Source organism: Lolium rigidum, chromosome 6 (assembly GCF_022539505.1).
Source record: "Lolium rigidum isolate FL_2022 chromosome 6, APGP_CSIRO_Lrig_0.1, whole genome shotgun sequence".
NCBI lineage: Eukaryota > Viridiplantae > Streptophyta > Magnoliopsida > Poales > Poaceae > Lolium > Lolium rigidum.
The window spans coordinates 304308927-304381015 of NC_061513.1; the positions used below are offsets into that span (position 1 = coordinate 304308927).

General features: G+C 45.8%; 4 protein-coding genes and 1 pseudogene across 4 annotated transcripts; 2 read left to right on the forward strand and 3 right to left on the reverse strand.

The window, feature by feature from the left end:
• Nucleotides 1-2749: 2749 nt before the first annotated feature.
• Nucleotides 2750-3781, forward strand: LOC124664518 (cytosolic sulfotransferase 8-like; the record flags this gene model as incomplete). Its single annotated transcript, XM_047202022.1, has 1 exon — nt 2750-3781. A coding segment is annotated over one exon (1032 nt), but the record flags the coding sequence as incomplete, so codon positions are not given.
• Nucleotides 3782-5238: 1457 nt separating this feature from the next.
• LOC124664519 lies at nt 5239-7041 on the reverse strand (annotated as a pseudogene).
• A 4178-nt stretch (nt 7042-11219) lies between these two features.
• Nucleotides 11220-22772, forward strand: LOC124664520. Its single transcript, XM_047202023.1, has 2 exons — nt 11220-11362; nt 21981-22772. Exons 1-2 carry the CDS (start codon nt 11220-11222, stop codon nt 22672-22674), a joined length of 837 nt encoding a protein of 278 aa, XP_047057979.1. The 3' UTR covers nt 22675-22772.
• A 371-nt stretch (nt 22773-23143) lies between these two features.
• On the reverse strand, nt 23144-35500 carry LOC124664521. Its single transcript, XM_047202024.1, has 8 exons — nt 35213-35500; nt 33875-34069; nt 32052-32106; nt 26321-26624; nt 26040-26156; nt 23872-23979; nt 23411-23507; nt 23144-23236 (listed from the first exon to the last, which is right to left on the reverse strand). The coding sequence occupies exons 1-8, from the start codon at nt 35498-35500 to the stop codon at nt 23144-23146; spliced, it is 1257 nt and encodes a 418-aa protein (XP_047057980.1).
• Nucleotides 35501-54416: 18916 nt separating this feature from the next.
• Nucleotides 54417-55019, reverse strand: LOC124664523. The gene has a single exon (XM_047202025.1). It carries the CDS (start codon nt 55017-55019, stop codon nt 54417-54419), a length of 603 nt encoding a protein of 200 aa, XP_047057981.1.
• Nucleotides 55020-72089: the final 17070 nt, after the last annotated feature.

Sequence of the window (72089 nt, forward strand, 5' to 3'; positions counted from 1 at the left end):
CGGACCCAGACAGGCTGGTTTGGCGTTGGACGACGGATGACCAGTATTCAGCCGGATCCTGCTATGACACCCTCTTCCAGGGGGCGATCATCTCAGGTTCCTGGAAGCTTAACTGGAAATCCTGGGCGCCGCCTAGGGTGAAGTTCTTTGTTTGGCTGGCCTGCCTCGACAGATGCTGGACGGGTGAAAGGCTGGCATGACGCGGTCTCCCGCACGCGCCTAGATGCCCGCTCTGTGACCAATCTGTGGAGACCATGAGCCACCTGCTCACAGGATGCTCCTTTTCCAGGACGATTTGGTTCGAGGTTCTGTCGTGGATCCGATCCAGCTCAGGCCCTCCCATGGCCGAGGGTGACTTCGCGGAGTGGTGGTCGCTGGTGGTGCGGACCGCCCCTCGCCAACTGCGCAAGGGCACTTTGTCGGTTATCATGCTTACGGCATGGTGGATTTGGAAACACCAGAACGCGGCGGTCTTCGACAACGCACGGCCTTCAGTGACATCCTTGTTCAACGACATCATGGCCGAGGCGCGGCAATGGGCGGACGCGGGAGCCCGGGGTGTGCGCCAGCTACTCCCCTAGATTAGCTTTTTCCTTTTTCTTGGGTCGAGTTGTACGGCGTGTTGTGTTCATCCTCGGACTTGTACATAAACTCTTGTTTATCTATCAATGCATCGAAACGCAAGGCTTTTACGTTTTCGCGAAAAAACAAGAGTACACAGTTTCAACGAGCTTGACATGTGTGTACTGGCTGATTGATTCTCCATTCCGCATTAGTTGGCATAGCTCTTGTTGTGGGTATACTTTATGTGTATATCAACGACATAGTCTAGATCCGGCAAGCCCGGGTGGCCCATAGATGGTGATGTGGCATGTGGCCCATCGGGCGGCCCAGTTGCTGTTGATAGAAGATGGATGAAGTCCAGCCCAGGAACAGGAGCCGGATCTGAACCGACCTACGCAGTAGTCGGATCTGAACCGACCAATGAAGTATCTGGATCCAATACGACGTATAAGGAAAGGTGGATCCTTGACGTGCACGGCAATGTAATATTCCGTAGTTAGGCATCTTGTATTCTGGCTAGGATTCTCCATGTAAACCCTAGATCCGAATGCCTATATAAGCCGGATTCTGGGAGCCCTAGAGGCAAGATCTCGAAGATCAAGAGAGACAACCACAACTCATTGTAACAACGCGAAAGCGCCCAGATAATTCCAGACAAGCAGCAGTAGACCCTGTCTCCGAGCAGGTGTTCCGAAGCTGGGTAAAACGCGTACTACCGTCCCGAGGACTCTCCGCCCAATGGCCCCTACTTCTTCTCCCCCTCGTGAGGATCCCTCCTCCGGGGTACCGTCGAATAAGCAACGACAACTCTTTTTCAAAATAAAAATAAAGAGATAGGAACAATATTGATCAAATAATTTTCTACTACCTCCATTCCAAAATACAAAATATAAGCCAGTTAGTTTTCTAAAAAGGGCTTCTATTTAGGAACGGAGTAACATTAATTACACCAAGTGGGCCTTGCATCTCCCCATCTCCCCTCACTCTCCCGACCCCCTCCCCTTACCCCTAGCTACCACCCTTCCCATCTCCCCTACCCTGGCCGGCAGATCCCAACCTGGCAAAGCCCGTGTGGGAGGATGATGGCAATAACATGGCGTCCCTCCGCTGCGGCTCGGAGCTATGGTTGTGGCGGTGGAATTTGAGGGGGCACCTCGGGATGATGTGTGTGTGGCCATGGCGCCGGTCACGCAGCAATGTGGCCACCTACACCTTTGGTTGTCTTCATCGTCGGTGCAAAGGGCTCTTGCCAATGGTGGTGTTGCCTCGCGACGGCTTCCCGGTGGCAGATCTCTTGGCTCGTGGGGTGCAGCGATCCACGGTGAGGAGGAGACGGCGGTCCAACTGCTGAAACGGGTGAGGATGCCACCATCGACGGCAGCGCCCGTGGGTGTCGTATTCCTCGTTGGAGGCGATGGTGGGGATGTCACTTGCTCCATTGTTTCCGGAGGAAACCTCGGATTTGGGGGAGGCCACCATTGACGGCGGCGCTCGTGGGCGTCGTAGCCCTTGGCTACAACGACGAGTCTCGGCGGCAAGGTATAGCGGGGTCTCGACGACCTGCGTGTAACGATGGACGCGTGCAGGGAGGTGACGTTGTATGGCGTCATGGCGACGTCGGTGGCAGGAATGACAAAGTTTATGCGAAACGAGGGGTTTTCGTGTTTTCAGGACACAATGCCATGTTGGCATGATTTTTATTCATTGTCGGATATGTAGATGCTGTGTGGTGCGTGGTAGCATCCATTTCCAAAAAAAAAGGTGTGTCTTGCATAATACCGTGCCAGCATTATTGGCACCAACTGCCAACCAGCATCTGTTTCCACGTGGAAGTATTGTTCAATTCCTACTCCCTCTCTCACAGTTTATTAGACGTGCATGTAACCCTAGGTCGCAAATTTAATCAAGTTAGCATTAGTTATATGTCGTAAAAATTATATCATTAGAAAGTTTAGATGTTCTATTTTCTAATGATATAATTTTTGTATTATATACTTTAAATTATATAGGTTAAATTGGCGACCTAGGGATACGGGGAAGACTAGTAAACTGAGACGGAGGGAGTACCAATCATATTCCGCATTATTGCAATCTTTCAGTGCCACACAAAGTGGTTTTGCCGAGAGAGTACTCATCCTCCGCCGGAACCTATCCACGCCGAGAGAGTACTATACCTTGATCGCACGCTCTCTGCTACACAATGTCATCCTCCGCCGGAACCTATCTCCCACAAGGAGGCCATGCCGAAACCAGCGAAGAGCTCTACCAGAGGTTCACCAAGCTGGTGTCCTCCTGGCCGTGCTCCCCAGCCCTCTCGAATTACCAGCTCTACCGCCATGAAAACGGCTGGCACGCCAGCCAGGCTCCAATGGTCGGCACAATGGTCGCCGACGCATGCTTCGCCGCGCGCCCCTCGGACGTCGTCGTCGCCACGCTGCCCAAGTCCGGCACAACGTGGATCAAAGCACTGCTCTACTCCACCGTGCACCGGAGGGAGCACCCCGTGGGCTCCCCCGACCACCCGTTCAACTCCCTCGGCCCGCACGAGTGCATCAAGTTCTTCGACTACCAGCTCTACACGGGGAACAGGATCCCGGACCTCGACGAGCTGCCGGACCCGAGACTCTTCGCCACGCATGTCCCGTTCGCGTCGCTGCCGAGGTCCGTCCTGGCGTCGGGCTGCAAGATCGTCTACGTCTGCCGCGACCCCAAGGACCACCTGATCTCGCAGTGGAGCTTTGCGAACAAGTTCAGGGTCAGGGACGGGCTGGAGCCGCTCTCGGTCGAGGCCGCCGCCGGTTTCTTCTGCGACGGCGTGTCGCCGTTCGGGCCGTACTGGGACCATGTCCTCGGGTACTGGCACGCGCACCTGGCGCACCCCGAGCAGGTGCTCTTCTTCAGGTACGAAGAGATGAGTCGGGACCCTGCGGCACACGTGCGGAGGCTGGCGGAGTTCGTCGGATGCCAGTTCAGTGTGGAGGAGGAAGAAGACGGCGTGGTGGACGCCATCGTCAAGCTCTGCTCGTTCGAGAACATGACCGGGCTCGAAGCGACCAAGGGCGGCAAGACGGAGCTCGCGTTCGGCGCTGTGGAGAACAGCTCGTTTTTTCGCCGCGGAGTGGTCGCTGACTGGGTGAACCATCTGTCGCCGGAGACTGCAGGGAGGATCGACGCCGTCACTGAGGCCAGGTTCAGGGGTTCCGGTCTCCGTGTCTAGATCGGTCAATTGCACAAATTCTGCTGATTGAAGCAGTCATATTAATTGGCGCTTTTGATTATGTGTACGCCAGTTTCGATCTCCACAACAATGTCAGTGCTTTAGTGTTTTGGAAATTCATAAAATCTTTACTACTCCCTCCGTCCAGATACGTAAGACGTTGGGAGACTGGTTCCGACCACGTGAAAACAACAAATAAGACAACATTCGGAAATCAGTTTCGGGTCGTGCGTCCAGATGGTCTCACTATCTGGACCATGCAACTGCCACTGGATCAATGCGTATCTGTTGTATTGAAGGATGTATTCATCAGGCAGCAGGCATATTGCACAGTTCTTGGGCCCACATATGCATGCAAGGTCTTGGACCAGTCAGACGGCAAAGACAAAACAGAACTAGATCCATCGTGTTATTTTGGACCGTGCCGGAGAATTCTAGACCTTGTCCTCCAACCTCATTTAATGAACTGGCCGGCCATCCACCGCACACATCTTCTTCCTTCGTCCTCCTCCCTCCCAGCTGTGCACATCGATCACCCAAGGAGCCTAGCAGAGCAATGGTGGTGCTGCTCACTTTGGGAGCCATCTTCCTTCTGCTGGGTTTGGTGTAGAGCTCGAGCGTGTCAAACTGTATTTCCTTGGTGCCTAGTACCCTATCCAGCGCTACCATTTTTATAGCACAAGCCTTCTCCATTTTCCCTCCAAGAGCATTTGTTGTTCGGATTTCAAATCGGTTCCCAACCAAACGCATTGTTCATGCAGCACTACCTCACTCATTAAATTAAGAGGGTATAGGTAGTTTCCCTAAGAATCAAATTGGAATCAACTGACCATTCAGCAGAGCTCACCCACTGCTGCCCCAAAGCAGGTCTGCTTAGTTTGACCGTCCAGTCAAAGAACTTATTTCTGTCTCGCATTACCCACAAAAAATAATTTGGCATGCACCTAACAGTACTGACCACGTACACAGTTTTTTCATGGGCACAGCATTCTATGCAGAAACTATGTTTACCAGCAATACGGAAAATCTAAATATTAAATATCATAGAAAATAAAAAATTCCAAACAGATACACATATTCCAACCGTAATCCCATGATTCTGCAGAAAAACATAAAACAGAAAATTACACATGTCATGCCAGCATGGCATCAGCATGTTTGGCGCAGCTCACCCTTCGGTGCCTAGGCAAACTACAGTTTGTGCATTTCGTCACCCTCCTTGGCAGCTTCGGAGCGTCCCCGCGCTGCGGACATGTTGTCCTTTTATGAGCGCTGCACTTGCGAATTGTGCAGAAGCGTGTGCGCTTAGTAAGACCGCCACAACACTAGCATCACATAGCCTCAGTAGCTCCAATGCTTTCTTGTACACTGAAAAATGTCTGTAAGTGAACGATCTGCTCGAGGCGTGGTCGTTCTGGTAAACTTGCAGGTGATCCGGCAAAACATCCCAGGCATCCTTAGTCCATCTCTTTTACGATGTGCCGCTGAGGTATTTCATCGATTCTCAGGTAGTCCATAACCTGAAAATAGGAATAAGTCAGTGAACGCCGCCAGTAAGATTACCTCAGTCCAGACATTTAACAAAACAGATTCCCTCACAGGCACTAACACAACTTGTTGAATACCTTAATTGTATGGCAGCAGACAATCCCCATGTGCTCGAACCACATTCACGCTCAAAAAATTCCCCACCGTCAACCATCTTCACCTGAAATTCAACCCTGTTCCACTTCTCTCTCTTGTGTGCCTTGGTGTGCTTAGCTACATAATGTTTCCCTTTTTCCACCCCCTCAACGTGATAATTCTTCCCGAACTGCTCGAAACATAGCATGTGTGTAGACTTTGCTTGCATGCTCCTCTATCGATAGGTTTACATGCAGCACTGCACAGCCTTTTCTTATGGAAAAATAAAAGAAAAAAAGAAAATGTAAGTCTGGCGAAGATAGGTAAGCAAACACATCCACAATTCCCTCCACGGAAACATTGATAATAGAATGTTGACCACTTTTTTTCCCTCTTCTCCTGATACCTTCATCCTTCTCGTGGTCATGCTGCAACCTCATGTAGTGCCTCACAAACATGTTCATCGCACACCCAGGCGGCACATAGCTTTTGAGCATCATGTTGGCACTCTCACTGCGTTGAGTGCTAGTCATTTTAGCACAGAAAAAACCTTTGAAATATGGTTTCGCCCATTTCCGGCACACCTCACAAATCTGTGTCATGAATGGGTGTGTCTTCAGGTTGTATTTTTCTATCAGCATGGCCCACGCCGTTTCGAATTCATCTTCCGTCAGCATGTGGTTAACGACCTTGTGGAAATCAAACCTGAACTCGCTCTTCTTGCCATACAAAGGACCCAAGCACTCCTTCGTCTTCTTAAGCACATGCCATTTGCACCATCTGTGCACCATGCCAGGCAAAGCATTCCTCATTGCCAACTCCATGGCCCTGTACTGATCTGCATTTGCCAGGTGGAAAATAACTCAGACCAAGGGTTTTCAGTAAGTAATGAAGTGCTAAAATCAGAATATAGTTGTGTACACCACTGAAAGCTACCTGTTAGCATTGTTTTAAGTGCATTACCAGTACCACACATCACCGGACAAACTCTGAGACGGCCCACTCGAAACTTTCTATCTGCTCATCCCTGAGCAATACACCTCCCAGGATTATGTTCGAGAAATGGTTGTTCACCCCACAAAAAACCCAAATGGCATGTCATAAAGATGTGTTCTGTATGTTGTGTCAAATGTGACTACATCACCAAAATACTTGTACTACATACGGCTTGAACCATTTGCCCACATCAGATTCTTTATTCAACTATCTGAATCTGCCAGAACTCTATAAGTGAACTCTCGATCCTTTGATCTAATCTCAGCAAATACTTGTCTTGTTCACGTCATCATTTGCTTGCTCTTTGCTTATCCGACCACATAGATATTCCAATGCCCTCTTCGTGAACGGCACAGTCCCGACGCCTCCAAAGAAGCTGCCAATAATGTTGTACACATTCCAAATATTAATGTTGTTCTCCCTAAGTTGTCTGACCACACCCTTGGTGTATACATATATGTGTTTGTGCGACGGCCAGTACACACCTTTTCCACAGACGTGACAGAGAGTGAGTGATTGTGTCGCACCCGCTGCTCAGTTATGTACCAACCATTGTCGTCGGTCCGCAGCAATCGGATCATTGCCGGGCGCTCACAACGGAATGAACTGGTGTTCTCCCCTGCCGGTTTGCCCTGTATCATTTTCTCTCACTAAATAAGTAAGCAGCTGCTCATCATTTTGCATACACGTAAAACCAAACTCTGCATAGCACAATAGGGAAAGGGTAGCGCAATGCAAATTATTTTGCACCTTTGGATTCAGGCATCTAAAATAAGTCTGACCGCTACATGTTTTCCTGGTTAATCACATGCCTACTTTCGTTACTGCAGCGCCCAGTACTGGTTTTTGAAAACAAATTTCAGACAATATGTAAATGACATCTTATCTGGAAATTAAAATCACTGAACTCGGGAAATAGTAATGGAAGCAGTGCTTTGGTCATTGATTTTTTAGTTTGAACAAACAAGACCGGATGGCCCAGCCAACAAATGCAGTACGCAAACTAGTTGAATTCTGTAAATCATCAAACTCTTCATAGAAAGTTAGGCACGAATTTACCGCTTAATCCATCCCGGAGCTTCTGGGTTCACTTTTCAGAGTTGACTGATCCGAATCTGCTTGCATGTCTTCCTCACAAATCCTCCTCTTCCTGTTCAGACCAACTCTGGAATTTATGCACGCCACCGACCGTGTTTCGTCCCCAACCTCGCCGGCGCTCTCTGCGCCCGAGCAATTTATTTGGCGTTGCTTCACTGCCGTGACGCTATCAGCCTCGTCATCTCCAGTCACGTCGTGGACGGCCGCCACAACACTAACCACCCCTTCCGCCTCTATACGGGCCACATAGCCAGGATCCACATAGGCAGCAACTTCGGAGGAGTCTCCGAACTCTAACCTTAAGGGGGAGAAGAGAAGTTCCCGTAGTCAGAAATCTTGATCCAGGCACCCTAACCCTAGGCACAACAATGGAGATGCGGTCGGAGGGAGCTACTAACCTTTCCACCGAACCTAGAGGGAAATCCATGGCTCAATCCTCCAGCAGTGTCCGGCGATGACGCTCCGCCGTGGCCACCCCGGTCGCCTAATTTTTTTCCAGCTGCTCAGTCCTCGTCGACCCCTTCCAACTTCACCCAGTAAAACCTAACAAAAGGGGAAGCAAAATCTTGGACCGCCAGTCCAGAAATCCAGGCGATTTCCGGTTCGAGCGGATCAAGAAAATGGCCGTCAAGTCGCCGAAGGCGGCGCTTGCCTGCCTCATTTATTGGCATACGTACCCGCGCACAGTGCGTTCCGGTCGTCTGTATAACCCATTTTCTGCGCTGCGCGTCTGCCTGACAAAACCTGACAGCACCGATCGCGACGCAATAATGGACGGTCCTAATAGTATGATCATCTGGTAGTATGACCCAAAACGCCGCGTCCGACAACATTGCTCTTCCTAGATTTTGTATCGGTACCTTCCTAGATTTAGAATCGCTATTCCTAGATTCCGATCGCCCTGCGCCCTCGCCTACCGCCGGAGACTCCACCTTGCGCCCAGGCCTCCATGATCCCTCGCCCAGGAGTAGCACTCCCCAGGTCGTCGCTGCTTCTCCCCCTCCCAGGTCGCCAGTGCTGCCCTTGGCCTCCACACTTGGGAGCTGCTTCTTCTCCTCCCGAGGTCGTCGCTGCCCTCGATCCTTGGCCCCCTTGATCCCCATGTCGCCAGGATCCCCAACACACACAACTCTGCTCGATCCTCTTCCTCGTTGCCCGTGAGCACGTGGGAGCTGCTTCTCGATCCTCTTCCTCGCTGCCTAGGACGCCAGGATCCCCTCGATCTCCATGCACAGCTCCGCTCCAGTTGCTCCAGGCTCCTTCCGCCGATAAATTGTTGCTGCTCACCTCCGCCATGTTCGTCTCCGGCTCCGGCCAATCAACCCTGTAACATCACTGAAAAAACAAGATAAGTGACCTGCCATCTACGGAGTACACCATGGCAGCATTTTTTTCGACCTCAATTGCAGATCTGAATTGCACTCCACCTACAGCAGATCAGGATGTAGGTACAACCCATTATTGGTTATCCCTAACTTTGTTCTTCAATTTCAGTCCAAAGCACCAAAAATATTTAAGCAAAATCAGTATATGGCCATAGCAATTTCTACGGTATGTATAAATAAATGTGATAAAACTTTTCAATCATTGTCAGATTACAGAACGTTGGTACAAATCTGAGAAACCATCGCATTAAATAAATCGGATTGCTAACTCCCGGTTAGCCGGGAACTAAGTTAGAGCCAGATCAATTCGGCAACCATTAGATTTGCATCGTGATTCGTGCATACGAGAATTACACGAGATTCATCAGGTGTTATAGAATTATTTAAGGACGCGGCTAATTCCTGGGGCCCAATTACACGTGAATTACACATGAAACATGGTTGACCGGGAATTAAGCTAATTCCTGGTCGCCCAGGAATTAGCCGCGTCCTTAAATCATTCTATAACACCTGATGAATCTCCAATGGGAGGCTCGATCCCAGACCATACTGCAGCAAAATATTGTGTACTCTCCAGGCAACATTGATTGAACAGAATTTTATCATAATAATATGAGTCTAATTTGAAGATCTCGTAGAGATAAAGTGGATGGTAAAGACTGATTGTCTGTCACATTCATGCTTATAGAGATAACACATTTTACTTTTTAATTCATGCTTAGAGAGGTAACACATTTTACTTTTTGAAGTAAAAGATTCCTGATAATGTGAGCGTTGTTGTCATCAGATGCATCCATACATGTAACAATGTCATTCTAAGCTTATTTCCTGTCCCTAAAATTGTATGCATACTAGGTAGGAAAGCGGCTTTCCGCGGCGGGCAAGCAAATATGGATAAACTTTGTGAAAGAATTTAAATTAAGGTGGGCTAATAATTATACATTACAACACTAAATTAAGGTAGAATAGTTATACACAACAGGCAGTCTCTAATGACCAAACATTTTGAAACCAGAATGAGCAGAGAAGATATACAAACATATGGTCTTAGTACAAAAAAGTTTGGCAGGTTCATTACATAGGCAGAAGCACTTGCTTGTGTCTCTGGTAACCTACCTGTAAAGTAATTAACTTCGGTGTATTAATAGCCCAAAAACATTCTATGAAAAATAATTGTACATTTTCAGATAACAGCTAAGAATCTCTGAGACTCTAGCTGCATGTGCTATTTCACGAGTTACTTTATTTTGATCTCTCATAACCAAATCAAAGTCATGAGATACTTTTCCCTCAAAAATAAGTCATGAGATACTTTATTGTGATCTGTCATAACCAAAGCAAAGTCTACTACATGATTGATCACACGTATCACATTAATCTTCCAAAAAAGAGTTGCAAGAAAGGATTTAACAGGTGCGCTTGATCAAAGTTTGCAGCAGCCCGTTTTGATAGCCATTTGGTTGTCAATACGCGAGGCGGTAAAAATCACCACTTGTTCAAGAGCCTCAACTTCCCACTCTGCAAGGGCCTCAACTTTTCAGCATCTATGCACTTTCCAAGGACACGGGAGGCAGTTAAAATCACCATCCCAGCATCACCAGTTGTCATTGTTCTAGCCCTAGCTTCACCCATCTCAAGAATAATATTGTCAGCAAAATTAATCTACATCAATTTAAGCTTTTCATTTTGACAAGGAAATTAGGTAGAATAGTAACATCTTATGATTGGGTTAGTTTACTGAATACCTTTGTCCCGTATTTGAAGCTCCATACTTTGAGCAAGAATTCAATCGATGCTTTCACAAGAAGAGCCTGTCCAGCAAAACGGTTTAACTGTGCAGCCTCTGTTGACCCAAAACGGTTTTCGACAAGATGCAAATTACCTGAACAACGAATTCCTCTGGAAAAGGGTGAAACTGCACATAGTTGTCAGTCTGTTGGAACATTATATTGTGACAAAAGGAAGTTCATGGCACCACAAAACCAGTCATTCCTTCAGATATGTGCAAAATAATACACTTGTCACACCAGGATAAAGAATGATATACTTCACAAATAATATATTTCCTACCATTCCAAAGTATTATACAACAACATAAACATTGCTTCCAATTTTATATGCAGGAATATTCATTTCATTGGACAACCTACCAAAAGGGTTCATAGGACAAGTAACTAAGCCTTCCTATAACAACTGCATGCCGATCCCCGCCGCCGGCCGCCTGCCACCTCCCTCCTCGCCCCCTCCTCCTCGCCGCCGCCGAAAGACCCGCAGGGCAAAGCCCTGGCGGCGACGGCGGCGGCGGGGGCTTCGTCCCTCGCGCGGTGGCGGCTTCCATGGCGGCGGCGGCGTGCGTCTCCGGCGGCTCCGGCATCGAGGTGCCGCGGGTGTGCGGCGACGTGGACGTCTCCACGGTGGTGGACCGGCTTCCTGCGCGATGGGATCACCCTACTGGCGGCGGATCTTCGGATCGCCGGTGGTGAGGGCCCCTAGGGTTTCGAGAGGCGCTGCCGAGATGGTGGAGGCGGCATCGCGTCAGAATAAGGGTGCTGGAGCTCGGTCCCCATCTCGGCAAGTCCACGTGTGGCGGCGCCAGCGAGCTGGTGGCCTGGTTTCCTCTCAGATCGGTGGATCTGGGGAGGGTGGTCTCTCCGGGCATGGTCGTCTGTCGACTCTGCCGTGGAGCTTTGGGAGTCGAAGGGCTGTTGTTGCTACTGTCTTCACCTCGGCCGGCCGTGGTGGCGCGGGAGTGGAAGGGGACGGTACAATTGCCTTCCTCGTTAGGGTTTTTAGGGTCTCTTTTTTTAGATGCGACTGTCGCGTCGTGAAGCTTCCTCCGGCCGGCCATGGTGGCGAAGGGAGGAGGTGGCTCGACGTGGCGTCGATGGTTGGGACCTACTGCTCGGGGTCCGTGGATTGGAGGTTCTTCTTGGTCTCCACCAGCTCCCGCCTGCCCGATGGTCTGGAAAAGATTATTAGCTCTCACCCCTCGGGGTGGGCACTCCTGCGGTGTTCAAAGCCCAATGTGGCGAAGGTGGCGGCGGTGACTCGATGGTGTCTGAAGACGGGCGGCTTCCGGATTCGGTCTCTGTACTTGGGTGGTGACGATGAGGACGATGGGCTTGATTGCGATTTGGGAGTACTGTGTGTGGTCTTCTGGGTCCATATTGTATTTTCCTTTTTTTGTGGAGTCGTTTGTAATCGGTTTCGCCATGGTTGAATTCCATCAGTTGTTATCTCAAAAAAAAACTGCATGCCACTGAAGCACATAAAAAATTCTGCCTATGAAAGGACAAGAAAATTGAGAGACCATAACAAATAATAGGTCAGTATTTGTGCAAACAACATGAAACAATGAAGGATACATTTGTGTCTAGTAAAGTGAGACATGCTGTTTTTCAGCTTTCCTCACCAACATAGGTCTTCATATTTACAACAACTATAACTAACACAGAAAGATAATCCCCTTGCAGGTCTACTCATGTGCTAGTATAAATAAATAGCTTGCCAGTGCTTGTGCTTGCAAGAAGCAAAGCGATCCAACCCACCAGGGGTGTGAGCGAAGATATCTCGATCTCTGAGAAGGTTCATCGGTAAGTTGAGTGGTAGATTTTGTTAAAATTCACAGTATAATATTAGTTTATCGGGGGACTTGCATTGTTTCTATTTGAAAGGATCTGCTGAGTACAATATTACTCTACTGAGCTCTAGTAAGGCCTAGTGATTTTTTTTAAGGCAGCAAACCTTGGTTGACGCAAGTGACATGTCTATGCTATATGTGAATGTTCTTATTAGACCCTGATATGGGGTGGCCCGATCTTCTCAGTAAGCAACGGAGGTGATGATGATCACGGGGTGATGGCAGCGGAGAAACACGACGATGTAGTGGATGATAACTTGTATGACGCAACGAGATCTCTCGATTGGTCCCTGTCGCCAATGCAACAGCTCTCAACCCTGCAAGATATTCGCAACTCCACACACTTGCGCACGTAGCCGCCGACCACGAAGCGGTAAGTTGCAACCGTCTAATTCCCAATGGAACAGCAGATCACACAAGACTTTTTCAGGATCTACACAATATCAAGCAATATGGTGTAGGGATTCAATAGTTTTGCATAAGCAAACAACTAAGAACTAGGGTTTATCTTAAACGTGGTCTAAAGCAGCTAGGGGGCGTCCTGGGCACTTATATAGGCGTCCGGACGACCTCAGGTCGAAAAAGTACGAAAATAACCGACCCAGAATAGATCTGGTCGAGACAGACTCGGACTGGTCCGGTCTGGAATCCGGTCAACCGGACCAGGGACCGGATCGGCCGGTCTGGGGTCCGGTCAACCGGGCGGCAACCGGGTGGGCCGGTCTGGGGTCCGGTCAACCGGGCGGCAACCGGATATTTGCGAGGATTTCCGGTTTTAATCCGGTACGATAAACCGCGTCCGGTTTGGCGCCCGGTCGACCGGGTTAGTGACCGGGTTGGCCGGTCTGGCGGCCGGTCGGACCGGGTGCTGGACCGGCCTGGACGTCTTCTTCTCCTCTCGCGCATGCCTCCCGCTCCTCCCTCGCGCGTCCATGAGATATCTTCATGTCCAGCTCCATGTCCAGCTTCACGTCCATCTTGACGTCCGTCTTCATGTCCAGCTGCTCCTCTCCTCCTCGTGCGATGCTCGTCTCCTCTTGATACCTGATGATACATAAGTAATAGGACTTAGGCAGTATAAAGTTCTCATCAATCAAAGTACCGTTTAGAAACAAGTTCACCTGTTGTTTAAGTAGCTTCGCACGAGCCCTTGTAATAGGTCCAATCCGAACTTCATTGGACTTGAGCTTCACAGCAGGTTCATCTTCATCTATCAATGACGGAGGTAGTGTTGTAGTAGGGATGTCCTCATCATCTCCCCCCCCTTCAAAAGGCGTCGACCCCGACGCTCCAAGGTCTTCTCCGTCATATGGTGTCAAATCAGCAACATTGAAAGAATTACTGACACCAAACTCATCAACTGGAAGATCTATCGAGTATGCATTATCATTGATCTTAGCAAGCACTTTGTAAGGACCAACACCACGAGGCTTCAACTTAGACTTCCGCAGCTTCGGGAACCTATCCTTGCGAAAATGTACCCAGACCATATCACCAGGCTTGAACAACATCTCTTTGTGCTTCTTGTTCATCCTTGCAGCATTGCTCTTGCCTTTCTTCTCTATCAACTCTTTAGTCTTCACATGGATCTTACGCACAAAATCTGCCCTCTTGGATGCCTCCATATTAACTCTCTCATGTATGGGCAAAGGCAACAAGTCAAGTGGAGTAATGGGTTTGAAACCATACACCACCTCAAAAGGACACAGCTCCGTGGTAGAGTGTACCGCCCTGTTGTAAGCAAACTCCACATGTGGCAAACACTCTTCCCACTCCTTCAGGTTCTTCTTGATCATGGATCTCAACAGTTGTGACAATGTTCTATTCACCACTTCAGTTTGACCATCAGTTTGAGGATGACAAGTAGTGCTGAAAAGCAGCTTCGTCCCCAGCTTTCTCCACAGCGTCTTCCAGAAGTAGCTCATAAACTTCACGTCACGATCAGAAACAATAGTCTTCGGGACTCCATGTAGTCGCACAACCTCCCTGAAAAACAGGTTAGCAATATGCGACGCATCGTCGCTTTTGTGGCAGGCAATAAAGTGTGACATTTTAGAAAATCTGTCCACTACACCAATATGAATCAATTGTTACATCATGCAAGAGAAGCTGAATCACAGTTGGCTGACGAAGCAAAGATCAAAGGACGAGCTACAGGAGCTGGGCGTTTCACACCACGCGCGGCCCCATCTACGGCAACGGCGCCTTCGACGCGCTCCGCCCCTTACTCTACTACGCCTAGTAAGCCGGTCTCCAATGTGTCTAACACAAAGAAGTCCGAATCTGCTGCAAGTACGAGTGGCTCTAATGTGTCTACTTGCGCGCAATCGCGATATGCTTTGTCATACATGTGGTGGCAAAGGTCACTTCAAGAGAGATTGTCCTAACCGCAAAGTTATGATTATCAATGAGGACAATGAGTATGAGACTGGAGATGATGTTGATCCTAATGCTCCAGAAGATGATGACTATGACACTGATGGTGAAGATGCATACCCGTCTGATGCTCGCACCATTGTTGTGTCGCAGCGTGCTCTTAATGTGTTGCCTAGTGCATCTACTCAGCGCTGCAATTTGTTCCAAACAAAAGCTTTAGTTGGTCCTGACAAGGCTTGCAAGGTCATTATTGATGGCGGGAGTTGCCGCAATTTAGCAAGCAAGGAGTTGTGTACCAAGATGAAGTTGAAGTATCTACCGCACCCGCATCCATACTATATTCAGTGGTTGAGCGACAATGGTGAGATGAAGGTAAACCACATGGTGCGTGTTGAATTTGCTATTGGACCGTATAAGGATTGTATTGACTTTGATGTCGTTCCTATGACGGTGTGTCACCTATTATTGGGTCGGCCTTGGCTCTATGACCGTTCTGTGCAACACAATGGCCGAGCTAATACATATCACTTGGAGTTCAAGGGCAAGAAAATCAACTTACAGCCTATGACACCACAACAAATTGTCAATGAATCTCGTCAGAAAGTTGAAGTGAATTTAGAAGATGCTTCTTTAGATAGGCGAGCGAATTGTAATGTTGTGAGTGATATAACGAAAAGTGAGAGAGTGAATTCCTTAGTCTCATTAGCCACCAAAGAAGACATGAGAGAATTTAGTGAGGATCCTACAGCCATGCCTCTTGTGCTTTTGTACAAGGGTACGGTTTTGGTTTCTAACGACATGACCCCTCTTCCTCTTGGTGTTTCTAATGTTTTGCAGGAATTTGGCGACGTGTTTCCGGATGAGGTACCTGCAGGACTTCCACCGTTGCGAGGTATTGAGCATCAAATTGACTTGATTCCCGGAGCTTCGCTACCCAATCGGGCACCATATAGAACGAACCCCGAAGAAACGAAGGAGATACAGAAGCAAGTACAAGCGCTACTCGACAAAGGTTATATCCGCATAAGCCTTAGTCCTTGTGCTGTTCCTGTTATTCTAGTTCCTAAGAAAGATGGTACATGGCGTATGTGCGTAGATTGTAGAGCTATAAACAACATTACTATTCGATATCGTCACCCTATTCCCCGTTTAGAGGATATGCTAGATGAATTGAGTGGTGCTGCTGTGTTCTCTAAAATTGATTTGCGTAGTGGTTATCATCAAATTAGGATGAAAGAAGGGGATGAGTGGAAAACAGCCTTTAAAACAAAATTTGGTTTATATGAGTGGTTAGTAATGCCTTTTGGTTTGACTAATGCACCTAGCACTTTCATGAGACTGATGAACCATGTTTTGCGTGATTTTATTGGCAAATTTGTGGTTGTGTACTTTGATGACATATTAATCTACAGCCGCAATGAATCTGATCATACTATGCATATTCGACATGGTTTGCAAGTGTTGCGTGATAATAAACTCTATGGTAATCTTGAGAAGTGCACATTTTGCAAAGATAAGGTCATATTTCTAGGTTACGTTGTCTCTAAGCATGGAGTAGAAGTAGATGTGTCTAAGATTGAAGCTATTCAAAATTGGCCTACTCCCATGAATGTGAGTCAAGTAAGAAGCTTTTATGGTCTTGCTAGGTTTTATAGACGTTTTGTGCCCAATTTTAGTACAGTTGCTGCACCTTTGAATGAATTGACTAAAAATGGTGTTGTTTTTGAGTGGGGCGTCGCCCAAGATCATGCTTTTGATGAACTAAAGAGATTGTTAACTTACTGCACCGTTACTTGCACTTCCTGATTTCAATAAGCAATTTGAGATTGAATGTGATGCTAGTGGTATTGGAATTGGTGGTGTGTTGATGCAAGAGGGTCGCCCAATTGCATATTTTTCTGAGAAACTGTCTGGTGCTAAGTTGAACTATCCTATCTATGATAAAGAATTGTATGCTTTAATTAGAGTTCTTGAGGTTTGGCAACATTATTTGTGGCCAAAAGAATTTATCATACATTCTGATCATGAAGCTTTGAAATATCTGAAAGCCCAATCTACTTTGCATAAGCGTCTTGCTAAGTGGGTTGAGTTCATTGAGTCTTTTCCATACATTATTAAGCATAAGAAGGGAAAAGATAATATTGTTGCTGATGCTCTATCTAGGAAGAATATGCTATTAACTCAACTTGATGTTAAAATTCCTGGATTAGAGGTGTTATGTGATTTGTATGCAACTGATCATGATTTTGCTGAACCATATCGCTTATGTGCTCTTGGTAAAGCATGGGAAAAATATCACATACATGATGGGTTCTTGTTTAGAGCTAACAAACTACCGGGCGGCAACCGGGTGGGCCGGTCTGGGGTCCGGTTGACCGGATTCCAGACCGGACCAGTCCGAGTCTGTCTCGGCCAGATCTATTCTGGGTCGGTTATTTTCGTACTTTTTCGACCTGAGGTCGTCCTGGACGCCTATATAAGTCCCCAGGACGCCCCCCTAGCTGCTTTAGACCACGTTTAAGATAAACCCTAGTTCTTAGTTGTTTGCTTATGCAAAACTATTGAATCCCTACACCATATTGCTTGATATTGTGTAGATCCTGAAAAAGTCTTGTGTGATCTGTTGTTCCATTGGGAATTAGACGGTTGCAACTTACCGCTTCGTGGTCGGCGGCTACGTGCGCAAGTGTGTGGAGTTGCGAATATCTTGCGGGGTTGAGAGCTGTTGCATTGGCGACGAGGACCAATCGAGAGATCTCGTTGCGTCATACAAGTTATCATCCACTACATCGTCGTGTTTCTCCGCTGCCATCACCCCGTGATCATCATCACCTCCGTTGCTTACTGAGAAGATCGGGCCACCCCATATCATCTTGGTATCAGAGCCATCAAAAGCATCCCACCAACGCAAAGCATAGCCATCAAATTCAGAAGAAGCAAGCTTGACCTTCCGATCTTCAGTATAATGTGGATGTAAGCTCCACAACTTCTCAATCTTGAGCTCCCAAGTGAGGTATTCTTCAACATCAGCTCCTCCTTCAAACTTGGGTATAGAAAACTTGGGCTTACCCAATCCATCTTCCTCATCATGTCCACGACCATTGCGGCCAAGTGGAGCCCAACCGCGAGGACGATTACCACGTGGCGCACCACGAGCATTGTGTGCGTCATCTTGAAGTTCAAGATCATCATCATCGTCTTGTTGTTGTTGCGCGGTCAAATTCTCAACAGCTAAGCGCAAATCAAAAAGACTGCGTTGTACGTCCGTCATTTGATCTTGCATTGTAGTGACGGTCACATGAGTAGCATCCAACTTTTGGGAGATCGCTTGGACCGTCTCCTTAAGCTCATCATCCTGAGCGCGGAATTCACGTCGCATCTCATTACGAAGAGCCTCATACTCCCTCCATGTGATGAGATCTGCAGCACTCTTGTTTTCCTGGTTAACAATTTTATTATCACTAGCAGACATCGTTAGTAGGTTAGTGCACTAAACAAAAATCTGTGGTGGTACTCTCACAACTCACTCAACAACTGATAAGAAAAGGTAAATCTTACCGCTCCAAAGTGAATTAGTATTGCTTACCAACTTGGATAGACGGACTAGTGCACGGATGTAGCGAAGCGAATATCAAGGGTATCAGAACAATCACACGACAAAGCAGGGTATATGTGGGGCTGTAGGTGGGCTACCTATTTGCACCAATAACAAGCTCTAGCGCTGACCGTAGACAACCAAAGATACTCACACAAGGCGATAAATGTGGCAAAGCAACTATATGTAGGAAAGGTTGCAATGCACTAGAGAGACACTAGCAAAGCTCAACGAGACAGGCACAAGATTGCTCGACTACAGGTGCAGGAAAGAAAACTTAGGCCTTCACTTGATTCTACTAGCACTTCACTTTTCCTCTTTTTTTTTTTATTTTTCTTTTGTATAACACACGCAGCTATGTAGCTCTTTTTGCTTCTTTTCTAGTTTCGCTTTTTTTTTTTGTTTTTTTTTTGATATTTTTGACACAACTCCTTGATAACACGGCCAACAGAAATTGCAAAGCACCAAGAACCTAACGAGCAGCCTGTCGAGCGGTAAAACTAGTCTCTTTTGGGAAAGTTCCTAGTCACGATATCGAAAGGCTGTGGCTATGGTTGGGAACACGCAAACTGTAAGATATGTGTACTCGGAGCAACAAAAACTGACTCTAGATGATAGCGGAAACACAAACCCTAACAATACTAGATGGAAGAAAAGGATACGCAAAAACAACTACGAAAAGCAACTAAAACTCGAAATTAGTGCAATCTAAGGCTATGGCAAACCCTAACCCTAACTTTTTATGGCTTTTTCTGGATAGGAAACACTCACAACTCAACTATGGGGTGGATTGTGGATGGCTTACCGAGAAAAACTGGAAATCTGATACCAAGATGATATGGGGTGGCCCGATCTTCTCAGTAAGCAACGGAGGTGATGATGATCACGGGGTGATGGCAGCGGAGAAACACGACGATGTAGTGGATGATAACTTGTATGACGCAACGAGATCTCTCGATTGGTCCCTGTCGCCAATGCAACAGCTCTCAACCCTGCAAGATATTCGCAACTCCACACACTTGCGCACGTAGCCGCCGACCACGAAGCGGTAAGTTGCAACCGTCTAATTCCCAATGGAACAAGCAGATCACACAAGACTTTTTCAGGATCTACACAATATCAAGCAATATGGTGTAGGGATTCAATAGTTTTGCATAAGCAAACAACTAAGAACTAGGGTTTATCTTAAACGTGGTCTAAAGCAGCTAGGGGGGCGTCCTGGGGACTTATATAGGCGTCCAGGACGACCTCAGGTCGAAAAAGTACGAAAATAACCGACCCAGAATAGATCTGGTCGAGACAGACTCGGACTGGTCCGGTCTGGAATCCGGTCAACCGGACCAGGGACCGGATCGGCCGGTCTGGGGTCCGGTCAACCGGGCGGCAACCGGGTGGGCCGGTCTGGGGTCCGGTCAACCGGGCGGCAACCGGATATTTGCGAGGATTTCCGGTTTTAATCCGGTACGATAAACCGCGTCCGGTTTGGCGCCCGGTCGACCGGGTCAGTGACCGGGTTGGCCGGTCTGGCGGCCGGTCGGACCGGGTGCTGGACCGGCCTGGACGTCTTCTTCTCCTCTCGCGCATGCCTCCCGCTCCTCCCTCGCGCGTCCATGAGATATCTTCATGTCCAGCTCCATGGCCAGCTTCACGTCCATCTTGACGTCCGTCTTCATGTCCAGCTGCTCCTCTCCTCCTCGTGCGATGCTCGTCTCCTCTTGATACCTGATGATACATAAGTAATAGGACTTAGGCAGTATAAAGTTCTCATCAATCAAAGTACCGTTTAGAAACAAGTTCACCTGTTGTTTAAGTAGCTTCGCACGAGCCCTTGTAATAGGTCCAATCCGAACTTCATTGGACTTGAGCTTCACAGCAGGTTCATCTTCATCTATCAATGACGGAGGTAGTGTTGTAGTAGGGATGTCGTCATCAGACCCGTTATAGGAAGTACAATAAATTCTAGTTGGCTGGCTATAAAGATTAAAATAATATATTCGTGTCTAGTTGGAGGAGAGAGAAGATGAGAGAGAATGTAAGTGGGCTTTTATTAGACCCGTTATAGCAAGTACAATGGATTTGGAACGCGTCGGACAAAAAAACGTTCCCAGCCGCGTCCCCTAAAGCCCTTTTTTGTGCGGCGCGGCCCGATACGGTGTCCGGCGCCCCGAGCCCGTCCCCGTCCCACAGGAGACGCTCCGGGGACGCCGGACACACCGAAATGCGAGGCGGGGAGTGGCGGGGCCGACCCGTCAGCGGCACATTGAATTTTAACCTAACCGTTGCCTACCTCACGACGGAAGTTATTGACGCGCAGCGACGGTGCAGTTCCCGCAGAGGCGCAGCGAAGCGTCTCGTCGCGCCTAGCTCTGCGTGCCGGCGTTAATGAGCGCCACCGCTCCCCCGCCTCCCTCCGGTCTATAAAAAGGGCAACCTCTCATCGTCCATCTCACACACAAACCCTAGCGCCTCCCTCCCTAACCCTAGCCGCCACCATCTCAAGAGTCGACGCCATGGCTAGTAGAGGCGGAGGCCGAGCTCGCGGCCGTGGTCGTGGCCGCGGTAGAGCTGCACGCTCGCCGTCGCCTGCGACGCCGTCGTCGTCCTCATCGTCGGACATGCAGGACGAGGAGGGGCCCGTGCTGTTCGAGTTCATCGTCGTCCTCAAGGGCGACCCACACGGCATCCAGAGGCTGCCGGACACCTTCGCCGACTTCGTCGCCGGCGACGAGCGCCCGGGCTCGCTGCATCTGCGGGAGGATGACTGCGGCTGCTGCCGGTGGATCGTCGACGTGATCTACGACGCGCGCGGCAAGATGTACCTCCACATCGGCTGGGAGAAGTTCGCGCGCTACCACCGCCTCGAAGCCGGCTTCGTGCTCGTGTTCTCCTACTTTGGCGACAGGGACATGAACGTCAAGGTGTTCGACGAGATGCGTTGCCGCCGGAACTACCACGGCGACAACGCCGAGGAGGAGGACGACCGAAGAGTGTTGTTTCTTCGCAGCGAATATATGCACGGAGGTTTCTGGTTGTTCTTCCTCGGAAGAACCAACAGGGGCACCCTCACCAGCTGGATTTTCCAGTTTGGTGACTGGGTGTGCCCTCGAGTGTTCTTTCTTGGCAGCGAACACACGAAACATTCGATGCCTGGCCTAGTTAGGTTTAGTTATTTTACAATATTTTATATTTATGTCAACCATGGTTCAAACTATGTATTAGTTTGTGGAAAATCATGTTCTAAATTATGTCTTCGTGTAAACCACGTCCCCAATTATGTATTAGTTTGTGGAATATTTCTTCTCTTTATTAAAATAAAAATGCAAAAAAAACAAAATAAAGTATTTTAATGTTTGGGGGCGGCGTCTCCCCAAACGCGGCTGGGGAGCGACATCCCCCAAACGCGACACGAACAAAACACGTCCCCCAAACATTCAATCCGGCGCCGTTTGGGAACGGTTTGGAGAACGTGACTGGAGATGCTCTTAGTCTCCTCCTGAAGGAGCTGCAAAACCAGTGGACGCCCGATCCTGTGACGAGCAGGCTGCTGCAAGATCTATACGAGGCCCTCAACGACGGGAGGGCGCTCGTGGAGTCGTGCCAGGAGAGGAGGACTTGGTCTCTCGTCTTCAGAACGCAGAAGAAGGCCAATAAGTTCGACGCCCTCGACCAGCGGATCTCCAAAATCCTGGAGATGTTCCACATCGCCAACATGATCCTCATCGTCAAGACCAACAGGAACGGCGTCGGCGCTGTAGCAGCGAGTGCCTACGCGTCGTCGTCGTCAGCCGCCGACGTCAAGGAGATGGTGAGCCTGGCTGTTTCCATCGTGGAGGAGGCCAAGAAGCAGAGGCAGAACAGGGAGGAGATCCAGCAGCTGGTGCAGTTTGTGGAGCAGGTAGCCAACCTGTTGCAGCAGCTTCAGTCCGCCAACCTGTGGTGGGACGCCAAGACGAAGCTTCTGCTGGATGGTCTAAAAGACCTTCTCCAGCAGGCTCGCAACATATTGTCTCATCACAAGCAGCCGCACAGGAGTAACACCAGGATGCCGCAGGCCTTCTTCTGCCCCGGCGGCGGCTACTACTCGCAGGACGAACCTGATCAGATACTCCAGGTCGCGTACGGCATCTGGTACTACGTCCAGGTCCTCCCCATCATTACCATGCGTCACATACATATATGAACAACAACAATCGATCGAAATGCGTGAGACAAATACATCGAGATCAGGTTGCCTGCCACAGGGATGATACCAATGCAAACGTTTAATTAATATAATATATATATGTATATATATGCATGTCTGTATACATAAAATCCTTATGAATTACTCAATACATTGTATTTATGTTTATGCGAGTTTACCTATTACTTCTTCAGACATTGTAATAAAGACTCCTTGATGAGAATTCGAACCATATTTTCTTTTGGTAATGACTTCTATCGCACGCTTTAACTATGTCCATGTGGATGCACGCCTCAATCTGCCGGCTGGCCCACTAGTCAGAGGAAGCGGGGAGCTTTTGAGAGTGATTTTAATTATTATTAATTCGAAAAGGAATTGTGGGATCAGACGCCGCTCCATTTTGGCTTTCTCCACTCTCTCGCTCAAGGTTTATTAGGGCCTGTTTGTAATTGCTTCACCACTGCTACTATTGGGAAGCGGAGGTCCCGACATCCAGAGTTCCTTCATCCATCACAAGTTCAAACCTTCTTTCCAACTTTGACTCCAGAACATCATCAACCTGCAAATATGAAATGCTTCATAAAATCTGAAATGGCTCTTTCTTCATCTTTCCATTTTGAGGCACTATGTTCAACATCATATACTGAGTACTGACGCACGAGAAGGCAAGTATATGTGGAAACAAATTACAATCATGTAATGTCGACATCTAGTGCTCCACCGACCAACTCACCAAGAAATTAATGTGCTCAAATCCATCACGAATTGCAAGATTTCGAGCAAGCTCAATAGCAGCTTCGCTATAGTCGATGCCAGTTAGATCAGAGAACCTGTATAATTACTCGAGGCGTCAGTACTGAAAATAGGTATTACCAATACGTTGACTAAATGATAAAGACTAAATGTATAAAGAATTTTTCTTATATACAAATAACTTCTAACGTCATAGAGATACCTTTCGAAGTGAACATGTGACTCCAGTATGATCTTCCGCAAAGCATAAAGGCATTTTCATATGACTATATCAGAGTACACCCTATACTGTTTCCAAGAGATACTTCTTAAGGATAACTCCATTACACGAATTGACAATCACATGATGATCCATATATTAACATGTCATACACTGCCAAGATAAATCAATAGGGACCAAATATCATCAACTGCCTCTATTTGTGGCTATCGCATATGCACCCATATCTTCCGGATCCTATGTCAAGTACGCTGCAGCCAGGCAAATCTTTGCTGGAACGCAAGTTTTTGGTCCAGTCTACAAGGACATCCATGACCTCGGTGCCAAACCTGCAAAAGATGCCACCCAAACTGTGATTGCCAATTGAAACCTAAAGACAACAGAAATTCTACCAAGCCCTTCCAAAGTGAGATTATAGCTGAAAGCAAGAACTTGTCTGTCCAGAATAATGATGGCAGAGGAATAGGACCAGCACTGTGAGTTGTGATTTTCGTTGGGCCAATGGGCAGCGGACAGCAGGTTATATCAGCCAAAACCTCCAATAGAAAACAATACTACCCATATTTGCTGACACCAGAGTTTGCTACCCACGAGAAAGGCAATTCCAACTGGCATACATCAATACTCAAATGTTTTCCTACGAGAAAGGCAATTCCAATTGGCATACATCATGTTTTACATTTCTTACAAGAAGCAGCCAAGTAGCTTTATTATGCTGATTGTTTCTCGTATATAATCCTAACAAGGCTACAACCTAGATACTCATGATGATTACATTAATTAAGATCGGTTGCTCCAAATTTTGGTACATGCAGACAATTTGAGAGAGCAGCAACAGCAATGAAAATATGCCTTCTCCCTATGCGCAAAAGCAGAAGTTACGTTGAAGCATTTTACCAGTCATCCACGTGGCTAATTCTAAGTGGCCTGCATCATGTTTTACATTTCGTAAGAGGCATCGGAGTAGTTTAATCATGCTTCTCATTGCTATTGGCATGATAACTAGCTAAGCAATTGCCTTTTTTTTTAGATAAGGGAGCATAGCCCAGCCTCTGCATCCAAAGGATGCATACAGCTCTCTGCTTTATTAAATTATTCGCAATGCCTTACAAGGAGAATATAAAGATCAACTTGAAGCCTCTTTCCTAGCGACAACTCGCTATACCTACGATGAAGGGGGTGACCATGAACAAGGCCATACTCCCTGACGGTACACCAACACACATCATCCAAAAAGCAAAACCCTGAGGGTGTGCCATTGCACACGTCGCAGAGTTCGCAACCACCATCTATCTCGAACCCATCTCCAAGCGAGATCAGCGCATTGACCGTGTCAGGCCTACCGTCGATTTCACTATGACGCCAGACAGCTCCACCATCCTGCACGCGTCCAGCAGTCCTCGCCCATCTTCGATACCCCGCAGATCCACGCCGCCGAGAATCATCGACGACAACGTGGTAGATGAACACCACTCCACCAAGATCCACCTCCATCCAGCAGCTGCTCTAAAATCGATGCCCCAAGAGGTAGAACAACGCAGGGAGCGCCGTCATCGTCTGATCCGGGCTGGATCTAGGGTTTTCCTCGGAGCATCACGAGTAAGAAGCCGTAGGTTGCGACGACGATGCCTTCAAGAAGGTAACGGCGTGTGACGTCGCCATCGTCCGCCATGACCAAATTCAGAGCACGGTTTTCACCGGCAGCTGCGCTCCCCAACTCGTTGTTGGGACTGGACATGAGATCAAAAGATCCCCACGAACAGCCCCAATCTGGCCGCCCGCCTCCGACAAAGAAGACGAGCACCACCGCCATGCCCGGAGCTGCTGCCCCAGGCCACCTCAAGACGCGGGAGAAGCCCAGGAAAACGCCGCAGCTGCAGGGAGGATCGAGGGCGGACACACGGGCCCGCCTAGGCCCATCTGGGCCCAGATCGGAGACCCGCCGTCAAACCCGGCCGAACCACCACCACGGCGCGCTGCCCCTGGCCGTCGCTGCCCCGCCGTCGCCGTCGATGAAGTGGAAGGAACCGATGGAGGCCGCAGCCGATTCCTCCCGTCGCCGGCGGAGGTAAAGGCCGCCGCCGCCGCCACGCCACCGGGGCTTTGCCCAGCAGCGCACAGGGCGGCGGCGGCGGGAGAGGGGACTTGAGGAGGGGACGGGGAGAGGGCCGCCGGCGGCCTCCCAGGCGCGGCGTGGCGCCGCCGCGCGGGGAGGGTTAGGTCGTGGGGAGGGTTAGGTCCTACAGGGGCATGTTGCCATGACCTGAATGTTGTCTGCTCATGATTTCAACAACAGGTCATGTGAAAATTTGTTGCTCTCAGTTTTAGTACACCAACTGTGCTGCAAATATAGCCTTCTGCCTGTGTGCGAAGCCAGTACGAATCTTACCATTCATCCGCGTGGCTGCGTTCATTGTAATTAGCTAGGTCTTCCGCGTATGCGCCATCGTGATAACTCTGCAAGCCCAGCATCGGTGGCACGACATCGGGCACATCCTTGTCAAAGCTGTTCAACAACAACAGCACGGAAAATTTCAATCCACTCGGCAGACATATAAAAAATCCCTTCCAGGGGCCAGAATGCAATTGTCAATAGATCACGCGCTTTCCCCAAACAGAAGGAGCCAGATTACGGAGGCATGCGGCACGAACGGGCGCGGATCGGCTCACCTGAAGTCGGAGGAGTGGTGGGCGCTGAGCGAGGAGGAGCAGGCGGAGGGCGCGGCGGCGGAGCCTGAGGAGGGGCGGGAGGAGGCGAGGAGGACCTCGGCGGTGTCGGCGTAGCACTGCTCGTCGTCGAGGGTGCTCCCGTAGTCGCTCTTGATGGACCACGAGTCGGCCGCCACCGAGCGGTCATCGTCCGACGCCATCTCGCCGGGTGGGCCCCCCGCGGCAATAGGTCCTCCCCAAACCCCGGACCCGAGCATCCGCGTCGGGAACATCTCCGGGTTTGTCCACGAGGGAATGGGCTGGACTGGGCTTGGCACCAGGGAAGTCAAACTTTTAAAATTGTTTGACCATAACCTTGGCTGGTGTATTAGAATGGAAGGACATTCATTCCAAGACCCCAGGGATCAAGTGCAGCATTGTGGAGCGATGGCAGCGCCCAGAGGATGGCTTCCTCAAGGAGTCAAGGTGAATGTCGATGGCGCCTTTCGTCATGTTGATAGTAACGGAGGGGGCGGTGCAGTTGTTTGCGATTGCCACGGTGAGTTCCGTGCCGGAGCTAGCCGTTTTTTCCCCCATGTTGCTGATGCGGAAGGAGCTTGAGCTCCTCGCCTGTCGCTTGGGCTTAGCGTTGGCGAAGGAATGCGGGGTTCAGAGGAGACAATGTAGGGGCGGCTGCGAAAATCCAGAGGGAAGAAAGGGACCGATCCCTTCATGGCCAGATGGTGGAGGAAATAAAAGACCTTCTGTCCGGGTTTGAAGACAAGGTAATCAAGGCAGTTCGACGATCTGCTAATGGTGTTGCTCATGAATTTGCAAAAAAAGGCTGCGTGAATAATTGTAATAGGAGTTGGTTTGAAGTACCACCGTCGGGTATTTCGGACATTATTGTATCGGATGCTTTGGTATCTTAATATAAACGCAGCTCTTTTCATCTCAAAAAAAAATTTGTTTGACCATGAATATGAAAAAAGTTAGCAATGTTTATCCAATATTATAAATATTGCATTGCTATTTGGTCATTGCAGTTAACAATAACCATAATTTATTATGAGGAGATCATGTAAGAAGTCATAATATATGTATCAATTAGGCAAGGTGAACATGAGCTTACAAAATGCCTTAAATTTTATGGATTGACAAGCAAGGGTAACAGATTATTAGCAACAAAACACGAGCTAGAAAGCGGAAAGCTATAGAGAAGTCACCGAATGTATCTCGAAGTATCGACATAACCATGACTATAAACATCTAAAACGCAAGTTGTGTTTTCGTCCTCAAATGGTGCATTGGGAAAAAATAATTACATGGGGGCATAAATGTTTATGGACCCACCCAATGAAGGACAGGAAAGAAGGTTCGCGCTACCAACTCTTGTTTATCGTGCTCAGCTTATGAAAGCAAACCTCCAGCAAGGGCGATAAGGGCTCCTTTGACTCATAGGATTTGTGTAGGATTTCGATCCTATCGGAAAACTTCTTACATAGGTTGTTTGATTCATAGGAGAATATCCTATAAGAATTAATCCTATTGGAATCTTGTAGTGTAAATCCTATAGAAAAAAACATTAGGTCATACCTCATGAAAAAATTCCTTTGCTACAATCAAACACACTTTGGGCTCCTTTGATTCATAGGATTTGTAAAGAAATTGTGTAGGATTTGGATCCTATGGGAAATTTTCCTATACAAATTGTTTGGTTCATAGGAACTGATGGTGTGCGGTTGCCGTGGGAGTTGGAAATCTCTGTGGTGTAACTTTTCTTCAGTTCCCCGGCAACGGCGCCAGAAAATCTTTCTGGCAGTTGTTGAGGAACCCCAAGAGGAAGGTGTGATGAGTACATCAGCAAGTTTTCCCTCAGTAAGAAGCCAAGGTTTAATCGACCAGTAGGAGAAAGGCGTGACTTCTGAAGGTGTTGTTGGCTGACTATTGGCAGGGCACACTACCGGTGTCAGCAACAACGTGGAACATGCACACAACACAACTAAAATACTTTGCCCCAACATACAGTGAGGTTGTCAATCTCACCGGTTTTACTAGAACACAAAGGATTAAATGTATCGAGTGGAAGGAGATGTTTGCAGTAATTGATAAGGGGTGGCCCGATCTTCTCAGTAAGCGAGGTAGATGGTGATGAACACACGATGAACACGGCGGAGATACACGATGATGAAGTGGATGATAACTTGTATGACACCGATGAAGTCTCTCGATTGGTCTCTGTCGCCAATGCAACAGCTCTCAACCCTACAAGATATTCGCAACTCCACACACTTGCGCACGTAGCCGCCGACCACGAAGCGGTAAGTTGCAACCGTCTAATTCCCAATGGAACAGCAGATCACACAAGACTTTCAGGGGTAAACACCAAATCGATGCAATATGGTGTATAAATTCGATAGAGTTGCAAAGCAATCAACTATGAACTAGGGTTTATCTTAAACGTGGTATCCACCTAATTTGGGGGCGTCTGGACGACCAGGGGTCGAAAAGATACATTAAAAACCGACCCAGACCGGATCTGGTCGAGACTGACTCGGACTCGGCCGGTCTGGGGGGCGGTCGACCGGGACGGTCCGGTTTGGGCCAGACCTGGGACCAGATGGTGACCGGGCCATCGGGGTGATAAACAGAACACCCCTAGGTTGGCACCAGTGCAGGATCCGGTCGAAACAGGGCTCACCCCGCGTGGGGTCCGGTTGGATCGGGCTTGGGGCCGGGTCGGCCTGCGTGGCGGCCGGTCAGACCGGGCTTGGGACCGGGTCGGCCGGCGTGGCGGCCGGTCGGACCGGGCGTGGCACAGGCCTGGACAGCTGCTTCTTCCTTCCTCGTGCATGCCTCCCTCTCCTCCCTCGCGCATCCATGGGATGTTTTCATGTCCAGCTTCATGTCCAGCTCCATGTCCAGCTTCACGTCCAGCTGCTCCTCTCCTCCTCGTGCGATGCTTGCTCCCTCTTCATACCTGATCATACATAAGTAATAGGACTTAGGCAGTATAAAGTTCTCATCGATCAAAATATCACTTAGGAACAAGTTCGCCTGTTGTTTGAGTAGCTTCGCACGAGCCATTGTAATGGGTCCAATCCTGACTTCATTGGACTTGAGCTTCACAGCAACTTTGTCTTCATGTTGCAATGCCGGAGGTAGTAGTGTAGTAGGGATGTCCTCATCATCTCCCCCTTCAACAGGCGTCGACCTCGACGCTCCAAGGTCTTCTCCATCATATGGTGTCAAATCAGCCACATTGAAAGAATTGCTGACACCAAACTCATCGATTGGAAGATCTATAGAGTATGCATTATCATTGATCTTGGCAAGCACTTTGTAAGGACCAGCACCACGAGGAAGCAACTTGGACTTCCGTAGCTTCGGGAACCTATCCTTGCGAAAATGTACCCAGACCATATCACCAGGCTTGAACAACATCTCCTTGCGCTTCTTGTTCATCCTTGTAGCATTGTTCTTGCCTTTCTTCTCTATCAACTCTTTAGTCTTCACATGAATCTTTCGCACAAAATCTGCCCTCTTTGATGCCTCCATATTGACTCTCTCATGTATAGGTAGAGGCAACAAGTCAAGTGGAGTAATGGGTTTGAAACCATACACCACCTCAAAGGGACACAGCTCTGTGGTAGAATGTACCGCCCTGTTGTAAGCAAACTCCACATGCGGCAAACAATCTTCCCACTCCTTCAAGTTCTTCTTGATCATGGATCTCAACAGTTGTGACAATGTTCTATTCACCACCTCAGTTTGACCATCAGTTTGGGGATGACAAGTAGTGCTGAAAAGTAGCTTCGTCCCCAGCTTTCTCCAAAGCGTCTTCCAGAAGTAGCTCATGAACTTCACGTCACGATCAGAAACAATAGTCTTCGGGACTCCATGTAGACGTACAATCTCCCTGAAAAACAGGTTAGCAATATGCGACGCATCGTCGCTCTTGTGGCAGGCAATAAAGTGTGACATCTTAGAGAATCTATCCACTACCACAAATATAGAATCATGGCCTCTCTTAGTACGCGGCAAACCCAACACAAAATCCATACTAATATCTTCCCATGGTGTAGTAGGTGCCGGTAAAGGAGTATACAAACCGTGAGGCTTCAGCTTGGACTTGGACTTGTTGCAAGTAATGCATCTCCTCACATACCTGTCCACATCCCGCCTCATCTTTGGCCAATAGAAGTGATCAGCGAGCATGAGTAGCGTCTTCTCACGCCCAAAGTGACCCATCAAACCGCCAGCATCTAATTCCTGCAATAAGAGCAAACGCACAGACGATTCTGGAACACATAGTTTGTTAGCTCTAAACAAGAACCCATCATGTATGTGATATTTCTCCCATGCTTTACCAATAGCACACAAGCGATATGGTTCAGCAAAATCATGATCAGTAGCATACAAATCACATAGTATCTCTAATCCAGGAATTTTAACATCAAGTTGAGTTAATAGCATATTCTTCCTAGATAGAGCATCAGCAACAATATTATCTTTTCCCTTCTTATGCTTAATAATGTATGGAAAATACTCAATGAACTCAGCCCACTTAGCAAGACGCCTATGCAAGTTAGATTGAGCTTTCAGATATTTCAAAGCTTCATGATCAGAATGTATGATAAATTCTTTTGGCCACAAATAATGTTGCCAAACCTCAAGAACTCTAATTAAAGCATACAATTATTTATCATATATAGGATAGTTCAACTTAGCACCAAAAAGTTTCTCAGAAAAATATGCAATTGGGCGACCCTCTTGCATCAACACACCACCAATTCCAATACCACTAGCATCACATTCAATCTTAAATTGCTTATTGAAATCAGAAGTGCAAGCAACGGTGCAGAAGTTAACAATCTTTTCAGTTCATCAAAAGCATGATATTGGGCTGCGCCCCACTCAAAAACAACACCCTTTTTAGTCAATTCATTCAAAGGTGCAGCAATAGTACTAAAATTGGGCACAAATCTTCTATAAAACCCAACTAGACCATGAAAACTTCTTACTTGACTCACATTCATGGGAGTAGGCAAATTTTGAATTGCTTCAATTTTAGACACATCTACTTCTACTCCATGCTTAGAGACAATATAACCCAGAAATATGACCCTATCTTTGCAAAATGTGCACTTCTCAAGATTACCATAGAGTTTATTATCACGCAACACTTGCAAAACATGTCGAATATGCATAGTATGATCAGATTCATTGCGGCTGTAGATTAATATGTCATCAAAGTACACAACCACAAACTTGCCAATAAAATCACGCAAAACATGGTTCATCAGTCTCATGAAAGTGCTAGGTGCATTAGTTAAACCAAAAGGCATTACTAACCACTCATATAAACCAAATTTTGTTTTAAAGGTTGTTTTCCATTCATCCCCCTCTTCCATCCTAATTTGATGATAACCACTACGCAAATCAATTTTAGAGAAAACAGCAACACCACTCAATTCATCTAGCATATCCTCTAAACGGGGAATAGGATGACGATATCGAATAGTAATGTTGTTTATCGCTCTACAATCTACACACATGCGCCATGTACCATCTTTCTTAGGAACTAGAATAACAGGAACAACACAAGGACTAAGGCTTATGCGAATATAACCTTTGTCGAGTAGTGCTTGTACTTTCTTCTGTATTTCCTTCATCTCTTCGGGGTTCGTCCTGTATGGCGCCCTATTGGGCAGCGAAGCTCCGGGGATCAAGTCAATTTGATGCTCAATACCACGCAATGGTGGCAATCCTGCTGTCACCTCCTCTGGAAACACATCGCTGAATTCCTGCAAAACACTAGAAACACCAAGAGAAATAGGGGTCATGTCGTTAGAAACCAAAACCTCACCCTTGTACATGATCACAAGAGGCATGGCTGTAGGATCCTCACTAAATTCTCTCATGTCCTCTTTGGTGGCTAATAAGACTAAGGAATTCACTCTCTCACTTTTCGTTATATCACTCACGGCATTACAATTCTCTCGCCTATCTATGGGAGCATCCTCCAAGTTTACTTCAACTTTCTGACGAGATTCATTGACAATTTGCTGTGGTGACATAGGCTGCAAGTTGATTTTCTTGCCCTTGAACTCCAAGTGATATGTATTGGCACGGCCATTGTGTTGCACAGAACGGTCATAGAGCCATGGCCGGCCCAACAGCAGGTGACACACCGTCATAGGAACCACATCAAAATCAATGGAATCCTTATACGGTCCAATCTCAAACTCAACACGCACCATGTGGTTTACCTTCATCTCACCATTGTCGCTCAACTACTGAATATAGTATGGATGCGGGTGCGGTAGATACTTCAGTTTCAGCTTGGTACACAACTCCTTGCTTGCTAAATTGCGGCAACTCCCGCCATCTATAATGACCTTGCAAGCTTTGTCAGGACCAACTAGAGCCTTTGTTTGGAACAAATTGCAGCGCAGATGCACTTGGCAACACATTAAGAGCACGCTGAGACACAACAATAGTGCGAGCTTCAGACGGATAAGCATCTACACCATCACTGTCATAATCATCATCTTCTGGAGCGTACGGATCAGCATCATCTCCAGTCTCATACTCATTGTCCTCATTAATAAACATAACCTTGTGGTTAGGATAATCTCTCTTGAAGTGACCCTTGCCACCACATGTATGATAAGCCATATCTCGGTTGCGCGCAGTAGACATGCTATAACCACTTGTACTTGCAGCAGGTTCAGACTTCTTTGTGTTGGACACATTGGAGACCGGCTTGCTAGATGAAGTAGGAAAAGGTGCGGAGCGCGAAGATGGCGCCGGCGCCGTAGATGGGGGCGCCCTAGGCGTGTAGCGCCCAGCTCCCGTAGCACGACCTTTGATTTGCGCTTCTTCAGCTAAATGTGCTTCAGCTTCTCTTGCATGATGTAGCAACTCATTCATAGTAGTGTAACTGTGATGACAAACAATGCCTTTGATATCATACTTCAACCCATGTAGAAAACGCTGCATTGTCATCTGAAGTGACTCACGGACACGGCCACGCTGCATAAGCATCTCCATCTCCATGAAATAAGTATCAACAGTCTTAACACCTTGTCTCAAGAGGGTCAACTTATCAAATATAGATCGCAAATAATTAGTGGGAACGAAACGAGCTTGCATAATGGCCTTCATCTCGCGCCATGTAAGAACTGGCAATTCGTTATCTTCTTGACGAACACGTGTAACTCCATCCCACCAACGCAATGCATAGCCATCAAATTCTGAGGAAGCAAGCTTGACCTTCCTGTCTTCAGTATAATCATGTAAGCGCCATAACTTCTCAATTTTCAGCTCCCAAGTGAGGTATTCTTCAACATCAGCACCTCCTTCAAATTTGGGTATTGAGAACTTTGGCTTACCCAAACCATCGTCTTGTTGTTGTGGAGGGACACGGCGAGCTCCGAGTTCAACAAAGCCATGACCACGGTTACCACGTCCAGCACCACGACCAACACCTCATGCTTCATCTTGAAGCTCAGCATCTTCATCTTCTTGCTGTTGTTGTTGGGTCAAATTCTCAATAGCTAGAGTCATTGCTTGAATATTGCGCTGAATATCCGTCATTTGTTCTTGCATCTTAGTGACGGTCTCATTAGTAGTATCCAGCTTCTGGGTGACCTCCTGAACGGTCCCCTTAAGTTCTTCGTCCTGATCGCGGAATTCACGCCGCATCTCAATACGAAGAGATTCATACTCCCTCCATGTCATAACATCAGCTGCATCCTTGTTTTTCTGGTTAACAATTTTAGCATCACTAGAAGACATGGTTAGTAGGTTAGTGCACTAAAAAAAAATCTTTGGTGGTACTCTCACAACTCACTCAAAACTGATAAGAAAAGGAAATCTTACCGCTCCAAAGTGTAACATCCCAATTTTAAAATCAATGAGAAAGGTGGTTTCCAAATTTCAAATTTTAGGATTAACAAAAACTTTTACTTGAATATGGTGCTATGCTTAGTGATCATGCTTTATTGTGTGACCTTGCCATGATAATTGTTTGTGTGCTTATCCATAATGCTAAAACCCTAGAGTTTGATCTTTGGAAATCACAAAGAGAAGCAAAGAAAAAGAAAAGAAGAAAATAGAAAAAAAATGCAAATCACCTCATATATGGCTTATGGCCATTTTTGAAAATCTTTAACCTAGGCCACTTTGACTTGTGTCAATGGTTGGGTTATGCTTCTAAACACTTAAGAACACCTTTTGAATCAAAGAAACTCAAATCAAATCAAAATAGAATTCAAAATGAGCTCACATGAAATAATGGTCATTTCTGACTTTTATATCCTGACACCCACTTTGAGCCCCTGTATTAAGAGATTCTTAAACCAAACCACCCCAACTCTTTCCACCTCATCCAAGACCTCATCAAGGTGAACAACTTTGGTCAAGACCATCCCTGCAAACTCTTTCTCAATTTCTTATTATCATCAAGCAAAGTAACAACTTTCAAACAGATTCTAGATTGTGCCCATTTTGAAATTTCACAAACCAACTCAATTTTGCACACCACCACCACCATTGTGTGCCAAATATTATGAGAATCAACTCCACCAAAATCTTTGCAAAATTCAAACATTTTTCTCTTGCGGCCATTTCATCGAACACCTTGTGGGCAGAAAACAAATAAAACACAAACCACTATTTCAAATAGTGTTTTGGCCAAATTTTGATCTCCCTTTGATCCTACCCTGTCCCCTGGTCCCCTCCAACATCATGCCTCACCTTGCCACCCGGGGCATTGCACAATGGGGCATGGCCAAGACCATGCCGGCCATGAATGGCATGGCCTCATGCCATCCCTAGCTCCTCTCCCCTCTAGCCATGCCAACCATGTCCCCCTGCTCCCCCTTGCTCCCCTGGTCGCGCCTATACCCGCCAATGGCCAGGGATCACCCGGCATGGCCCAGACCAGAACGTGCCCGCGCCGCCCGTAACGCGCTGCAGCGCGCACGGACACGCCCCGGACACGCGTGGACACCGACCCTGCCCCGTCGACTCAGCCCTCATCTCGCTCTCTCCTCGCGCGGACACACTCACGGCGACACCAGCTCCCCTGCCCACGCGAGCACTGTAGCCGACGACATCGTCTCCGACCGCCGCCAATGTACCACGGTGCCCGCACACGACGCCATCAACCCAAACCTCCCTCCACTGCGCCATGATGCGCGTCGTGACCGCCTCGATGTCGCCAACAGGATGCGCCCCTACCTTGCCCTCTAGCGACCCCTAGCGCCATAGCCATGGTCGACCTACCCCGTGCGCCTCGGGACCTCGTCGCCCCTATAAAAGGAGGCCCTCCCCTCTCGAATCCTTCACACCATCAGCTTCCCCTCTCCTCTCTGATCCTCCTCAACCACACCCCGCTCGACATTAGCCACCGTAGCCTGCCAATTTCATCGCCGGAGCCCGTGAAGCCGCCGTAGAAGGAGAAGAAGCTAGGAGCCGCCCCTGGAGCTGCTGCTTGTACCAGGAGGACCGACGTCGTCGACAACCTCACCCTGCTTCATCGCCAACCCTCGCCGGAGCTCCGGTAAACCGCCGACCCCCTACCCTCGCCGCGGCCAGGGCTTGGTCTCACCGGAGACGACGACGATCGTGCGCCGTTGGATCACACTCTAATCCAACGTCCCTCACTCACGCGTACCGTTTCGGGTTTAAAACTCCACTGACATGCGGGACCCGCTGTCAGGCGGCCCACTGCGCACTGGAGCACAGTTGGGCCGGCCCAGTTAGTTTCCCGCGCGCCCGTCTAATTCAAATTCAGTTTATTTCGTTTAATTCAAATTTTAATACTGGTGCTGTGTTCAAAATTAAATAGTTTCAAATCTACAAACCCAAATTGAGTGATTCCAATTTTGTTGGAAAGCTTATGAAATGATCTAACCGACCCCACTGGCCTCAATCCTAGAACTTGTGTAGAATTAATGTGGCCAAAATAACAAGGCAGAGCCTTTACAAATTCAAACAATTATTAAAAATCAACCATAAAAGATTTTGAGTTGATTCCAACTCTCAAAAATCACATTTCATCTACTCTAATTGTTTATGCAAAAATATGACATAGTTGTTTCAAAGGATCATAGGCTAGAGCAAAATAATGACTATGTGGTCATTTCTAGTCCATTTAAATTACCCCAAATTTATTTCTTAAATACTATGAGAGGTGTCCTCTCATTTAAATCTTTGTCTCAAGTAATTCAACATGAGGTAATGACCTTGGTCTATATAATCTCGTATTGTATTATTTGGTGATACTAAATTGTTACCGTGTTAGTGTTAAATTACATGAGGGGTAATACCCCATTTAAATCTTCTTCCCAAATGATAATTATGAAGTGTTGACCTTGGTCAACAGGTGTTCATACCTTATTATTTGAGGAGATTAAATCTTAACAAGATTCAATGAGAGGAAATTATTTCCCCAAAGGACTAAATGGAAACCCTAATAGTTACTTTCAATGAGAGGAAATTGTTTTTCTTAAAAAGAAAACAAAGTCAACCAATATGTGAATAATGTTGTGATGCTAGAATAGCTTGTGTGAACCATTTGTGTGCTTAAGTCTAGCCTTAAGATTTGTTTGGTGATGGTATACCTCATATTCGTTTATAGACGCTAGTACCGAGGAGTACCAGGAGGAGGAGGTCTACTACCAAGAGGAAGAAGAGAACTTTGATCATTGTACCAATCAAGGCAAGCTATACTCTTGCAAGTCACTCTAATGCAAAGCTCTACTAGAGCAAGGCACCTTTGCACTCTTACTTTATGCTTAATGATCCAATCCCAAGATTTTACCCTTACAAGCTTTTACTTTGTTTCTCAAAACTTACTTTTATAGTTAACTTTGGTCTAAATATAGAGTAGTACAAGAGTATCAAACTTAGCCTAGATAGCTAAAACTTAGTTAGCACCTCTCATGACCAGTGGCTAGTGCTAAAACTAAAATTGACTACCCTAGGTGGAACCGGTGTTTTCAACTCGAATTGAAAACCTTGGAATGATGAGTCATTCTATTGAAAAGTTTTGAAGGTGAATATGACCACTGAATGACAAGGTGATTTTGACAAAAACTGATGGTTGGGTTTGGATGCGATACCTTTCCAATTTTAGAGTACCCCCACAATACCTGAGTATGGGTAGGGCTTAACTGGAAGTTTACGTATTTTAGTATGGGTTCCCTCTGAACAAGCGTCATAGGGGTTATGCCGAGGCTGCCTCCGTGGAATGAGAAATGACGTGAAATTGAGGTGAATGTCCTACCCAAGCCCTGTGCAGCTCCCGTGATAGCGGATGGTTATCACTCGGGAGGCCAAGCTCATGGGGAGAGGTGCCTATACTATGGTATGTAAGTGAAAGGTTATGGTTGATGATCCGCATACTGAGTATGATTATTCAGGGCTATCCCTGACGGATGTAATCAAAAGTTGTGGCACAAGAGTACAACCTCTGCAGAGTGTTAACCTATTCGAATAGCCGCGTCCGCGGTCATGGACAGTTGGAAAGGCCATATTGTTCCGTCATCAGAACTTTTCCAAAAGGTGACTGGTAATTTGAATTTGAAATGTGACTTGATTTGAATCACAACAGAGTTGTGGGAATGACACTAATGTTCCCACTTGAGTTAAGCTAGGCAACTGAAGGTCTTTGTTTAATTGCTATCTGAAATAAAATTGGCTTTATGCAAATAAACTTAGAGCTTAGAACCCTCTCACTCAAACTGTTAGTACTTACATTAGTATTTGTTTGCGAGTACTTGAAAGTACTCACGGCTGTGTCCCTGGCTATTCAAATGGCCAGACTATGAAGAAGAGCAGCAGTATCAGGAGGACGGACATCAGGACGTCTACGATAACTAGGATCGTCTTCTAACGTCAAGCGTTGCCTGTGGATTAGATGGACTACTACAACTTCGCTTCCGCTATGTGTTATGTATTGATCCTTAGATCAAGTGTTGTAATGAGACTGGATCATGTGATCCTTTTTGTTGTAAGACTATTATGGTGTTGTAATGAATGATGACTCTATGATATTCAACTGTTATGTCTCGCAAAAACAATCTTCCTGGGATTGCGATGTATGGCATAATAGGCATCTGGACTTAAAAATCCGGGTGTTGACAAGTTGGTATCAGAGCTGTTGTTTGACCCTAGGAGACCCTAGTTAGAATGGACGTCTGCAAAACTTAGTTTGAAAACAAATGAAGTAAATATTTATGAAAACTTATTCTCACTCTGGCCTTTGAGATCTTTTCCCAAAAGAAGGAATCCATGCTCTACTTTTCATAGTAATTCTACCTAAAATTTTGACACACTTGCCCACTTCTCTAACTTACTCATCCAATTCACTTACAGATGGAGCAGCTCAACCACACCAAGTTTTACCAGTTGGGCAACGGAGGAAGTCTGATCTTTGAGAGGGATTTGGATGCCCTATCTGAGTTCCTTGAGCGCCCGCACCCGGAGTTCTTTGGAGCCCAAGTCAACGACCAGCCCGGAGGAGAACTACAGTGGGTTGTAGTTGCAGATCTAAGAGGCAAGATGGAGCCTCCTATGTCAGAGAGGATCCAGTTTTCCATCAGGGAGAACAACTGGCTAGATGGACTAGCTAGAGCCCTGCAGGAAGCACTTGCCCGTCTGTGTGGGCAGAATGTGATTCAGATCCAGGGGACTCGCTTCGCTCACTTTGCGAGGCATGACTCCATTGGAGGACCCATGGACCTGCAGCCACACCTCGAGCTGAAGTATCACGTGGAGCACCTGGACTTTATGCTGCACGAGACCCGCAAGGAGCTGGACAACTCCCGCGTCTACGCCAACCAAACTCACCTCCACATGTCGCAGCAGACCGAGACCATCAAGATGCTTGCTAAGGATCGCAAGTCACTCCGCCAGCAGCGTGCCAAGAAGGACTCCACCATTGCGCGCCTCCGCGCAAAGATAGTAGCCTTGGAGAAGACTGTCCAGGCACAGGAGACCCAGTTGAGGGCGATGGAAGAAGAAGGTGAGGACATTCAGGGAGGAGCAGCCTACCTGAGTGAGGATGATGACTTTGAAGAAGATGAGAACACTGATGTGGAAGACTATGAGTTCCTGGAGGCCGGAGAAGATGACTTCATCCCCATAGAGGTTGATGAGGAGTAGTTTCACTTGAGCACTTGCGTAGGTGTGAGTTTGTATCAGGGTCCCTTGTACCGTAGAATGGAGAAATGGTTCTTAAAACCATTGATGTGTTAGCTTGTAATGTGTGTTGTTTGCAATGAATGAAAATGTGGTTTGATTTCAATATGACGAGTACTCAAGTTTTGAACATTTCAACTTTACCCAAACAAGCCCTAGAAAATTCCCTCTTATCTTATGATCTATCTCGATGTTCAGATGGCCCCTCCAAACCGCAACAACCCCGATGCAATGCTGCAGATGCTGCAGATGTTGATGGCAGATAGAGAGGTAGAAAGAGCTGAGCGTCAAGCCAACCTTGCCGTATTGCAGCAAATAGTTCAGAACAATCAAGGCCATGGAAACCATGATCACCCAGGATCTAAACTAAAGAATTTTCAGAATACCAACCCTCCTATGTTCAGCAAGACTGAAGAGCCACTAGATGCTGATGATTGGCTCCAAACCATGGAGAACAATCTGGAAGTTGCCGGAGTTGAAGAGGCAGAAAAAGTACTGTTTGCCACCCACTATTTGGCAGGGCCTGCAAGAGCTTGGTGGACAAGTGCCCGTGCCATGAATGCTGGACAGATGATGACTTGGGAAGACTTCAAGCTCAGGTTCAGCAAGTACCATGTGCCCCCAGATCTGATCAAGAAGATGAGGGATGAGTTCAGGGAACTCAAGCAAGGAAGGATGACCGTGGTGGAATACCGCGGTAGATTCCTCACTCTGTCAAGGTACGCCCCCGATGAGACCGACACCAACGAGAAGAAGAAGGAGAGATTTCTGAATGGACTGCATGATGAGATGCAGACTGTGCTGGTGAACATCCCCTTTGCTGACCTAGAAGCCCTGGTGGACTCCGCCATCCAGATGGAGGGCAAACTGCACCAAGCCAATGAGAACCGCAAGCACCGAATGATGAACTAGAGCGGGCCCAGCAATACCCCAAGGTATCGCCCCAACTCAAGTGGAGGATTTGCCCCAAGAAACAACAAGCCCTATGTGCCACAGTCACGTCCGAGTTTCCCCAATCGGAGTGGAGGACACCCAAGGTCAGGAGGCCACAACCACAACAACAACAATCACCAAGCCAACAACAACCACTTCAACCGTGCCCCAATGAGAGCCCCCGGCAACAACAACAACACCAACACTGCTCCAAGAACTGGGAGCAATGCTATTCCCATCACCCCCAAGGACAAGTCAACAATAACTTGTTATGAATGTGGAATTGTGGGTCACTATTCCAATGAGTGCCCCAAGAGGTTAGCCAAGACTGCCCCCAATACCGCTGCACCTGCTCAGCAGCAACGCCGTGTCTCAGCCAACAGAAAGTTTGCCCCAGGCAACCCGCACAACCGCAACGGCCGCCTTTTTCACATGAATGCCGAAGAAGCCCAGGAAGCGCCTGATGTCGTGCTGGGTATGTTCTCTGTTAACTCAGTACCTGCAAGAGTTTTGTTTGATTCTGGAGCATCGCACTCGTTTGTTACTGAAGATTTTGCATGCACTAGTAAGATCCAACCAATAAGTTTGAAGCATGTTATGATAGTTCAAATACCTGGTTCAACCACCAAAGCTAGAAAAATTTGCAAGGATGTGCCTATCAGAATTCATGAAATAGATTTTTATGCAAATTTGATAGTTCTGGGAGCCAAAGGTTTGGAAGTAGTGCTGGGTATGGATTGGATGTCGAAACATCATGGATTGATTGACTGTGCCAAGAAGGCCATCACCATGACTAGTAGCACCGGTGTGTTAGTAGAGCACGTGTCTGAAAAGCTGCCCAGAAAGTTCACCTGCAACCAGAGTTTAGTCAAGCCAACCTTGGATCAGATCAGGGTAGTCTGTCGATACCCTGATGTGTTTCCTGATGATCTACCCGGTATGCCCCCAGATCGGGATATCGAGTTTATCATTGAGTTAATACCTGGAACAGGACCCATAGCTCAGAGACCCTATAGTATGAACCCGGCAGAGTTAGTGGAACTGAAGAAGCAACTGGATGACATGCTGTACAAAGGTCTGATTCGACCAAGTGCGTCGCCCTGGAGATCCCAAGTTTTGTTTGTGGATAAGAAGGACGGTGCCACTCGTTTATGTACGGATTACCGTAAGTTGAACGATGTCACCATCAAGAACAAATACCCCTTGCCAAAGATAGAAGACCTGTTTGACCAGCTGGCCGGTGCCACAGTGTTCTCTAAGGTTGATCTTAGGACTAGTTACCATCAACTGAAGATTCGTGCAACGGATATCCCCAAGACTGCTTTCACCACCAGATATGGATTGTATGAGTACAATATCATGTCGTTTGGATTAACCAATGCCCCCGCTTATTTCATGAATCTCATGAATAAGATCTTTATGAACTTTTTGGATAAGTTTGTCGTTGTCTTCATCGACGACATCCTAATCTATTCCAAATCAGAAGCAGAACATGAGCAACACCTGGAGATATCTTTGGAAACCCTGAGGGAGCATCAGTTGTATGCCAAGTTTAGCAAATGTGAGTTCTGGTTAAAGGAAGTAGGATTCCTGGGACATATCTTGTCTGCAGGAGGAATTGCCGTTGACCCCGCAAAAATCAAGACCGTTGAAGAATGGAAAGCCCCAACCACCCAGACTGAAGTCCGTGCATTTCTTGGATTGGCGGGATATTACCGCCGGTTTGTTGAAGGATTTTCAAGCATAGCAAGACCAATGACACAGCTGTTGAAGAAGGACAAGAAGTTTGAATGGACTGACAAGTGTGAAGAGAGTTTCCAGAAACTCAAGAGCAGATTAACCACAGCCCCAATTTTGATCATGCCCGATATCACCAAGCCTTTTGACGTCTATTGTGACGCATCCAAGATTGGTCTTGGATGTGTGTTGACGCAAGAAGGCAAGGTGATATCCTATCTGTCAAGGCAGCTGAAGCAACATGAGCAGAATTACCCAACCCATGACTTAGAGTTAGCCGCAGTGGTGTTAGCCCTGAAAGTATGGCGTCATTACCTCATGGGTAATCGATGCGAGATCTATTCGGATCATAAGAGCCTGAAGTACATTTTCACCCAGAAGGAGCTGAATATGAGGCAGAGAAGATGGATTGAGTTAATCAAGGACTATGATATGGAAATTCACTACCACCCCGGCAAGGCCAATGTGGTAGCGGATGCCCTGAGTAGACTGCCGTGTCAACTGAACTCCATGATCGCAGAAGAGCAGCCTAGTTTGTATCAAGAATTTGAGCAGTTTAGACTGGAGCTAGTTAGTGAAGGATTCCTGGCAAGCATAGAGCTCCAGCCCACCTTGATTAGTCAGATAAAGGAAGCCCAGAAAGGAAATGCCAGCATTGATGGAATCAAGAGCCAAATTGCTGCAGGAAAGGCACCTGGATTCACCAATGATGAAGAAGGAGTTCTCTGGTACAACGGACGCCTATGTGTGCCAACAGATTCAGAGTTGAAACAAGTAATTTTGAAGGAAGCCCATGATACCCTGTATTCCATTCACCCTGGAGGAACCAAGATGTACCAAGACTTGAAGGAACAATTTTGGTGGCATGGAATGGAGAGAGAGATCGGAAGTTACATAGCCAAGTGTGATATCTGTCAGAGAGTCAAAGCGTAACATCGACGACCACGCCGGAATATCAGCAGCTCGCTGTGCATTCCCGAATGGAAGTGGGATTCTGTAGGAATGGATTTCATAACGGGATTGCCCAAATCAAGTAGAGGAAATGATTCTATTTGGGTAGTGGTCGATAGATTAACCAAGGTAGCCCATTTCATCCCAGTTAAGACCACCTATCAAGGCCCCAAGCTAGCAGAGTTATATATCTCCAGAATAGTGAGCCTGCATGGAACACCAAAGTCAATTGTGTCAGATAGAGGATCCCAATTCACCTCAAGATTTTGGCAGAAGGTACACGAAGGATTAGGAACCCGTCTGAATTTCAGCACAGCTTATCACCCGCAGACTGATGGACAGACAGAAAGAGTCAACCAAATACTTGAAGATATGTTAAGAGCATGTGTGCTAGAATATGGATCTAAATGGGAAGATTGCCTGCCGTATGCAGAATTCTCATACAACAACAGCTATCAGGCCAGTTTGCAAATGGCCCCCTTTGAAGCCCTGTACGGAAGGAAGTGTCGTACCCCTTTGAACTGGTCAGAAGTCGGAGATAGTCAAATCTTTGGACCGGACATTCTCCGAGAAGCCGAAGGGAAGGTTCACAAGATCAGGGAATACCTCAAGACTGCTCAATCGAGACAGAAGAGTTATGCTGATAAGAGACGCCGAGAGATGACTTTCAATATCGGAGACTTTGTGTATCTCAAAGTATCACCCCTCAAAGGAATGCAGAGATTCCAACTTAGAGGAAAGCTTGCACCTAGATATGTTGGACCCTTCAAAGTTCTGAGTCGCCGAGGCGAAGTATCATATCAGCTTGAACTACCGGAGGAAATGTCCGCTGTACATAATGTGTTTCACATATCCTTACTTCGGAAGTGTTTAGAAGTTCCGGAGAAGACGGAGCTGTTCAAGAACATCGATCACAGGTCGGTGGATATCAACAAGGACTTAACCTATCGTGAAGTACCCATTCGTATTTTGGAGGAAGCATTCCGAACCACCCGCACCAGAAGTATCAAGTTCCTGAAGATTCAGTGGAGCAATCATACCGAAGAAGAAGCTACTTGGGAGCGAGAAGAAGATATGAAGACTGAATTCCCAGATCTCTTTAGCACCTAGTTTTCTTTAAGATCTCGGGACGAGATCTTTTCTAAGGGGGAATGGTTTGTAACATCCCAATTTTAAAATCAATGAGAAAGGTGGTTTCCAAATTTCAAATTTTAGGATTAACAAAAACTTTTACTTGAATATGGTGCTATGCTTAGTGATCATGCTTTATTGTGTGACCTTGCCATGATAATTGTTTGTGTGCTTATCCATAATGCTAAAACCCTAGAGTTTGATCTTTGGAAATCACAAAGAGAAGCAAAGAAAAAGAAAAGAAGAAAATAGAAAAAAAATGCAAATCACCTCATATATGGCTTATGGCCATTTTTGAAAATCTTTAACCTAGGCCACTTTGACTTGTGTCAATGGTTGGGTTATGCTTCTAAACACTTAAGAACACCTTTTGAATCAAAGAAACTCAAATCAAATCAAAATAGAATTCAAAATGAGCTCACATGAAATAATGGTCATTTCTGACTTTTATATCCTGACACCCACTTTGAGCCCCTGTATTAAGAGATTCTTAAACCAAACCACCCCAACTCTTTCCACCTCATCCAAGACCTCATCAAGGTGAACAACTTTGGTCAAGACCATCCCTGCAAACTCTTTCTCAATTTCTTATTATCATCAAGCAAAATAACAACTTTCAAACAGATTCTAGATTGTGCCCATTTTGAAATTTCACAAACCAACTCAATTTTGCACACCACCACCACCATTGTGTGCCAAATATTATGAGAATCAACTCCACCAAAAATCTTTGCAAAATTCAAACATTTTTCTCTTGCGGCCATTTCATCGAACACCTTGTGGGCAGAAAACAAATAAAACACAAACCACTATTTCAAATAGTGTTTTGGCCAAATTTTGATCTCCCTTTGATCCTACCCTGTCCCCTGGTCCCCTCCAACATCATGCCTCACATTGCCACCTGGGGCATTGCACAATGGGGCATGGCCAAGACCATGCCGGCCATGAATGGCATGGCCTCATGCCATCCCTAGCTCCTCACCCCTCTAGCCATGCCAACCATGTCCCCCTGCTCCCCCTTGCTCCCCTGGTCGCGCCTATACCCGCCAATGGCCAGGGATCACCCGGCATGGCCCAGACCAGAACGTGCCCGCGCCGCCCAGAACGCGCCAGAGCGCGCACGGACACGCCCCGGACACGCGTGGACACCGACCCTGCCCCGTCGACTCAGCCCTCCTCTCGCTCTCTCCTCGCGCGGACACACTCACGGCGACACCAGCTCCCCGCCAGACACGCTCCCCTGCCCGCGCGAGCACTGTAGCCGACGACATCGTCTCCGACCGCCGCCACTGTACCACGGTGCCCGCACACGACGCCATCAACCCAGACCTCCCTCCACTGCGCCATGATGCGCGTCGTGACCGCCTCGATGTCGCCAACAGGACGCGCCCCCTACCTTGCCCTCTAGCGACCCCTAGCGCCATAGCCATGGTCGACCTGCCCCGTGCGCCTCGGGGCCTCGTCGCCCCTATAAAAGGAGGCCCTCCCCTCTCGAATCCTTCACACCATCAGCTTCCCATCTCCTCTCTGATCCTCCTCGACCACACCCCGCTCGACATTAGCCACCGTAACCTGCCAATTTCATCGCCGGAGCCCGTGAAGCCGCCGCAGAAGGAGAAGAAGCTAGGAGCCGCCCCTGGAGCTGCCGCTTGTACCAGGAGGACCGCCGTCGTCGACAACCTCGCCCTGCTTCATCGCCAACCCTCGCCGGAGCTCCGGTAAGCCGCCGACCCCCTACCCTCGCCGCGGCCAGGGCTTGGTCTCGCCGGAGACGACGACGATCGTGCGCCGTTGGATCACACTCTAATCCAACGTCCCTCACTCACGCGTACCGTTTCGGGTTTAAAACCCCACTGACATGCGGGACCCGCTGTCAGGCGGCCCACTGCGCACTGGAGCACAGTTGGGCCGGCCCAGTTAGTTTCCCGCGCGCCCGTCTAATTCAAATTCAGTTTATTTCGTTTAATTCAAATTTTAATACTGGTGATGTGTTCAAAATTAAATAGTTTCAAATCTACAAACCCAAATTGAGTGATTCCAATTTTGTTGGAAAGCTTATGAAATGATCTAACCGACCCCACTGGCCTCAACCCTAGAACTTGTGTAGAATTAATGTGGCCAAAATAACAAGGCAGAGGCTTTTACAAATTCAAACAATTATTAAAAATCAACCATAAAAGATTTTGAGTTGATTCCAACTCTCAAAAATCACATTTCATCTACTCTAATTGTTTATGCAAAAATATGACATAGTTGTTTCAAAGGATCATAGGCTAGAGCAAAATAATGACTATGTGGCCATTTCTAGTCCATTTAAATTACCCCAAATTTATTTCTTAAATACTATGAGAGGTGTCCTCTCATTTAAATCTTTGTCTCAAGTAATTCAACATGAGGTAATGACCTTGGTCTATATAATCTCGTATTGTATTATTTGGTGATACTAAATTGTTACCAGGTTAGTGTTAAATTACATGAGGGGTAATACCCCATTTAAATCTTCTTCCCAAATGATAATTATGAAGTGTTGACCTTGGTCAACAGGTGTTCATACCTTATTATTTGAGGAGATTAAATCTTAACAAGATTCAATGAGAGGAAATTATTTCCCCAAAGGACTAAATGGAAACCCTAATAGTTACTTTCAATGAGAGGAAATTGTTTTTCTTAAAAAGAAAACAAAGTCAACCAACATGTGAATAATGTTGTGATGCTAGAATAGCTTGTGTGAACCATTTGTGTGCTTAAGTCTAGCCTTAAGATTTGTTTGGTGATGGTATACCTCATATTCGTTTATAGACGCTAGTACCGAGGAGTACCAGGAGGAGGAGGTCTACTACCAGGAGGAAGAAGAGAACTTTGATCATTGTACCAATCAAGGCAAGCTATACTCTTGCAAGTCACTCTAATGCAAAGCTCTACTAGAGCAAGGCACCTTTGCACTCTTACTTTATGCTTAATGATCCAATCCCAAGATTTTACCCTTACAAGCTTTTACTTTGTTTCTCAAAGCTTACTTTTATAGTTAACTTTGGTCTAAATATAGAGTAGTACAAGAGTATCAAACTTAGCCTAGATAGCTAAAACTTAGTTAGCACCTCTCATGACCAGTGGCTAGTGCTAAAACTAAAATTGACTACCCTAGGTGGAACTGGTGTTTTCAACTGAATTGAAAACCTTGGAATGATGAGTCATTCTATTGAAAAGTTTTGAACGTGAATATGACCACTGAATGACAAGGTGATTTTGACAAAAACTGATGGTTGGGTTTGGATGCGATACCTTTCCAATTTTAGAGTACCCCCACAATACCTGAGTATGGGTAGGGCTTAACTGGAAGTTTACGTATTTTAGTATGGGTTCCCTCTGAACAAGCGTCATAGGGGTTATGCCGAGGCTGCCTCCGTGGAATGAGAAATGACGTGAAATTGAGGTGAATGTCCTACCCAAGCCCTGTGCAGTTCCCAGGATAGCAGATGGTTATCACTGGGAGGCCAAGCTCATGGGGAGAGGTGCCTATACTATGGTATGTAAGTGAAAGGTTATGGTTGATGATCCGCATACCGAGTATGATTATTCAGGGCTATCCCTGACGGATGTAATCAAAAGTTGTGGCACAAGAGTACAACCTCTGCAGAGTGTTAACCTATTCGAATAGCCGCGTCCGCGGTCATGGACAGTTGGAAAGGCCATATTGTTCCGTCATCAGAACTTTTCCAAAAGGTGACTGGTAATTTGAATTTGAAATGTGACTTGATTTGAATCACAACAGAGTTGTGGGAATGACACTAATGTTCCCACTTGAGTTAAGCTAGGCAACTCGAAGGTCTTTGTTTAATTGCTATCTGAAATAAAATTGGCTTTATGCAAATAAACTTAGAGCTTAGAACCCTCTCACTCAAACTGTTAGTACTTACATTAGTATTTGTTTGCGAGTACTTGAAAGTACTCACGGCTGTGTCCCTGGCTATTCAAATGGCCAGACTATGAAGAAGAGCAGCAGTATCAGGAGGACGGACAGCAGGACGTCTACGATAACTAGGATCGTCTTCTAACGTCAAGCGTTGCCTGTGGATTAGATGGACTACTACAACTTCGCTTCCGCTATGTCTTATGTAATGATCCTTAGATCAAGTGTTGTAATGAGACTGGATCATGTGATCCTTTTTGTTGTAAGACTATTATGGTGTTGTAATGAATGATGACTCTATGATATTCAACTGTTATGTCTCGCAAAAACAATCTTCCTGGGATTGCGATGTATGTCATAATAGGCATCTGGACTTAAAAATCTGGGTGTTGACACAAAGTGAATTAGTGTTACTTACCAACTTGGATTGACAAACTAGTGCACGGATGTAGCGAAGCGAATATCAAGGGTATAAGAACAATCACACGGCAAAGCAGGATATATGTGGGGTTGTAGGTAGGCTACCTATTTGCACCAATAACAAGCTCTAGCGCTGACCGTATACAACCAATGATACTCACACAAGGCGATAAATGTGGCAATGCAACTATATGGATGAATAGGTTGCAATGCACTCGAGAGACACTAGCAAAGCTCAACGAAAACAGGCACAAGATTGCTCAACTACGGGTGCAGAAAAGTAAACTAGGCCTTCACTTGATCTTACTAGCACTTCACTCTTTTTCTTTTTATCACACGCAGCAATTGTAGCTCTTTTTGTTTCTTTTCTATTTTCTCTTTTTTTTTTTGATTTTATGACTCAACTCTTTGTAACACGGCCAACAGAAATTGCAAAGCACCAAAACCCTAACGAGCAGCCTGTCGAGCGGTAAAACTAGTCTCTTGTGGGAAAGTTCCTAGTCACGTATATCGAAAGGCTGTGTCTATGGTTGGGAACACGCAAACTGTATGCTATGTGGACTCAGAGCAAAAAAACTGAAAACTAGATGATAATGAAAACACAAACCCTAACAATACTAGATGGAAGAAAAAGATACGCAAAAACAACTACGAAAAACAACTAAAACTCGAAATTAGTGCAATCTAAGGCTGTGGCAAACCCTAACCCTAACTTTTTTTGGCTTTTTCTAGATAGGAAAACACTCACAACTCAACTATGGGGTGGATTGTGGATGGCTTACCGAGGAAACACTGAAATCTGATACCAAGATGATAAGGGGTGGCCCGATCTTCTTAGTAAGCGAGGTGGATGGTGATGAACACACGATGAACACAGCGGAGATACACGATGATGAAGTGGATGATAACTTGTATGACGCCGACGAAGTCTCTCGATTGGTCCCTGTCGCCAATGCAACAGCTCTCAACCCTGCAAGATATTCGCAACTCCACACACTTGCGCACGTAGCCACCGACCACGAAGCGGTAAGTTGCAACCGTCTAATTCCCAATGGAACATCAGATCACACAAGACTTTCAGGGGTAAACACCAAATCGATGCAATATGGTGTATAAATTCGATAGAGTTGCAAAGCAATCAACTATGCACTAGGGTTTATCTTAAACGTGGTCTCCACCTAATTTGGGGGCGTCCTGGGCACTTATATAGGGGTTCGGGACGACCAGGGGTCGAAAAGATATATTAAAAACTGACCCAGATCGGATCTGGTCGAGACTGACTCGGACTCGGCCGGTCTGGGGGCCAGGGACCGGGACGGTCCGGTTTGGGCCGGACCTGGGACCGGATAGTGACCGGGCCATCGGGGTGACAAACAGAACACCCCCCGGTTGACACCAGTGCAGGATCCGGTCGAAACCGGGCTCACCCGGCGTGGGGGCGGTTGGACCGGGCCTGGGACCGGGTCGGCCGGCGTGGCGGCCGGTCGGACTGGGCCTGGGACCGGGTCGGCCGGCGTGGCGGCCGGTCGGACCGGGCGTGGCACCGGCCTGGACAGCTGCTTCTTCCTTCCTCGCGCATGCCTCCCTCTCCTCCCTCGCGCGTCCATGGGAAGTCTTCATGTCCAGCTTCATGTCCAGCTCCATGTCCAGCTTCACGTCCAGCTGCTCCTCTCCTCCTCGTGCGATGCTTGCTCCCTCTTCATACCTGATCATACATAAGTAATAGGACTTAGGCAAGTATAAAGTTCTCATCGATCAAAGTATCACTTAGGAACAAGTTCACCTGTTGTTTGAGTAGCTTCGCACGAGCCCTTGTAATGGGTCCAATCCTGACTTCATTGGACTTGAGCTTCACAGCAGCATCGTCTTCATCTTGCAATGACGGAGGTAGTAGTGTAGTAGGGATGTCCTCATCAGTAATTAAAGAGAACAGAGCTTGCAGTAAGTAAACATAACAGGATTGCAGTGGTTGAATTTATCAGTGTAAAGGAAATGACCGGGGTCCACAGTTCACTAGAGGTGTCTCTCCATAAAGATAAATAACATGCTAGGTGAACAAATTACAGCTGGGCAATTGACAGAATATCGACCATACATGACAAGATGATTACTATGAGATTCGTTTGGGCATTACAACATAATACATAGACCGTAATCCAACTACGTCTATGACTAATAATCCACCTTCCGGTTATCGTCCGAACCCCTTCCAGTATTAAGTTGCAAGCAACGAATTATCGCATTAAGCAATGTGTGTAAAGTAAACAATAGAATTACCCTTGGATAAAACATTGTTGTTTTCTCCCTAGTAGCAACAACACATCTACAATCTTAGAAGTTATTGTCACTCTCCCAGAAAACTAGAGGCATGAACCTACTTCGAGCATAAATACCCCCTCTTGGAGTCACAAGCATCTACTTGGCCAGAGTATCTACTAGCAACGGAGAGCATGCAAGATCACAAATAACATATGACAAGAATATATAATCGATCTCAACATAGTATACAATATTCATCGGATCCCAGCAAACACAACATGTAGCATTACATAAGGATGATCTTGATCATGTAGGGCAGCTCACAGGATCTAAACATGAGGCACAAATTTGAGAAGACAACCATCTAGCTACTGCTATGGACCCATAGTCCAGGGATGAACTACTCACGCATCACTTCGGAGGCGGGCATGGCGATGTAGATGCCTCCGGCGATGATTTCCCCCTCCGACAGGGTGCCGGGAAGAGCTTCAGAACCCTCCCGAGCTAGGGTCTGCAATGGCGGCCGCGACGGAACTTTTCGTGGATGGAGGCTCGGGTGTTCAGGGTTTTCCCGAGATCGTGAATAAATAGGCGGAGGAGCGATGTCGGTGGAGGCCAGGGTGGCCCACACCACCCCTAGGCGCGGGCCAGGGGGCCTAGGGCTAGCGTGGCCGCCCTGCTGCCCCCCTTCGACTCCCCTCTGGACTCTGTCTTCGTTACGGAAAAATATTGACTTCGGCTTTTGTTTCGTCCAATTCTGAGAATATTTCTTGTACAACTTTTCTGAAATACAAAACAGCAGAAAACCGGGAATTGACACTGTGCCATCTTGTTAATAGGTTAGTGCCGGAAAATGTATAAAAGTGCAACGAAGTATGAGCAAAACATATATAAATTGGTGTAAAACAAGCATGGAGCATCAAAAATTATAGATATGTTTGAGACGTATCAGGAACACATCCTATAGGAACTAATCCTATAGGAATCTTGTAGTGCAATTCCTATAGGAAAAAAACATTAGGTCATAACTCATGGAAAAATTTCTTTGCTAGAACCAGACACACTTCATCTTCACATATGATTCAAATGGGCATCACATCCCAACCCTATGCTTTTCCTATTTCTATGCTTTTCATATCCTATGAATCAAAGGAGGCCTTCATTTTTCTCATAAGATTCAAGTAGACATGACATCATATTCCTATGTTTTTCCTATTCCTATGCATTTCCTATCCTATGAATCAAAGGAGCCCTAACACATTGACACAGGAGACATAGGAGGCGATACAATATTTTGACCAGTGAAATCCATGTCCCGATCCTTAAGTTGTTTGGCCGAGGTGAGGTCTTGTTCACACAAGATGGTGATTATACAAACCCCTTGGGGAACGGGCTTCGCACGCGTGCGTACCGCTTCTCACACCTCTTCTGGCCAATGGAAGTCAACCATCTTTTCTAAGTTTAACCATGATGAAAAAATTTAGGAGCATTTATAACATGAATATTGAAATACTAGGCACATTCTGAAGGTACATTTATAATTTATTAGGTGAAGACATTTATCTTTGTTGGTGCATGCATCTAGACACAAACTTAACTTAATACGAGGAGAATATATAAAACTTTAGTATATGTACAATCATGTGAAAGATTGTGATCTATCCACTAGAATGGGATAAATATAAAGAAACAAAATTATTGCTCGTCATGCAACGATGGAAGCAACTTAAGAGTGAAACAGCTCGACCAACAACCATGAAGCAATTAAGAAGGAAACTACAAAGTAAATATATAGCTTAGAAACGGGATCCGTGGATGTCCGAAGTATCAGCACCATGACTACAAGAGATAGCCATAAACACCTACCACGCTAACTTGTCATATCCATTTTTAGAATCAATGAGTTCAAGAAGAAGATTACAAACACTGAAGTGGAATGTTCTACTCTAAGTGCATTTTGGTGTTAATGACCATTGAATTAGGGAAATAATGGGTCCACGAGTTTATATGCAAGTATTTCTTCCAGTCATGGAAAAAAGCGGGGTGAATGGTGCCCCTACATAAAAGGATACTATAGAAGATGATGCCTTATTCTTGGATGTTATTTTTGCGCTTTTTCTATTGTAGGAACGCGTATTATGAAGAGAGAATCAAGCTTACAATAGTAGGTGTTTCGAAAATTCCATACACATGCTATACCAACCACCAAAAAGGGTTTTGAAAAACCTCTTTGCATCCCCCTTAAACCTCATGTTTTTTACCTACTAGGTCCAGACTCAGGACCGGCCATGGCCTAAACCACTTATGTGACCTGGTTGTCACCCTAGGCAGTAGTCGTACTTTTAATTGCCTAGTCAACAGATAAGTGACCAGGCCGGACGGTCTGAACATCCTGTGGCGCGTGGGCAACGGTCAGATTCCGTTTACCCTATATATTGTCTTCCTCCTCCTTGGAAATGTACCATTTTCATATCAAGTTTCCCCCTCCATTTATGATCTTTAAACATTCAAATACTCCACATACCTCCACCTAATCTTGATCATCTTTGAGCGAAAAAACACTAGATCAACTTACCCAACACTCATGGATGAGCTCAGGAATTGCCGAGTGGTCGATGCTTGCATCGCTCACACCTAACACTCGTAGAGACCATTGGATGAAGATCGTCTGGCCATGCATGTGACCTCACTATAGGATGCAATCGAGGCCAATCATGAATTAGAGACCGCGATTATTTTTATATGAAGTATCAATATTTTTAGATATCGATTGTCAAAGTATTACCCCAAAGGCTATGACACTATCAAAATGACTAGTACATTATTTGTGTTAAAGAAAGAAAAGAGATGTCCTCGGATAAATAGTATAATATAATAATAATAATTACTATATCATTAATGGATTGACAATTGAGAGAGAGAAAAGCTATGCTAAACAAACTGATGGTGTACATCTGGAATTTGATCACATCAGTGGATTTTCTGATTAATCTAATCTGGTCGCAAAAGCTTGATTAAGTACAGCGTGGATGAGGATGCATTGGAACATTATCTTTTTAGGAGTATCTCATTGCTTGGCTTCAAGCAACATGGACTAGAATAAGGTAGGGGCCAGTTGGGGCTTGCTTGATTTTGTTCTTTCCATCGGCAAGTAGTAGCATGTACAGCTGAGGTCCAGTGCACAAAGATATCCTGCAAAGTAGGCTAGCACACAGCTAGCTCCCCACAACCTGTGTGCCGTCTGGGTATCAATCATGGGCACACCAGAAAAATAATATGGGCAAATATGATAATATCATCTTCACATTTGTTATTGATCGTATATATATTGCATATAAGAATGCTTGCATATAAACAATTGTCCCCAGGATATTCCTTACTGTATACTTGTGGATTATGATAGTCAATTTGACAACAGGCCAAAAGAATAGTGAACTTTACAGAAAGGAGAAAAAAAATGAGAAAAAAGAAGAAGCTAGAAGCTAACTCATGTACACTCCCGCGCCAGCTCAAACTAGCTGCCTAACACTAAGAACAGCACCAAGCGATCGGGCCGCCGCGTCACGGCGCCTCGTCGATGGTGTCCAGCACCGGCTTCCACGACCGGTGCCGCCTCAGCCCGGGGGCGCCGGCGCCGCTCGACTTGACGCCGGAGACTGGAGCTCCGCTGCCGCCGTGATCGCCCTGGAGCTGCAGCAGGCCGACGACCGGAAAGACCCTGCTGGCAGCGCTGCCGTCGCTGCCGGCGCCGTTACTCTGCCCGTGTCCGCCCCGTCGTCTCGCGGCGGTGGCGCTGGTGACGATCCTCTTCCAGGCCGAGGACGCCGCGGCCAAGGCGCCGTGGGAGGCGGCGGAGAGCGCGGCCATCTCGTCGTCGGTGAGCACGGAGTAGAGCATGTCGATGGGGAGCAGGAAGTAGGCGCGGCGCGGCTGGAGGAGCTCGTCGGCTGCGACGCCCGGCACGCGGTAGCCGACGGCGAGGCGGCACGCGTCGCACACGAACTGGCCCGGGTGGTCCAGCATGAGCTCCGACGCGCGCACGGGGCGCGGCAGCCGCGTCACCCTCCCGTCCGCGTGGATCACCTTGCAGCTGTTGCTGCTTGACGACGCCGACGACGAGCCGGGCGAGGGCGGCAGTGGTATGCACGACGGGTTGTTCCCCATGGTACACTGGGGAGAGAGGGCGTGAGAGGGGTGCTGATCTGCGGATCAGGTGGTGTGTCTGAGAGAGAGAGGAAGTGTGGGCGATCAATGGAGATGGTGTGGGTATATGGGGATGCAGGTGGAGGAGCTGGTTAATGGTTGGTGATGCATGGAAAATGACAAGCAACTGATTAGTGTGTTGCAGGGGTTAGCAGCTAGCTCCACAGCTAGCTTGATTAATTAATCGATTGATTAATGAACCAGCAAATCACGGTTGATGAAACGGCGATGTGGCAGCGAGACAGCTGAGCTGAGCAGCATCATGGACAGAACAAAACCCAAAAACAAGTAGGGGAATAATGCGATTTGAGACACGATCTTGGTGAGACGTCACTGTATTTTGCAGGCTGCGCCGCTTAGATTATGTGGACGGACGGACGGACGGACGGAGACGACGACGCAGGTTTAACAAGTCGAGTCCGGCACCAACGACCTCTTTGCTAATGCTAGCTAGTCAGTGCTGATGAGTTGGACGCCATGAACACTTCAAGCGGAAGTTTTTAGTTTTCGATTGCGACAAGACAAGGGGAGATGTACCGAGACAAGGCATATCGATTAAGTGCCGAAGAGGATTGAGAACAGCAAGCTAACTGAGCCAATTAAATTGTCAATCTGCATATTTGGCAAAATGTGAGCATCGATCGCAGCAATTCCAGGGCCGGGATGATGCTGACGTAAACTGCGCCGTGGTGGTTGTTTGAGCTCACAACCCATTTGGAAATGTCAATAAAGAATTTCAAGTATGATACGATTTGGCTTTAGCGCATTGTGTTTTCAATTCCTGTTGCTCTAGGAAAAGTGAATGTATATTCATAGAATACAGATACAAGGTTTGGGGCTGTGGAGACTTGGCCTGGCATCCGAGCGGCGCGAAATCAATTCAACATACCGAACCTCTGAGGACCTGGCATCTGGTTTGCGACCATATATGTTCCCACAATCTTTGCCTACCTTTGTGCTCGATCGTGGCAGCAATCACGGATTCAAATAACACTGCATTCTTGTTTTCATTCGGCAATGCAAACAGCCTTAGCATTTCTCTATTATGCCACGTAATGGAAATATAAACATTTTTTCGCACAATTTAACTAAGAAAACTAGTAGATAAAACATGACTAGAAGTATACGAAATAAACTAGACATGACATCTAAGATATAGTATTGTCAAAACAACTCCAAGCGTGAAAAATTGGAGCATGATCTCGACTAGAAGAAATAAGACGACATATGAGACAATGCAAGAAGACTCATTGGTGTTGTCGCCCATGCCATCATAAAGGTTGTTGATACCGGGGAAGAAATCGTCCGCGTTCGTGATGAAATCGGTACTTACGCAAAAACGTTCCCCAAAAAAATTACTGCCGCTCATAAGAGACGTGATTTCGAAGGCCTATGACGAGCAGTGGAGGAGGAGGAGGAGCGCGTGTACTAATCCTCTTCTCATGCTCATACAAATACTAGACCAGTCTGAGAACCAACCTGAGGTTGGGTGGTTAGAAGGGTGGTTGTACCTCTAGCCCACCAGAGTTCAAACCCCAGGTTTGACATCTGTATGTCTCATAAAGGTGGAATATTCATTCAATGGGAGGCGACGTTCCCGTCGACAGCGAGACGCTTATGGTGACTTCGTCAATTTCAAGATTCAGTCCGCCGGCTCAGTCTTTCGAAGGTGGTCATAGGGGTAGAGTGTGTGTGCGTTCATATGGGTGAGTGTATGCGCGTGTATGTGAGCATCTGCGTTTGTACTGCGTTTCTCAAAAAAAAACTAGACCAGCCTCCTTACAAAGAGGTCTAATTTTCTCTAGATTAGCAATGTGAGATTAAACTTTTGTCTCACCTCTTATCATACATGAATGGGTTAAGTGGACCTTTGAAATTTTCAGAAATTATGGACTAGGTCAAATAAGTTTGGCCTATACTAGGCCAAAATTCTGACGCTTTTTACAGTTTACACAAAACTTAGATTAAAGTCGCTCCTAAATTTCTTTCAAAATGTATGTCTTAATGCTCCTAAATTTATTTGAAAATGCACATCTGGGCCCCATGAGTATGTGCAGGCTCTTTATAATCCGATCAGTTTTGTTTGCTAGTCGGTGCTGAGTTGGAAACCATTAACACATCAAAAGTTTTTTATGTTTGGACTGCAGGGGAGACGTATCGGCAGATGATTTTTTTAAGGAACCATGAGCTTTATTGATTAGGCAACAATTATACCCTATATAAAAGCTAAACAAGTTTGCCTCCTTAGGTTAATTTGGGAACTGTAGATGAGGTATTTATCCTCTCTTTTCTCCATTAGTTGGCGGACACCTAGTCATGTTTTTTCTGCAAGCTCCCTCCGGCTGATTGGTTATTTTCAGTTTCCCTTTTTTTTGGTGCTTGCCTTACCGGTTACTGGTTACAAAGCTACCCTCCTTCATACAATTACCGGTAACTGTGTTTTTTTTTGTCAAAGCGGTGGTGGTCAAAGCGGTGCGTGGTGCCCATCATAGCCCAGCCCACGATCCCAAAGGTCGAACGAACTTGAGCGACCATTTTGTCCCCTTCTCTTTCTTCGTCTTTCTTATCTGTTCTCTTTCTCCTACTGCCGCCGCCCACAGCCTGCCCTAGGGCCGGCATCCTCCATCCCTCTCCGGCCGTCATGCTGCCTATCGATGCTGCTGTTGGCGTGGCAACGCCCGTCTCTCCCTTCCGAGGAGGAGGAACTCGGGGAACTCCTGTCCTTCCAAGGAGGCTGGCGGCGCGGCCGCTTCAAGGAGGTCCTGGTCGCCGTGCAGGAGCTCTCCGCGCGGCGCCGCTAGCGAGCTCGCATTTATGGAGGGCGCCGTCCGGAGATTCCCCGCAACAGCCTCCGCGTCATCGTCGACTCGGCCCGGGGGCAACGCCTTGGCCAGCGCCGTTCTATAGATGGAGGCAGCCGCGTGCCAGCTACATGCGCCGGAGTTAGCGGGCTTCAGAAGTTCGATCGTCTGGCTGCCGGAAACATACACTAGAGGTTCTGCCTCCTCTTCTTAGTATCTAACTTCAGAATGACGTCCTGGAGCGTGTCTTTCTAGAGATTGACGTTGTTGGGCTGGAACTTGGACCTTACCGTCGGACATGTTGCAGTTTCTTGGCCACCGATTGGTGCGGCTTCTCTTTAGGCTTATCATTCATCTTCGGTTTTTATACAGCCATGTATATAGATCCTTGATTGTTCTTGCATGTTAGATGTCTGATGAATTGATTCTTCACCACTTGGTTTAGAGATGCAAGGCTTGAGAGGCCACGGTAGTGTATAGAATAACCAAACTATATTACAATGTGTATTTGGCTGTATTAGGAAACATCATCCGTAATAAAATTTGTTTTAATTTATCTGTACTAGAAGTTCAGCATGCTGCCTTCACCTCCATGCCTCTATGCTCTGCTCTCCATGCATTTCTAACAGAGTTTTTACTGTTTACTGCCCACAGAATAATTTACACTCCATTTCCTTAATCTTCTTCCATTTATTTTCATGTACATACCATGGTATATATTCAGCCATCTTAGTCTTTGATTCATTCAAGTTCCTCATTTTACCATCTTAATGTCTAGGTTTTTACTATTTTCGTTTGCGTTCCACGCATCATGGCAATTTTGTATGCTCTGGTTATCAATTAATCTAAACATTGAAATATTTTTATCAATTTATTAACATTTTGTAGATAACTTTTCACAACTTATCGAAATGTTTCGCTGGTACATGACACTCCTTCCCCTAATGGCACAATAATATAGTTTGATTATCATTGTTTCTGTTGTAGGCAGGCCATTGGACGATCTATTTCTTTATCGCCTTGCTTATGTAAATTTTCTCTTCCTGTTTCAGTTCCCCTTCTTGATACTTTTCCTCTTCTCGGTTTATTTATCAAGTCAGGTCGTTCCAGTTCTTGACTTTCATTTAGATTAAGCAAGATACATTTTCTCACCACATTGTTCAGCTTGCGATTTTGATTACTATTTGTGGGTACCGATGTTAAAAATATATGCTCACAGGAAGATTCGAAGAATAATCATGCTGACTTCCTTGGTGAAAGATTTGTTGCCACGAAGATACCAATGGAAGATTCTTGTGTGCGTTGCTTGCATCTGGGAATAAAGGCATCAAGCAACTTGATAACAACTATACAAGGTAGACTTTATTGTCGTTGACCAAGAGGTATCTCCTAAAAACTTAGACACTTGGCCTAACATACTAACTTTATTCTCTGCAAAGATCAGTTGAACCAATATGTAACCATCTCCATCTATTTGTCAACAAAAATATTAGCATGGTTATTTGTCGCATCTCAACTCTATGCATCACATTTTTGGTACCTTGCTACGTTGAAAATATCGTCTTACAATCAGCTAACTCTGTCTTCATTTTATCATAGTCATACATCCATATATCTATCTCTAAACAGAAGCCGAAGTAATCTGAATTACGTATTTCTATATCAGATAGATGAATTAATTGAATTTTCCCCAATTGGAGTCTTCTGATGTTTTAAAACTAACAGGTTTAGGCTCTTGGAGACAAAAGGGTCATATGCCAACAAGTTTCACTGGGCCTATGTAATGCTGCTCTGCATATCTTATCAATTAAGTCAAAGGTAAGGGGGCATTCTCCTTAAAAAGAATTTTCGTTCAATCTATTTGAAGCTTCATGAGGGAATTGCCATCCCCTTCCCCATTGTCTCCCTTTGTTTGGAATTTATTTGCAGCAGCTGAGTATTCATATACACTCCAAGTCAACTAACTGACATGTTAATTCACCTTTCAGATGTTTTAATGCAGCTGTCTTCCATTGATCCGTTTCGTTGTTGTAGTTCACTCAATTAGAAAAGATCATGTACTACCATGCAGCGTGTGTCGCGTGATTTGTTCCCGCTCAGTTGACTTTTGTGCTATATTCAGATATTATGCTAGCAGCCTAAATTTTATCACTGACATGCTGAGTGTCGGGGATGCTACTAAATTCAGCTTCAGATCTATTGGTACCCTCGGAGTTTGATCTTCTTTAATTTGGACGGTTAGAAAAAATTTCTGAATAATATCGAGTTAGCAAAACAAGGCCTTTTGTCTACATTCTCTCTATAATCTCTCTACATCATTCTATGTATGATATATTTCTTCCCTCATTTGATATTTATTATCTGCAGAATAATTTGCACACACCTCTTCAGTAGCTTCTGTTGTCATATGGCTGTCAGGGTTACCAAGCAAGCTTAACCCAGTCATTTTGCATATAATGGCTGCAATGAAAAGAGACCAGGAAAAACATTTAGCTTTGTGATTATTTTAGCAATTTCTACTTTGGAAATTCAGATGTAACCTTTAGATGGTTCCATCTCATGCAGAAGGATCGACAAATCTGCAGATGCACTTTCCCAACCCATTTTTAGTCGTGTTGGTCGGAATCCTGGCACCAATGATAATGAGACGGGACTATTTAGGTTGGTTTGCATGGTTCTGTTAAAAATCTACATCATTGCAGGCTCTTACGGTGCTTTTGTTTGGGCGATCTATCTTCGAGTTACATGGGATGTTCCGTGTTTGTCCTCTCTATTCCTGCATGTTGCTGCCAGTTTGTCCTCTCTATTCCTGCATGTTGCTGCCAGTTTCTGCGGTTATTGAAATCATGCAAAAATGGGGAGAGCATAAAGAAGCTTTTCATGCAGCTGTCCTTCACAGAGCCTATTGCGAGGATAACATCGTTATACTTTTTGTAGGGCTGATTGTTGCTCAATATTCAGGTATGTAACATTGGACTTCAAGAGTACCTCTTTGCAGATTGCCACGTCGATATAACCTCCCCACAAATGTCTGTTGTATGTGAAAGGTATAAAACACTTGATATAAACAGAGACACTACTCTTCTCTTCTTCCCTTAGAACAATCGGATCGGTCTCAGGTGCCGATCACTCCAGGCACAGCTGAATCCACAGGGTAAGCTCTCTCTACCGACCCACCATCTCCCCGTTCCCTTTCTCTGCCCACTATTCTCCTTCCACTCATTTATCTTGGCTTGCTTATCCCCATATCCTGCACAAGAAATCGGTATATTGGTCATAGCTCTAGGCTAAGAATTCACGTTCAAATGCAGGATCAAGGGCTCTTAGTATGGGAGCCTCACACTAAAGGCTTTGCCGCTGCAGGGATTCAATCGGAAAGTTGTGGTGCGCATTACCAGTATCTGGGAATGCAGACACTAAGAAACAAGGAATAATGTGTATGAGCTAGGCTCCATTGCTGTGGACCATGAGGTGCTATTCCACAATCCTCTTTTTCGAAATCGAACTGCTCTCAAGGAAAGATTTTTAACTTCTATAATTTATTGATTCTTTTTACACTGAAAACTGAAGAGATGACTTTAGTTATACCTATCTATATGTCAACATGCTATGCTGCTTTACAATGTACTACCTGTTCAGCTTCTCAGTTTAAATCACACTTTAGCAACAAAGTGATTCTGACACATACTCTGTATCTGATCACTGCCTTCCATGTACACTGCATAAATCAAAATAGATGATGCATCTTTAATTATTGTAACTTATATATCAGCATGTTACACTGTCTTACATTATACACGCTGCCAAAATTTTCAGTTTAAGCTCCGCTTTCAGCAACAAGAAATTCTCACACAGAGTGATCTACATTTGAGCTCCTTTTTTGTGTCAGAAGAATAGTTAATTTTATGCCACAAATACATCATCAAACATTTCTCATTTCTACCAATTCATACATATACTCTACCTCCTGAGATACACCCTGCACAAAACTCTCAAGTTACGTCTGTATTCACCACATATCGAACCGAGTGAACAAGGTAGTTTAATGTTTCACAGGCCATGATTGTTCTTACTTCTGTCTTCCACACTTAATATTTGAGTTATGTTCTTACCATAGGGAACCATAATGGATGGAATATACTAGCCATCTGTATAGACCAGTTCAAGAACGAGATAAAAGAGGGCCAGAAAGCTTCATGGTTACACAAGCTTTGTTGACCAGTTGCTTGGGTGACCCAAAAGCTTCATGGTTAAACAGAATTAGTACAGTTATCAGCAAGTGTACTAACTTTACCCTCTGCTTCAGGTTGAAAAACTGTGGAAGTAACCAACAAAGAAGGAAGATCAGTCAAATAAAAATTTCGTCAGCTACGATGGATTGGTTATGTACAATTAAATATTACTATAGGGAAAAGCGGCCACATGCACGCAAGGCTGCCTTCTTCGACAACACCCAAATGTACCGGCTCCGTTTAGCACTACCGAGGGAAAAGTGTACCAACACCAGCATAATCCAGTGTATATATGTATGCTACTACTAAAGCTTCCTTACTATCACTGCATAGATTTTAATTTTACAAAGCCCCATTCAGCTCGAACGTCATTTCCATAGATATAACGTCACGGGCGTGGCGTGCCGCCGCGCCTATGCCTCCTAGTATTATTACAATGGACAACAATATTATCGGGTCACGGGCGAATTAAGGGGGTGTTTGTTTGGGCTTTTGGCTTCGGCTTTTGGAAGCCAAAAAGCACCTAAATAGGTGCTTTTTGGCTTTTGGCTTTCGGAAGCCAAAAGTTAAGATTCTTGACTTTTGGCTTCCGAAAGCCAAAAGCCAAAAAGCACCTAGGTGCTTTTTGGCTTCCAAAAGCCGAAGCCAAAAGCCTAAACAAACACCCCCTAAAAGCATGAGAAGAACGCTTTGTGCTTGTACATGTGGAGAGGATCATGTAAACTCCTCCTTGAAGTAGGCTTTCGCTCCGCTTTATAAATAAAGCAACTAAGGATCATGTAAACTTCGTACTGTAATTAGGGTGCAGAGGCTGGGTGTAATTGATATCTTTTGATATTAATATATTTTCTTTATCAAAAAAAAAATCATGTAAACTCAACTTGTCAACCTGCAGATGTCAGCATCTCTCGGTAGCAATCTCATGCGACAGAATGTGTCTGATCGATCGACCAGCAGGCTTCCTGCGTGTTCCTCACTAGCTGATCTTGTAATTTAACCTGACGTTCGCAGTACGTGGACCATGGAATACAGTTAGAGTTGGCTTATTGAAAATGTTAATCTGACCGTAGCGGTTGTTCCAGTTCCAAGCCGTATTGAAAATGTCGATCGAAGATCCCATTGAGTATGATATACGCGTTGGCTTTTAGCACACTGTTTTTTCTATTCTGCTGCTATAGGACGACTGTATGGATGTATATGTAGGTTAATGCATACAAAAAAGGGTTTAGGAGTTGTTGCTCTAGAAAAGGGATTTGGGAGTTGTGGTGCGGAGACTTGTCCTGGCATTGAAGAGGCGCGAAAGCGACGACCCAGATTGGCATTCAAAATATGAGGACCTGGCATTTGGCATGGGAACCATATATTCCCACAATCTCTGCCTATCTTCGTGCTTGTGATAGCAATCAAGGAGGACTGCTTTTATTTATAACATAAGACAAAAAAACGGCAATGCAATAATGTTTCAAGCAGATCTGCCTAAATATCTTCATTTTAGGCTTCCCACACAGAAATGTTGTCTTTTTAGAGAACCCGCGAGCTTTATTGATTATACATAAAGTAAAAATGGTTAGAAATTCAATTTGGCTCCCTCGTGCATATGATGCCTGCACCTAAGAAAATATTTCTAATTGATAAAAAAACCGACAAAAAAAAAATCGCATGTACATCTCGACAAGCTATGTGCTTTCTAATACTTTTTTTTATGGTCGATGTAAAAAAGATAAATATGTCTTACAAAAAGCCTTATTTTGGGTAGAAATTTTTTCCCTTTCTACACAGCCCAAATGACAAGTCGATTTTTCACGGAAAGACTTTGGCGCACGTAGCATGTGAAGATGTACATGTGAATTTTTTTTGAATTTTTTTAATATTTCAAAATATATTAAAGATTTATTTAAAAATAAAGAGAGCATATCCACTCCAGAGCCAAACATCACTCCCGGGGAAGGTTGTCTACTTTACTATTATATTGGAGTCCGTACGTCATAAAAAATGTTTGATGTCAAACATTGGACAAATCAGAACTGTATAATGATATGTAACTCATCTGAATCAACCGTGCACTGAATCGCTGCCGATCGATCGTGCTCCCATCAATCAAAATCCCTATACCATCTAGACCAGGCTCCCCGCTCCCGTCGCCCCCTCCCCCCCCCCCGAGGGCGGCCGGGCCGCCGCCGCCCCAAGCTCAGGCGGTCCTCTCCTCCCCCTTCCCCCATCGCCGCCGCCGGCGGGAGCCGTCGGGCAAAGCCCGGGCGGTGCTGGCGGCGGCGGCCTCCCTCTCTCCCGCTCGTGGTGGCGACCCGACGGGGCGAGCTCGTCCCTACGGCGGCGGAAGGCGCCGGCTCCGGCCCCGACCGGCGCAGCTCCGGCCGGGCCTGGTCCCCTGGGGCTCGAGCACGGGGCTCCTCTCTCCCGTGCGCGGTGGTGGCCCGTCGGGGCGGGCTCGCCCAGGTCTCTGGCGCTGCTCCGGCCGTGGGAGGCCGTGGGGTCGACGGTTGCTGCGTGGAGCTCCTGCGCGGCGCCGCTTGGTCCACCGGCGGCATGGTCGCCTCGGGTTGGCGTGCGGCGGCGGGATCTGGGCTTGTGGGCCCAGATCTGGGCCTGCCAGGGCCTGGCCGAATCTCGTGCTGCGGGTGGCCATAGGTGCTCCTAGTGGCTCCTCCACCGCCATGTTGGTCTGCTCCAAGCGGGCCCGAAACTGTTGACCTGGTTCGCCGCCGTCGGAGTCCTGCCTTCTCGGGGTTCTCCGGCGGTTTGATGTCGCCTGGGGGCGAGGTCTTTGCTGGCTATACGGGATGGGTCCCTGGGTCGGCGCATGCTTGCCGGGTTTGTAGCGTGTCCAGTGCTGCTGCTGCTCCCGCGGCGGTAGTCTGGTTTCTCTCCGACCAGTTTGGTCGTACTTGATGGGATTCGTAGCATAGAAAACAAAAATTTTCCTACCGCAAGAACGAAAACACAAGCCAAGATCTAATCTAGTAGACGGTAGCAACGAGAAGATCATGAGACTAACCCTCGAAGATTTCCAAAGCCTAACGAGATTAGATCTCGTGGTGGATGTAGTCGATCACTTGCCGCTTGCAAAAGCGCGTAGAAGATCTTGACCGCTTGCAAAAACGCGTAGAAGAACTTGACGGTGCCACAGTCGGGCAGCACCTCCGTACTCGGTCACACGTACGGTGTTGATGACGACGTCCTCCTCCCCGTTCCGGCGGGCAGCGGAAGTAGTAGATCCTCCTCGGAATCCCGACAGCACGACGGCGTGGTGGCGGTGGTGGTGGAGATCTCCGGCGAGGGCTTCGCCTAAGCGGCTGGCTGGAGTTGCCGGTGGAAGAGGGGGCGGCTAGGGTTTGGGAGAGGGGGAGCTTGGGGCGCCGGCCTCAAGGGGGGCAGGGGTGGTGCGGCCAATGAAGTGCTGCCCCCTCCCTCTCTCCCTCATTATATAGGTGGATCCCCAAGGGTTAGGTCAAAAAGTCTCCGAATAAGACCCCAACACAAAACCTTCCATATTGCCAAACCTAGGGGGAGTGGGACTCCCCCCTTCCTTTGGTGGGGCTGGCCGGCCACCCTTGGAGGAGTCCACCTGGGACTCCTCCTCCCTTAGGCTGGCCGGCCATGGTGGGTGGAGTCCCTCCGGGACTCCACCTTCCATGGTGATTTCTTCCGGACCCTTCTAGAACCTTCTAGAACCTTCCAGAAAAAATACCGGATCATTTTCAAACCTAGAAAATGACTTCCTATATATGAATCTTATTCTCCGGACCATTCCGGACCTCCTCGTGATGTCCTGGATCCCATCCGAGACTCCGAACAAACATTCGAACTCCATTCCATATTCCATATCTACTTAAACGACATCAAACCTTAAGTGTGTCACCCTACGGTTCACGAACTATGCAGACATGGTTGAGACCTCTCTCCGACTAATAACCAATAGCGGGATCTGGAGATCCATAATGGCTCCCACATATTCAACGATGACTTAGTGATCGATTGAACCATTTACATACGATACCGATTCCCTTTGTCACGCGATATTTTACTTGTCCGAGGTTTGATCATCGGTATCTCCATACCTTGTTCAACCTCGTCTCCGACAAGTACTCTTTACTCGTTCCGTGGTATGTGGTCTCTTATGAACCATTCATATGCTTGCAAGCTAATTAGACGACATTCCACCGAGAGGGCCCGAGTATATCTATCCGTCATCGGGATGGACAAATCCCATTGTTGATCCATATGCCTCAACTCATACTTTCCGAATACCTAATCCCACCTTTATAACCACCCATTTACGCGGTGGCGTTTGATGTAATCAAAGTACCCTTCCGGCATAAGTGATTTATATGATCTCATGGTCGAAAGGACTAGGTAACTATGTATCGAAAGCTTATAGCAAATGAACTTAATGACGTGATCTTATGCTACGCTTAATTGGGTGTGTCCATTACATCATTCATCAATGACATAACCTTGTTATTAATAACATCCAATGTTCATGATCATGAAACGATGATCATCTATTAATCAACAAGCTAGTTATACAAGAGGCTTACTAGGGACTCCTTGTTGTTCACATAACACACATGTATCAATGTTTCGGTTAATACAATTATAGCATGGTATGTAAACATTTATCATAAACATAAAGATATATAATAACCATTTTATTATTGCCTCTTGGGCATATCTCCAACAGTCTCCCACTTGCACTAGAGTCAATAATCTAGTTTACATTTGAAAAGATATAACACCTTGGCCTTCTTGGTGCTTATCATGTTTTGCTCACGGGAGAGGTTTTAGTCAACGGATCCGACACACTCAGAAACGTATGTATTTTGCAATTCATATGCGTCTCAACGCATCACTCATTTTCTAAATGAGTCGGCATTAATCATATATGTTCAGTCTTCCGGTGGAACCTTAATTCCGCAGTCTGAAAATGTCACTAATATTGTCATATACAATATAGCTTCAAAGTTCTGACACTATCGGAACTACACCAAGTTCTCAAAGAACTCCTCGATTTAACATCCTTAGTCATTGTCAAAACAATGACATACTCTGCCTTTGTTTGTAGAATCCGTCACAATATTTAGAACTCTTCTAAATCTAATCATTGTGCTACCTTTTAAACAACACTTAGCCTAATTGAGATTTGAAATTCATTTTTATATGTGACCAAACTAATATCGATGCAACACCTTACAGCGATTTGTTTGTCATTACCCCATATAAAATTTATATATATCCTTGGTTCTTCTAAAGTACCCAAGGATATTCTTACTGTCGTCCAATAATCATCACATGAATCATTCTGGTATATGCTCATAACACTTTAGCATAGGACATCTGATTTTGTACATATTATTCGTGATCTAAAATCACTCATGTGTTTTTACTCATCGAGTGTCATATACACTCAAGTCTTGTTAAACATTCACATGAAAAGAACACCTTCTTAATATTTTTATATTGAACTACTTCAATATTCATTCTATGTACTTTGACTTAAACTTATTATGTGTTTCAATCTATCTTCATAGATCTTGACACTAAATATGTTTCAGTCCATATCCTTTCATTGAAGTTAATTCTCAATGAAACCTTTTTAATCAATTACATAATTACATTATTTATAATCAACGATATGTCATCTACATAAAGTATTACAAATATGTCTCAGCGCTCCCACTAAATTTCTTGCAAATGCAAGCATCTTCATCGTTTCTGATGAAATCAAAAACTCTTTGACTATTTCATCCGGTGAAGATTCTAACTCCGCAATACTTACTTCATCCAATTGAAGTTCGTATTCCTATCTAGTATTCTACGGACTAGCAAAACTCTTGGTTGTATCTTGTATACACCTTTAATACACACTTCTGTTAAGTAATATATTTTGCCATCCTACTAACATATCTCATAAAAGAAATATGTAGCGATTACTAGAATAATCCACATAGACTATAAGCATTGCTACGGAAGATCTAATCTTATCGTAGTCAACTCTTTGAACTTTGTCGTAAACAACTTTTCGACAAGTCGAGCTTCTTCAAGGATATTTCATCCAAGTCCATCAATTTTATAGATTCATTTACTTTCAAAAAATATTCACCTATCTTGGATTTCATGGCGCATAGCCATTTTAACGGAGTCAGGGCCCATCATAACTTCTTTGTATGTAGTTGGTTTATCATTGTTCAAAATCAATCCTTTGTCCACAAATCATTTATTTGATCACAAAGTAAACCAAACCTACAAGGTTCAATAGGTACTTCGATCTCCATGGCTAAAACACTTTGTAGTCATGGGAGCCATGATCGCCGTGGCCGCTTCCGGAACCATTTCCGATGCTGCGCTACTCTGATCATTATGCTCTGGTTCATAAACCTTATCAAGTTCTATTGTCCTCCCACTCAAATACTTCGCTAGAAACAATTTCTTGGAAATAAGAAACATTGACAAACACTTTTGTCTTTGTCTCCATAGTGGGAAGAATTCCCAATCAAATCTCTGGGATAACCAACAAAGACATTCATCCGATTTTGGTTGTAAACTTATTTACTTATGCTATGCATACCAAAATTTAAGAAAGGACTATTAGGGTTCATACCCATGCCATAACTCGTATGGTGTCATTTCAACGGATTATGATGATGCTCTATATAGTGTAAAAGCGGTAGTCACTAAAGCATAATCTACAAAAATATAATGGCGTCATATTATCTCATCATTAACCCAACAAGGTTTGGATACGTTACTCGGATACTCCATCATCACTATGATACTCCAAGGAACGTGAGTTGTAGAACAATTTCATAACTCTTTTAGATGTTCGCTAAAACTCGTAATTCAAATATTTCCACTATGATCCTATCATAGATATTTGACTTTTCTATTACAATGATTTCCACTTCATGCTGAAATTTATTTGAATCCATTCAAATGTTTCAAACTTCTTCCTTATCGAATATATCCACATATATATATACTCAATTCATTGTTCGAAGTTTTCATGAAGTAGAAGAATCTCCCGCACACAACTATGTCCAGTGAACCACATACATCATCATGTATGTTTTCACTAAGTTAGTTGCCCATTCAACTCTTGGCCTATGAACGGTATTTCAGTCATTCGTTTTAGGAAAGATTTGCAAATGCCAAACGATTCAAAAATCAAATGACTCCAAAAATCCATCTGCATGGAGTTTCTTCATGCGTTCCTTTCTAACATGACCTAAATGGCGGTTCCACAAATAAGTGGAATTCAAATCATTTGCCTTATGGCATTTTAGCGTCAGTGTTATGCATGTGTGTTTCACCATTAAGATTTATAATAACTTATCCATCGTACATGGAGTAACGTCATAATTTGAACAACTCGTTGTTTTCATTTGACCAGAGCAAAATAACAATTATTAAGTTCTTTATTATAAATCCTAAGGGCTAGGTAGAATGCCAACGACAAACATAATAACACTTTATTATGTCCTAGACGTGCATTATTACCATATTCCTTATCGAGTCACTTAGGCCATTGTATTCTTGTATTGCGTTGTGTTGTATGACATCTCATACCAACCAATCTGGTACAAATACCCAAGAACTTCATTGTGTGACCAATCAAAGAATACATTCATAACATGTATATCATCTATATACACCTGAGCTAGACTTTCTAGTCTTTACTTTCTTTCTGCCAAAAATCTTTTGTAGTTTCTCTTTTAGTTTTCCTCATTCTCGGAAAACACTTCACCTTCAATAACTTCTAGGTCCATTGGTCAAATATCAATAACCTTGAGGTTCTGACTTTGAAGTTGATCATCACATGATAAGTGTTCCAGATTTCACCATTAGTAACCTTTTAATGTGATGAACAATTTCACTCATAATTTTTATCCATCAAATCATGACGACTTTCTGAGACCATGTCTGCACATGCTAGGCTCGTAAAGTTTAACCTCAGTATTCGCATGTGCAAATCTGGCTTGCACCCGTTGTATGCACACGTAGAATCTATCACACCCGATCATCACGTGATGCTTCGAAACGACGAGTCTTAGCAACGGTGCATACTAAGGACGATCACTTCATGGATATGCGAATATCGTTAGTGCCCAACTAGTTGGAGGATTGGGACGCCTTGCGTTTTCAACCTTCGTACATTCCCATAAAACTTATGAGTTTATGTAGTCTCACTAAATTATATTCTATCATCTTGTAATAAGGTCTTAGATATCACATATATCTCATACCTCGCTTATTTCTGAAAACAAAATTTTCAGCTCCTCACTTTTCAAACGGATTTGAACTTCAAGTTTCACGGAGACAAGATGATTTTAGGTACTAATTGAAACCATTGCTCTAATGTGAGTTTTACCAAAAGTTTGCAATAGAATTTAATCATTACTTGATTCTTTAACAATACGGTACCAGTCCGTAAAGTTACTTGTCAGATTTAACAGTATTTCAATCTCAATTACAAGACTAACGCATGGTAGAAAACGGATGCCAATACTACAAAATTAATTCAAAATACTACTCAGACTATGTTCAAGATAATTAGTTCATGTTTTAATCTAATTACTAATGAACTCCCACTTAATACAACATCCCTCATAGTTGTTAAGTGGTACATGATCCACATCCACTACACCAAAACCGATCATCACGTGAGATGATGTAGCTTCAATGGTGAACATCAACATGTTGATCATATCATCCATATGACTCGTGTTCAACCTTTCGGTTTCCGTTGTCCCGAGGCCATGTCTGTACATGCTAGGCTCGTCAAGCAAACCCAAGTATTCCGCGTGTGCAAACATGGCTTACACCCGTTGTATGTGAACGTAGAGTCTATCACATCCGATCATCACGAGATGCTTCGAAACGACGAACTGTAGCAACGGTGCATACGAGGGGAGAACACTTTATTCTCTTGATATTAATGTGAGGGATCATCTTATAATGCTACCGTCGCGATCTAAGCAAAATAAGATGCATAAAGGATTAACATCACATGCAATTCATATGTGATATGATATGGCCTTTTAGTCTTTGCTCATTTGATCTTCATCTCCAAAGCACGGACATGATCTCCATCATCAACGGGCATGATCTCCATCATCGTCGGCGTAGCGTCAAGGTCCATGGCGCCGTCTTCATGGTTGTTCACCACATGTAGCAACTATTACAACTACTTTGAAATAATACTACTACATGAAATATAAAGACAACCATAAGGCTCCTGCCGGTTGCCACAATACAATAATGATCATCTCATACATCAAATATAATCATCACATCATGGCCATATCACATCACCAAACCCTGCAAAAACAAGTTAGACGTCTCTAATTTGGTTTGCATATTTTACGTGGTTTAGGGTTTTCGAGTGAGATCCGATCTACCTACGAACATGAACCACAACGGTGATACTAGTGTTGTCAATAGAAAGAGTAAATTGAATCTTCACTATGGTGAGAGAGACAGACACCCGCAAAGCCACTTATGCAATACAAGTTGCATGTCGAGCGTGGAGCAAGTCTCATGAACGCGATCATGTAAAGTTAGCCCGGGCCGCTTCATCCCACCATCCCGCAAGATGCAAAGTACACGAACTAAAGACAACAAAAGCATCAACGCCCACAAACCATTGTGTTCTACTCGTGCAACCAATCTATGCATAGACACGGCTCTGATACCACTGATGGGATTCGTAGCATAGAAAACAAAAAATTTCCTACCGCAAGAATGAAAACACAAGCCAAGATCTAATCTAGTAGACGGTAGCAACGAGAAGATCATGAGACTAACCCTCGAAGATTTCCAAAGCCTAACGAGATTAGATCTCGTGGTGGATGTAGTCGATCACTTGCCGCTTGCAAAAGCGCGTAGAAGATCTTGACCGCTTGCAAAAACGCGTAGAAGAACTTGACGGTGCCACAGTCGGGCAGCACCTCCGTACTCGGTCACACGTACGGTGTTGATGACGA

What these genes read in the sequence shown, in the direction of transcription:
- LOC124664520 (XM_047202023.1), top strand. Translation starts at nt 11,220, where the DNA reads ATGGCGGCGGCGGCGTGCGTCTCCGGCGGCTCCGGCATCGAGGTGCCG. An exon ending in GGATCTTCGGATCGCCGGTG is followed by an intron (nt 11,363 to 21,980) that starts GTGAGGGCCCCT and finishes AGATGCTCTTAG; the next exon opens with TCTCCTCCTGAAGGAGCTGC.
- LOC124664521 (XM_047202024.1), bottom strand. Translation starts at nt 35,500, where the DNA reads ATGGCGCAGTGGAGGGAGGTTTGGGTTGATGGCGTCGTGTGCGGGCAC. An exon ending in ATATTCAGCGCAATATTCAA is followed by an intron (nt 32,107 to 33,874) that starts GCAATGACTCTA and finishes AGTGTTTTGCAG; the next exon opens with GAATTCAGCGATGTGTTTCC. An exon ending in TTGAGCACATTAATTTCTTG is followed by an intron (nt 23,237 to 23,410) that starts GTGAGTTGGTCG and finishes TCATATTTGCAG; the next exon opens with GTTGATGATGTTCTGGAGTC.
- LOC124664523 (XM_047202025.1), bottom strand. Translation starts at nt 55,019, where the DNA reads ATGGGGAACAACCCGTCGTGCATACCACTGCCGCCCTCGCCCGGCTCG.